The sequence below is a fragment of the Macaca mulatta genome, chromosome 5, assembly GCF_049350105.2.
Source record: "Macaca mulatta isolate MMU2019108-1 chromosome 5, T2T-MMU8v2.0, whole genome shotgun sequence".
Taxonomy (NCBI): Eukaryota; Metazoa; Chordata; class Mammalia; order Primates; family Cercopithecidae; genus Macaca; species Macaca mulatta.
Genome location: NC_133410.1, coordinates 129,854,138 through 129,926,226, shown reverse-complemented (window position 1 = coordinate 129,926,226; position 72,089 = coordinate 129,854,138). Strand labels below are relative to the sequence as shown.

General features: G+C 37.6%; 1 protein-coding gene across 4 annotated transcripts; it reads left to right on the top strand.

Annotated features, from left to right (window-relative positions):
* The first annotated feature begins 30,824 nt into the window (after positions 1-30,824).
* Positions 30,825-67,793, top strand: NDNF (neuron derived neurotrophic factor). Of its 4 annotated transcripts, none has more exons than XM_015138959.3 (4): positions 30,825-31,370; positions 58,076-58,264; positions 63,478-63,602; positions 65,763-67,772. In XM_015138959.3, the coding sequence occupies exons 1-4, from the start codon at positions 31,345-31,347 to the stop codon at positions 67,154-67,156; spliced, it is 1,734 nt and encodes a 577-aa protein (XP_014994445.3). In that variant the 5' UTR covers positions 30,825-31,344; the 3' UTR covers positions 67,157-67,772.
* Positions 67,794-72,089: the final 4,296 nt, after the last annotated feature.

Sequence of the window (72,089 nt, the reverse complement as noted above, 5' to 3'; positions counted from 1 at the left end):
AACTAAGAAAGAAAGAGAGAAGATTCACATAAATAAAATCATGAATGAAAGAGGAGACACTACAATGCATGGCTTAGAAATAAAAAGGATCAAAAAGGACTATAGTGAAAAATTATAAACCAACAAATTAGATGATCTAGAAGGAATGGATACCTTCCTAGTAACATACAATCTTGCAAAATTGACTCAAGAAAAAATAGAAAACACAAACAGACTAATAACAAATAAGGAGATTGGATCAGTGATCAAAACCCTCCCAATGAAGGAAAACCCAGGACCAGAGGGCTTCACAGGTGAATTCCATCAAATATTCAAAGATGAATTAATACCAATCCATCTTAAACTCTTCCAAAAAATAGAGAGAGAAATGACATTTCCAAATTAATTTATGTGACTAGGGTCAACCTGATACCAAAACCAGACCAAGACTACGAGATAAGAAAAATATGGAGTATTATCCCTGATTAACATAGATGCAAACATCTTGAATAAAATATTAGCAAACCAAATTCAACAACACATTAAAAGGATTATACAACATGACCAAGTGGAATTTACACCTGCAATGAAAGAATGGTAACAAATACGCAAATAAATCAATGTGATACACCACATTAACAAAATGAAATAATAAAATCACACTTTCTGATTTCAAAATGTATTACAAAGCTATAATAATCAAAACAGTAGATGCAGAAAAAGCATTTGATGAAGTTTAACAGACATTTGTGATTAAAACTCCCAACAAAATAAGAATAGAAGAAACTTACCTCAACACAATGAAAGCCATATATGAAAAGTCCAGAGCAAACATCATAATTAATGTGAAAAATCTGAAATCTTTCCCTCTAAGATTCATTCCAAGGCCAAGATGCCCACGGTCATCACTTCTATTTAATACACTACTGGAAATCCTAGCCAGAGCAATAAGACAAGAAAAAGAGATAAAAGTCCTCCAAATCAGAAAGGAAGAAGTAAAATTATCCCTGTTTGCAGATGACATGATTATATGTGAAAAAACCCCAAAGATTCAACAGAAAAACTATTAGAACTAATATATGAATTCAGTAATGTATTACAGTATACAAAGTCAACATACAAAGATTAGTTGTATTTCTATATACAAACAAGGAACTTTCTAAAAGAAAATTAAGAAATAATCCCATTATCAATAGAAACAAAAAATTAAATACTTAGGAATAAACTTAATCATAAAGGTGAAAGACTTTTACATTGAAAATTGTAAATCACTAAAGAAGGAAATTAAAGACACAAATGAATTGAAAGACATGCCATGTTTGTGGATTGGAAAAAATCATATTGTGAACATATTCATACTATCCAAAGCATTCTACTGATTCATTGCTATCTCTATCAAAATTTCAATGACATTTTTCACAGAAATAGAAAAAAAAATCCTAACATGTATATTGAACTACAAAAGAACCTGAACAGCCAAAGAATTCTTGAGCAAAAAGAACAAAGTTGGAAGTATCACACTTTCTGATTTCAAAATATATTACAAAGCTATAGTAATCAAAACAACATTGTACTGGCATAAAAACAAACTTACAAATCAATGGAACAGAATAGAGAGGGCAAAAATAAATCCATACATCTAAGGTCAACTACAATGACCATAAATGATTCCACAGTGGTGCCAAGAATACACAATGGGTGTCTTAGTTCATTTGTGCTGCTATAACAAAATACAGACTGAGTAGTTATAAAGAACAGAAATTTATTTCTCATAGTTCTAGACGCTGTGACCTCCAAGATCAAGGTGCCAGTAGGTTCTCTTTCTGGTGAGGGTGTGGTCTCTACTTCAAAGATGACATCTTGAACTCTGTGTGTTTTGGGGGTGTTGGGGGAGAAATATTGTGTTCTCACATGGCAGAAGGTGGAAGGGCAAAAGAGAAGAACTCCCTCCATTAGTTGGGGCACTATATCCCATTCGCAAGACCTTCACTGTCATGACTTAATGATATCCTGCAAGGCCCACCTCTTAATATTACTACATTGGTGTCTCAGCTTATTTTCTGTTGCTTATAACAATATCTGAAACTGGATAATTTATAAAGAAAAACAATTTATTTCATCATAGAAGGTGAGAGTCCAAGGTTGAGGGGTTGTACCTGGTGAGAGCTTCTTGCTGGTAGAGATTCTCTGAATAGTCCTGACATGGTGCAAGATATCACATGGTGAGGAGGATAAGCATGTTAACATGCTAGCTGAAGTCTCTCTTTCTTTTATTATAAAACCATCAGTTTCCCCTGACCCTATGAAAACCTATTAATCCATGAACTCATTAATCCATGAACCCTCATCATCTAATTACCTTTTAAACTTCACCTTTCAATACGCTCACATTTGGGGATTAACTTTCAGCATTAATTTTGGAGGGGACATCAACATTTAATAGCAATAGGGTAAGAATAGTCTCTTCAGTAAATGATGTTGGGACAACTGGATATCCCTATGCAGAAGAATGAAATTGGATCCTTACCTCACACCATGCATAAAAATCATCTTAAAATGGATTTAAAAAATTTAAGATAAGAACAAAAAGCATAAGACTACTTGAAAAAAGCATAGAGAAAAAGTTTCTTGACATGGGTCCAGGCAATAAATTTTCTGAGGGATGACACCAAAACCACAGGTAACAAAAGCAAAAATAATCAAGTGGAATTGCATCAAACTTAAAAGTTCCTGCACAGCAAAGGAAAAAAATCAATATAGTGAAAAGGCAACCTAAGGAATGGAAGAAAATATTTGCAAAGTGTATATCTGATAAGGGGTTAGTATAAAAAAAGACACTTAATAGCAAAAACAGCAACAAATAATACAATTAAAACATGGGCTAAGGACCTAAATAGATATTTCTCAAAGGAAGACATACAAATAGCCAACAGTTATATGAAAAAGTGCTCAACATCACTAAACAGAGAAATGCAAATCAAAACCACCCTGAGGTATCACCTCACACCTGTTAGAATGGCTATTATTAAAGGACAAAAGATAACATGTTTTGGCAAGGATGTGGAACAAGAGGAATACTTGTACACTGTTGATGGGAATGTAAATTAGCACAGTGATTTTGGAAAACAGTGTGGAAGTTTTACAAAAAAATAAAAATAGAATAACCATATGACCAAGTAATCCCAATTCTGGGTATATATCCTAAAGGAAGTAAAATCAGTATATTGATGAGATATTTGTAGGCCCCTATTTGCAGCTGTATTCACAATAGCCAAGACGTGGAATCAACCTAAGTGTCTGTTGATAGATGAATGGATAAAGAAAACTAAGGATACATATATAATGGAATATTATTCAGTCTTTAAAAAGAAGGAAAATCTGTCACTTGCAACAATATGGATGAACATGGAAGATATTATGCTAACTGAAATAAGCCAGAAACAGAAAGGGAATACTGCATAATCTCACTTATTTGTAAAATCTGAAAAGTCAAATTCACGGGAGCAGAGAGTAGAATGGTAGTTTCCAGGGGCTGGATATTGGGGAAAATTGGGGAGATGTTGGTTAAAAGTTACAAAGGTTTAATTATTTGCAGTGAATAAGTTCTGGAGATCTTATAACAGTATGGTGACTATGGTTTAAAATACTGTATTTATACTTGAAATTTGCTAAAAGAGTTGATCTTAAGTTTTCTCACCAAACACACACAAAATTATAACTATGGGAGATGATGGATACGTTAGTTAGCTTTGTTATGGCAATCATTCATATTGTACATGTATATTAAAGCATCACATTGTATACCTAAAATATATACAATTTTTATCTGTCATGTGTACTTTAATACACCCAGAAAAAGAAAGAGAGAAACTAGAGTGTCCCAGAACCAAATTTCAACTGTCACTGCTGTGTGCCAGCCTTCATAAAATAATAGTTTTATTTATGCAAATAGAAGAAGGGTTTCCCATTACTCCAGTTGGAGCATATTTGGAAATTCTCTTTGAAATGACTTGAGAGACACTTTCCCACATTACCTGATAACACATTACAATTTCATTAGACTGAAAGTACCACAGTAAAATGGTTTGTCTCATTATCTGGTAGGTTACATGTCATTGTTTTCATCCTAAAATAGAAAAGTGATACATATTATTCACAAACTTTTAATTTTTTCAACTTCTTAGAGTGTATTTCTGTGTACATTGTTGAGGGAGCCCTTCATAAACCTTACAGTTTGGCAGGAAATAATTTTACGAATGAGGTAAAAAAATATAAAGAACTTTACTCCTCTGTAAGGTTGAATAATCTTTCACTGTATGTACACACTTCATTCTGTTTCTCCATTCATCTGTTTATGGACCCTTGGGTTGTTTCCACCTTTTAACTATTGGGAATAATATTGCTATGAACAGTAAAGCCTTTTCCATTTAGAAAAATTCACTGGTTTCAACTACTTTCCATGAAGCATTTTTCATCTGTTCTATGTATCAGCATTTCATTATAGGGTTAAAAAGTAGTTTTGCTGTAGAAGTAGAATGAGCCTGGGGTTTGAAGTCAGACAGCAGGTGACCATTTCTGCCTTCTATTTCTGTGTGAACTTGGTCAAGCAATTTAACTCTTCTGCCTTCAGTTTCTTCATCTCTTAAATGGATCAATAATAATTTCTGCTGCACAGACTGTTACGAAAATGCATGAAGACAGTATAGCAACTAGTATAGTGTCTGAGACATTGTGTAGTGCCTGGCACGTTGTAAGAGGATAGTAAATGCTAGCCATTAGTAATACTTCCAAATGGCCCCATAATTCAACCACAGGACTTAATCTAACCTCAAGCTGCTTCCTTCATCCCATTATCTCACATTGGAGCTTTGTTCCCACTTTTTCCTCTAACGGTTCTTAAGAGTTTTACTTCAATTGCTTACATAGATCACAACACCATTCCCCAGTTTGTTAACCTTTCTAATATTTCATTCTCAAAAAGGTCTATTCTACCAGATTTACCTTTAGATCTGTGTTATAACTTCTACTATGGAGAAATATGTTTTTAGAGGTTAAAGATCATTCATATCTGAATTATTTTGCAGCCCATATAAGAAAAAGTACTTAAATGATGACAACAACATTTGCTAAGACTCTGTCCATCCCAGTGAAAGAGCAAGGATGATTAACATTTGAAGCCTATAGAGAAGACATTCTAGGACCATATCACTGAACTACTGTTTTATAATTGCAAAGTGGCATTTTGTCACCACAAAGATGTATGAGAATCAATGGAGGAATACTAGCTCACATGTCTAAATCCAGGAAAAAACATTAGGAAGCCCTAGAATTAGGAATCTTCAGAGTGTGCAAAAGAGGTAAAGAGATTCCATTTAACCTTAGACTGCCCTGGTAGCCAGTTTGTCTGCTCTGGGTTGAGCCATCGATTGTCCAGGAATGTAATGGGTAAAAGAGACCCAGAAACATCCTTCCTCAACCCAAACACCCTTGCATCCCAAACCAATCTGTACATTGTAAAAGGTTCACTCAGTTTAGTCATTTTAATTTTGAACCAAAATAAATGTAAATAATGATCCAATCAATAAATTGGTCTTTTTATAAAATAAAATCAATTCTAAATCTACTTTAAAGAGCCATTTGTAGAAGGTTTTGGTTTTAAGTTCATAAAAATCATGATAACAATCACAAGAACTGCGATTCCATGTTTTCAGAAGTTTGTACTGCAAGCCTTCAACTTGCTTTTAGAGATAATGTAGTTAAAATTAACACTCAACACAATCAATCAAAAACATCCGACCATGCTAACATTTTGGAATGATCTGGATGGTTAATATTTGAACGAAGCATCTGAATTGATTGGTTATTTTGCTACTGTGTTTCAAGTTAGAGCATCATCAGAGGCCAAGGTTTTTTTTAATCCCTCCAATGGTTCGTTTTAGACTACTGATACTAATAGGTAGCCTCTTGAACTATGTGAATGAAGCAATTTTCAGTATCGCCAGGTGTTAGAAAGTGACTAGTACGTAACTGAAGCCCAGTTAATATTGCTGCCAAAATTAATACATGAATGAATGATCTCTATTGCCCTGTATGTTTCAAGGCTTCTGTACCAGATCTTTAAAAAAAAAAAAAACCCAAGTTTTAGTTCGGTTCTGGTTACAGTTACTCCAGGGCCTGTGTTATCTAGTTTGGCTCTCTACAATAAATTAGCCAATTTTGTACCAAAGTTTTAGTGAATTCTTAAACACAGGAAAGTCTTATATAGGCAGATACTTTTGTTTGTTTTACAGTTTAATCATTTGATTTCTATTTTGCTCATCGTGAGCTTAATATTTTGAACAAATTATCTCTGCTATTGTCCATGTTATTTTCCTACAATGCTGATTTCATTACAAGAAAAAAACTTACATTTGAAATCAAAGGTTTTTTCCTAAGTAAAGTGTCCACTAGATGGAAGTATTGTTTCAAAAGATCGAGGATGATGCCTTAAAAAAAAAAACCTATTTCTAAAACTTTCCCAGTGAAAGTTACATCATAAAAACTGATAGATAATTCCTTTATTACTTTCTTATTTTTTATATAAATGACAGCATTTAAAATCCATGTCATTAGAAGGCTTATATTGTGAAAATTGTTGCATCTCTGTTAAGACTTAAGATGTCTCAATGCTGAGTTCTCTAAGTTTATTTTCTATATGTTTCATAGGTTTAATGACAACAAAGAAAATATCTTAGTTAAAAAACATGCCTTAAAATCAGAATCCTGGGAACTTGCTTCATGAGTCAGAAATCAAAAATTTCTAGAGGGTTAAATAAAAACCCTAAACCTAAAGTGTCTAACAAAAAGATTATAAAACCCTCAAGTGTGGAAAAATACACACACGTAGATTAGATGTGAGTGCCTTAAAGTTCTCAAAGAAAGAGTATCATTGCATATTCACACATTCTTGCCCAGTCTACACAACTGTATTTAAAGAGCACATTTTACTTTTTGCTAACGCAAATAGCATAGTACATTTGCAAATTACATTCCATTCTTATTTGCAGTTGCTGACACGAATATAAAAATATCTTTATTAACTAAAATTTGTCATGGTTTGCCATTATTTTAGGATACTTAAGGCAGCACTTGAGCAATTTTTTGTTTTCTTACTATGGTGTTTATGACTAATATTTTTGAAAGTATTTACTCAACCTCTTACGGCATATTATGCTTTATAATTAAATATGGCTTTGGAATTAATTATTAACATTATCTTTACGAAATACAATCCTGAGGAAGCAAACTTTAAATGCAATATAAAAGCATTTTGGTTGGAGGCTTCAAACCTCTAATTTAATGACAAGCTTCTTCCACACATTGCCCCACAAGTGTACACTTTCAACAACTGATAAAGGGAAATCAATCAGCCCCCTCCACAAACTCTTTGAGGTAATAATTGGAAATATCAAAGAGTATGTATTTCATAAAGCAAGTCTGAGTCATCATGATGTCATGGAAAATACTGTAGTTCTTTTTTCTCTATAAAAGCTGTGGGACATTTTAAAATTAAGTTGGAATAGCTGTAATACTTTCTTAAATTTTTTTCTAAGCTCTCACAATTGACACAAAAAATCTTTTTGTAAAGTTTTGAGAGTAAATGGTTTGTTTTTTACATATTTCCTTAGTATAAGTTAGCAGGTAAAGGAAGGTTTTCAAAAACTAACATAACAATTTCCTATTCCTCCTTTAAATCATTCAAAAAAATGAAGTTTCAAACATTGTTTTGATTTAATATTATATTATGTAGAAATACAAAAGCAGTTCACACTCTGTACATTTTATTTAGAAAATTGTGTACTTTGACAAGTCTAGAAGTTCAATTTCCCATCCTAAAGCTAGACAACAAAATTGGTCTACTAAGGGACTGTGGACCAGTTTGTTATGTAAATAAGAACATATTGTTGATGTTTGGCATAAACAGCAGAGGTGCAACTGAAGTCAGCCTACTCACATAATTAAGTAGTCAATGCAAGATTATGTAAACCTTTGATTCCAGTGTTAGAATGACTGTCTGTGTGTTCCTTTGTTCACCCATCCAACTAGCCCTGTATTTATTAATCAATATTTATCAAATGTCTAGTATACTTTTGGAGCATTCAAGATTTTCCATGCCTTTATTTTTGTGTGCTGTCATACCTTTCTAATTTGATTCCCAAATGTTCCATTTTTTAAATGTTACAAAAAATTATTCTGTAACTTCTTTCCGCCTGCTGAAAACAAGGCCAAACTCTTTGGCCTGATATGCATGGCTTTCCTCAATAAAGCTCCAACTTATTTTGAGATTTATTGGCTATTATTTTACATATCTTACATTTCATTCAAATCTTACCTACTCACCATTTTCTGCACACCTTCACTTTATTGATATGTTTCCTTTGCTGAAACTATTCTCATGCTATACAATGGCCTACACCTCCAAATTCTTGACATACTTCAAGACACATCTAAGTTTTCACTTCCTTATGCAATTCTACTTCACCCCAATCGGAAACAACCTTTCCAGTCTCTGAGGTACCATTCATTGTCTTTGACTTGTAAGTTTCTTAAATTATTTATTACTTTGACCTGAGTAGTGGAATTATTTGCATTTTTTTTTTTCTCGCTCTCTCTCTCTCAAACTGAACGAAGACTGGGATCCTGTAATACTCATCTTTGCATCTCAAAACGTATCACACTACCTTCTGTTACCCAACCTGTGACTGGACTATCATCACTGCTTCCTTCTCTTTTTCTGGCAAAGGCTAAGGCTTCCATCAGTACTGTACCTCAAATCTTCCTTCCCACATCCTTAAAAATCTCCTCCCACTGACTATCCTCTTATTCATCATTGGCTTCTGCCCATTAGCATATAAACATGCTCAAGTCCTTTTTGTTCTAATACAGTCTAGCACTATCTTTCTCAACTCTCTTTAATAGCTAACCTCTTGAAAGTGTTTTCTACACATGCTGTCACCTCAGCCACAGCTTTCACTAACTTCTCATCCCTTTGTAATCTGACTTTTATCTCCATGACCCAGGTGAAACTGTTCCCACAAAGGACACCAATGACCTTCTGCTTGCTAAATCCAATGACCTTTTTGGGGTTCTCTTGCTTTTGACACAGAGTCTCATTCTGTCACCCAGGCTGGAGTGCAGTGGTGTGATCACAGCTCACTGCAGCCTCGACTTCCTGTGCTCAGGTGATCCTCCCACCTCAGCCTCCCAAGTACCTGAGATTATAGGTGCACACCACCACGCCTGGCCAATTTTTCGTCTTTTTAGTAGAGAGGAGGTTTCACCATGTTGCCCAGGCTGGGCAACAACTACCCACTACAACTACTCCTGGGCTCAAGCTACCTGCCCACCTCAGCCTCTCAAAGTGCTGGGATTACAGGGGTGAGGGAACACACCTGGCCCACTTCTCAAATCTTTCCTTATTTGGGCTCTCTACATCACCTAGCACTATTGACCATTCTTTCCTCTTTAAGTCACTCTCTTCCCTTGAACTTCTATGATTTTGTGTGTGTGTTCCTGGACATCCTCTTATGTCCCAATTCATCTCTTAAAATGTGACCTTGGGCAGTGCTCTTTTCTTGGCCTTGTTCTGTTCTAACTCTGTTGACTTTTCCTGAATGGTCATCTAATCCACAGCTTCAAATGCGTTAGGCTGGTGACTTCTGTATCTCTGTTTTATCTCCAATCCAATTTTTTCCTCTGAGCTTTACTCCTACTTTTTTTTTTGTTTGTTATTTAGAAAGAGTCTCACTCTGTCACTCGGACTGGAGTGCAGTGCTGCAATCTCGGTTCACTGTAGCCTCCACCTCCCAGGTTCAAGAGATTCTCCTGCCCCAGCCTCCCGAATAGCTGGGATTAGAGGAATGCACCGCCACGCCTGGGTAGTTTTTGTATTTTTAGTAGAGATGGAGTTTCTCCATATTGGCCAGGGTGGTCTGGAACTCTTGGCCTCAAGTGATCTGTCCACCTCAGTCTCCCAGAGTGCTGGGATTACAGTACCGTGCCGGGCTTGGTGCGTATTCCTACATTTCTTTCTGGATGGCCCATAGGCACCCAAGTACAATGTGTCCCAAACCAAACTCATCACATTTCCTCTTTTAACCTAAATTTATGTCTTATTTTTTGTTCCTTATCACATTGAAAGGCAGTACTATTCATCAAGTTTCCCAAGCTAGAAACCAGAGTATCTTCCCTTGATTGTCTCTCTCCCTTATACTACATATTTTAATCAAATACGGAATCCTGCCAGTTCTACCATCTACAAAACTTTTGAATGTGCTCCCTCTGCTCCAACGTCTGTCCCACTGCCCTGGTTAAGACTATCATAATTTCCCACCTGGATTTCTGTCATAGCCTTGTAAATTGTCACTCTGCCTCCAGTCTTGCTTTCCAGCCATCCATTTTCCACAGTGAAGGTTGAGTAAACTTGACAAATACAAATCGGATTATTCCCCCAATTGAACACATCAATTATTCTAATGACTTATAGGATAATGTCACACTGCCCTAAGATAGTTTATATTGGTATGCATAACTTGACCACCACTCACTACTCTGGCCTTGTGTGGTCATACCCCCTTCAAACCCACTAGTCTCACTCTTTTAACCCGTTTGAGTTCCCTCAACATGCTCTGGTCACTCTCACTTCTGGCCCTTCACACATGCTGTTTCCTATGTCTAGATGCTCTTACTTCCACCTCTCAACCGCTTTGCAAGGCTAACTCCTTCTCATCTACCCAGCCTCTCAGCTTACATGTCTCCCTCCAGAAAATCTCTGCTAACTTACTGCACCTGGGTCTAGTATGCATCCCATGTACCTCTAGTAGCATCCTGCATCTTACAGATGATCCTTGATTGTTTTTGCTTTTTACACACCTGCAGGCTCATGAACTGGCATGCAGTGTCTATATTATGCACAACATTCGAGTCATCCTGTGGTAATCAATGTTGATCTTTAACGAAGTCAGAACAAATGGAATGGTCAGGGGAAAGTCCATATATTCAGTCTTTGTATATAATGGCATATTGCAACACTTATATTGAAGAAGTAATTTACCATGGATTATACTGAACTCCTAGAGAAATCACTTGGTGCTGGATAATGTCAGTTATTAACAAATTGAAGTGAATTTTGCAGCTCAGTTTACAGATTCACATCAAATGAAACATTTTTTCATTGTCCAAAATGGCTAACAACCTACCATAAATAAATAAATAGCAGTGTTCTTTAATCCTAGAAAGTTTTCAGCATCTTACTGGCAAGAGCTGAACAAATGAGGGTCACCTTTTCAGTTCTTGCATCTTATAGATTGGGAGAAAAGGTGTCTTGAGAGGTAAGGTATTATTTTAAGGTCATCCCACCACATAGTGGCAAAACTCCCATCCTGTTAATAGGATCACAGAAGAACCCATTTGTCATACCCTCCTACCCAGTGCTCTTTCCATTACACAGTGTTACTGCTCACCACCTTGCTTCTCATTTGTAGCTTGCATGAGAAACCCTTGACCTGACTCAGAATTTCCAAATCTTGCAACACTGAGAATGTATTTCAATGATGTATGTTTTACAGCTTATGTTGTACTTTTTAAAATTAATAAAACCTTATCTGGAACTACAATACATGCAACAGGTAGAATCAAGGAATCATTTTGTTAGGCAATTAAAATTTTCATTGTAAAAACCCCTGATGCTCTTTCAAAGGTCCAAAGTATCTGGGGAGCTCAGATTGAAAACTACTTGAGACTGAGAGAAGAGCATATTTGGTAGCAGGAGCTGTGAATTCACCCACTCAACCAACCTAATGCTCCGCTTGGGCTTGGACTTGGACAGAGCTGGCGGATACAGCAAAGGTTACTTTAGGTTTTTTTTTTTTTTTTTTTTTTGAGATGGACTCTCATTCTGTCATTCAGGCTGGAGTGCAGTGGCGCAATCTCGGCTCACTGCAAACTCTGCCTCCCAGGTTCACGCCATTTTCCTGCCTCAGCCTTCTGAGTAGCTGGGACTACAGGCGTCCACCACCATGCTCGGCTAATTTTTTGTATTTTTAGTAGAGATGAGGTTTCACCGTGTTAGCCAGGATGGTCTCGATCTCACCTTGTGATCGCCGGCCTCGGCCTCCCAAAGTGCTGGGATTACAGGCGTGAGCCACTGCATCCAGCCTACTTTGGCATTCCTATGTCTCTTAACAGTGCACTAAATAATTACCACAATGAGATAGTAGTATAAAGCAGAGGTCAGCCAAGACAGATTGATACAAAATTGGGCAGTAGAAGCAGTCCTCCTATGCTTTCTTTGCTTCTTTTCCACCTTACATACATTCATTTTAACAGATCATGTTTTTGGTTTTTGCACTGTTTCCCCTAAGGAGCTTTAGTCACCAGTATCTTGGTAGCGTCCAAAGTGCTCCTGTAATGTAAAGATCTGATATGGAGGATAAAACAGACAATTTTTAAAATATGGTTTATGTTCTAGACAACGTCAGTCATTAAGTTATTCGCACAGGCCTACTCCATATTTCAAGGTCCTAGTAATTCTTCAGTCTATTTCTTATCCTAGCTCTTTTGTGAAGCCATGTCTAACTCATCTAAAGGAGGCCAAGATTGCTTCCTCCTTTAAATTGTTACAGAGTTTTGCTCAGACTTCTTTTGTAATACCTAGATTCATCAGAATTAGTCTTCACAGGACCTCCCTTCTCTCTGCGCAACCATTCTCTTCTCTCCTTACCTCACAACACACACCTCTATTCTTGAGGCAGCTGCTCTCTTTATCTATGTATCCAAAAGAGCAACCAGCCCAGTACCTGGAAAAACACTGGACTTTAGAAAAGATGAATTGAAGATATATTTTGGTCTTATCATTTTTTTAGCTTAACATATTGGTTATGTAATCTTTTTGTATCTCAATTTTCCCATCTACAAAATGGGGATAATACCTGTCTTGGAGAGGTAGGTAAAATTCTTGGTAAAGATTGTAAATAATGCCTGGACAATCATTATTCAATACATATTTATTCTGATTCACTGGCATGGAACTTTGGGTCCACTCTTTGGTTTGTAGATTGCTGTGGCTGCAGTAATAGTCTTTCCACAAGGCCTAGAAGGCTGCATAGCCCAGAGCTTGGCCCATCAATTCTGTCTTGTACAGGCAGATTTTTTTTTTCTACCCAATTTGTTTTGTGGTCCTTGGCATACCCAAGAAAGCAAGTTATGATGGGACAAACGCTGGATTTGGAGGCAGAAAACCTTGTGTTAAACCTAAGCTTTAACTGATTGTATGATGTGGAGGAAGTCAGACACCTGTATCCTCAGTTAATTCACATATAAAATGAGAATACCTGCCATGTTTGCCTCACAGGCTTTTTGCAAGTACCAGAGGGAATTATGGAAGCAAAAGCTATTTGGAAACTGTAAAGGACAATACAAATATGAATTAAACATTTGGTTATTTTATTTGTATTTTGAATAGATAACATATAAACTTTGTACAAAATTCAAAAAGTACAAATGGTTATATAGTGAAAGGCAAGTCTCTCCATGCTGTCCCCCAGCCACTCAGATCACCCCCATAGGGACAATAGATGCTATTACTTTTGTTTATCCTTCCATAGATTTTCTAGTTATATGCAAGTCATTATGTAACTTTTTATAAAGCTTTCCAACTGCCCCCACACTTTCCTCCAGCCTAAGGCTCCACTTAGCACCTTTGAAGCCAGCAACACCCAGGGCTAACACCTACAGTTGGCCTACTTGCACTGTTAACTGTATTTACAATTAAGAGTCACTCAGTCACTGAGAAAGATTCTGTCATAAGTCTGAAAAGGCCATCTTTCTCAGCACACAATCCCCCTGGGGAACACAGGGCATGATGAGGCCCAAAGTTGCTACATCTTCTGCTCAGAACCCTAATATCTAAATGGTCCCTATTCTCGCACATTCCAGCTGAAGCTGCAATCCGTTGAAAATAAGTTGTTTACTTTTTTCTTCTACATACCTTTGCTTAACTTAGTTGCATATAAAATGTTTTATTTGGATTTTCTGCTTGAATCTCGTATACTTGAAACAATCTTAATTTTTGGCTGTTTCATATGTGTGATATTTGCATCCTATTATATTCATGAGAATATTGTACAAATTAGCTAAAAGTGTCAGTATTACAAAGTTCGTTCAAATTGTTAGGTGAAAAGTCTACATTGATGTTAATTATATGGTATTTTTTTCTTTTGGTAACCCCATCCCCTAAGTATGTGATTTCAATGTTAAAAAGTCTGTCTAATTTTAAACCACTTCAAGTGAGTTTTGTAAATTCTGAAATTTCCTAAAGATTATATTCTTTAGACCCTTTGGGTAGATACAGTCTGAACTTTTAAGACCACACTTCAATTGATCATGATTAACTTTATGTTGCTATTTTATCATCCATGTTTCTCTTTCATCACATTTTCCAACTGCTTTATTAAGGTATAATTGACAAATAAAAGTTGTGTATGTTTATATTGCACAACATGATGCTTTGATGTATGTATGTGTTGTGAAATGATTAAATCAAGCTGATTAACATATTAATTACCTTACATATTTATCATTTTTTGTGGCAAGAACATTTAAGATCTAATCTCTTAGCAATTTTCACATATACAACACATTATTGTTAACTGTAGTCACCATGTGCACTGTTGATCTCCAGAATTTATTCATTCTGTCTAACTGAAACTTAAGACTCTTTGAACAACATCTCCTTATTCCTCACCCTACCCCCAACCCCTGGCAAAGACCATTCTACTATCTGTTTCTATGAGTTCAATTTTTTCAGATTCCAAGTTTAAGTGAGATCATATAGTATTTGTCTTTTTGTGCCTGATTTATTTCACCTAGCATAATGTACTCCAGGCTCATCCATGTTGTTGCAAATGATGGGATGGGATTTTTTCTAAGTCTAGATAGTATTCCATCATCCATTATTTTACACACATTATCTTACACACACATGCAAGTGTATTTCATATTTCCTTTATCAATTTACCCACCAATGGACATTTAGGTTGCTTCCATATCCTGACTATTGTAAATACTGTTGCAATAAATATGGGAGAGTTATATCCCTTCAACATACTGATTTCATTTCCTTTGGGGAACCTCCATACTGTTTTCCATAATGGCTGTACTGACTTACATTCTCATCAACAAGGTACAAGAGTTCCCTTTGCTCCACATACTTGCCAACACTTGTTATCATTTGCTTTTTTAAAAAAAAAGTCATTCTAATTGGTGTGAGGTGAGATCTCATGTGAATTTGATTTGCATTTCCCTGTTAATTAATAATGATAAACTTTTTTTTCCTATATCTGTTGACCATTTGTATGTTTTCCTTTGATAAATGTCTTCAGTTCCTTTGATCATTTTTAATTTTTATATTTTTCATAGGTTATTGGGGTACAGGTGGTATTTGGTTACATGAGTAAGTTCTTTAGTGGTGATTTGTGATATTTTGGTTCACCCATCAGCTGAGCAGTATACACTGAACCCTATCGTAGTCTTTTATACCTCAACCCCCTCCCATACTTCCCCCCAAGTCCCCAAAGTCCATTGTATCATTCCTATGGCTTTGTGTCCTCATAGCTTAGTTCCCACATATCAGAACATATGGTGTTTGGTTTTCCATTCCTGAGTTGCTTTACTTAGAATAATAGTCTCTGATCTCATCCAGGTCACTGCAAATGCTGTCAATTCATTCCTCTTTCATGGCTGAGTAGTATTGCATAGTTTCTTTAGTCACTCGTTGATGGATGGACGTTTGGGTTAGTCCCACGATTTTGCAATTGAGAATTCTGCTGCTATAAACATGCCTGTGCAAGTATCTTTTTCGTGTAATGACTTCTTTTCCTCTGGGTAGCTAACCAGTAGCGGAATTGCTGGATCAAATGGTAGTTCTACTTTCAATTTGTTAAGGAATCTCCATGCTGTTTTCCATAGTGGCTGTACTAGTTTACATTACCACCAGCAGTGTAGAAGTGTTCCCTGATTACTGCATCCATGCCAACATCTACTGCTTTTTGATTTTTTGATTATGGTCATTCTTGCAGGAGTAAGATGGTATTGCATTGTGGTTTTGATTTGCATTTCACTGATCATTAGTGAGGTTGAACAATTTTTTCATATGTTTGTTGGCTGTTTGCATAAAAATTCTAGAAGATAACACTGGAAAAAGCCTTCTAGACATTAGATTAGGCAAGTATTTCATGACCAAGCACCAAAAAGCAAATGCAATAAAAACAAAGATAAATAGCTGAGACTTAATTAAACTAAAGAGCTTTGGCATGGCAAAAGGAACAGTCAGCAGAGTAAACAGACAACCCACAGAGTGGGAGAAAATCTTCACAATCTATACATCGGACAAAGGACAAATATCCAGAATCTACAACGAACTCAAACAAATCAATAAGAAAAAAAAAAAGCAATCCCATCAAAAAGTGGGCTAAAGACATGAATAAACAGCCCTTTGCCCATTTTTAATGTTATTTGTTTTCTTGCTATTGAGTTATTTAAACTCCTTATATATGTTGAATATTAACTCCTTATCAGATATATAATTTGCAAACATTTTCTTTCATTCCATAGGCTGTCTTTTCATTCTGTTGGCTGCTTTTTTTGTGGCACCAAAACTTTTTAGTTTGATTCAATTGATATTTCTAGTTTTGGTTTTATTGCCTATACTTTTGGGGTCATATCCAAAAAATCATTGCCCAGAGCAATGTCAAGAAGATTTTTCCCTGTTTTCTTATAGTATTCTTGTGGTGTCAAGTCTTATATTTAAGTTTTGAATCCATTTCAAGTTGGCTTTTGTATGTGATGTGAGATAAAGTTCCATGTCATTCTTTTGCCTATGGACATTCTGTTTTGCCAACATCATTTATTGAAGAAACTCTTCTTTCCCCATTGTATTTTCTTGGAAACTTTGTAGATGATCAATTGACTATAAATTCATGGATTCATTTCTGAGCTGTCTATTCTGTTGCAGTGGTCTGTGTGTATGTTTTAAAGCCATACTATGCTGTTTTGATTACTATAACTTTGTGGTATACTTTGAAATCAGGTAGTATGATGCCTCCAGCTTTGTTCTTTTTGCCTAAAATTATTTTGACTGTTCAGGGTCTTTTGTGGTTCTATATGAATTTTACAATTGTTTTTTTCAGTTTCTGTGAAAAATGTAATTGGAATTTTGATAAGGATTGCATTGAATTTGTAAATCACTTTGGGTTCTATGGCCACTTTAATAATATTAGTTTTTCCAGTTCATGAACATGGAATATCTTTCCATTAATTTGTGTCTTTTCCAATTTTTTAATCAATGTTTTATAATATTCAGTATGCAGATGCTTCACCTTCTTGGTTAAATTTATTCCTAAATATTTTTTAAATGTAGCTATTGTAAATGGAATTGCTATCATGATGTCTTTTATGGACAGTTTATTGTTAGAATATAGAAACACTACCAGTTGTTGTGTGTTGATTTTATATTCTGCAACTTTACTGAATTTACTAGCTCCAAGAGTATTTTGGTGGAGTGTTTAGGGTTTTCTATATATGAGATCAAGCCATCTGCAAACAGGGACAGTTTAACTTTTTTGTTTCCAATTCAGATGCCACTTATTTATTTTTCTTGTCTAATGGCCATGGCTAGAATTTCCAGTACTAGGTTAAATAAAAGGGTTCAACTGGGCATCCTTATCTTGTTTCTTATCTTAGACAAAACATTTTCAGTTTTTCAGCATTGAGTATGATGTTAGCTGTAGGTTTGTCATAAATGGCCTTTATTATGTTGAGGGGCATTCGTAATATCTAATTTGTTGAGCATTTTATCATGACAGGATGTTGGATTTCATCAAATGCTTTTGCTACATCTATTGAGATGACCATATGGTTTTTTTATTCTGTTAATGTGTTGTATCACATTTATTGCCTTGTATATGTTGAGCTATCCTTGCATTCCAGGGATAACTCCCATTCAATCATGGTTTATAATCTTTTTCCTGTGCTGTTGAATTTGCTTTGCTTGGATTTTATTGAGGACTTTTACATCTGTGTTCATCAAAAATATCAGCCTATACTTTTTTGGCAGTATCTTTGTCTGGCTTTGGTATCAGAGTAATGCTGGCCTCATAAAATGAATTTGGAAATGTTACCTCCTGTTCAATTTTTTGGAAGACTTTGAGAAGGACTGGCATTAATCCTTCTTTAAATGTTTGGTAGAGTCTTTAGTCACTTTATGAATGAAATTTCACCAATAAGAATAAAGCCAATCTAAAAATTTGAATTTCTTTTATATAGGAAACAATATGTATTTTGTTTCCTGTATAAAAGAAGAGAGAAATCATATCTGTTATCTAAACAGAGAATTTTATATAACTAAGTATCAAAGAACTAAAAGCAAAAAAGAACAGAGGTAGCAACTGAGACAGCAGTTACAACCCCTGTCCTGGAGCACAAAGGGAAGAGGTGGAATCGTCAAAACCTAGAAACTTAGAGTTAGAACCATGGAGGGGCTCTGTGGAGCTGAAACTGATCTCTGAGTAAGAGGCTCTGAGTAGACTAGTGTTACTGCCTTCGAGCTGCAAAACAGACTTCGACCTCAAGGACAGGGCAATGGTAAATTGGCACTGACGTCTCTGAGGGACTGTGATGAAGCTGGTTCTAAAGCTTGGGAAAACTGTGAACTGGAGTCAACAGCCGCTTCTACAAAATACTGCCACTGCCAAGTAAATAACTATAGCTACATTGAGGGAGACAGGACGAAGATGCAAAAACAGAAGTAGGAATAAACTAGGAAGCACTGAGGAAGAAATGCGTTATTTCTCTCTCCTCCGCCCTTGCATTCTCCCTCCATAATCACTGATGGGCAGAGTCTAACAGGACCAGCTGGCAAAGCAGAAATGTGTTTTTTAGAGTCTATCTCCAACACCACAAAGCAGGGTAGGGAGAAGTGCATTAAAAATGAAGTGAAAATAGCTTAACCTGGGTCACAAAATGTTACATAAAATTCAAAAGGGAACCTCATACGTGTTCAGATTTTGAAAAAACAGGTGAAAAAACAGAAAAAAAAAGAAAACCCAAACCCTAGCAATGAGCCAAAAAAATGAAAAGTTCTACATTGTTTTGGAAAGACCTGTGAACTTCCCCTTGTTTCTTAAAACATTGATTAATGGAATGTTGACATTATTGTCTTGCATACTTTTGAGGGAACAACAATATACTAGAAGAGTTAAACAAAACACTGTCATATTACCTTTATGAAGAATTAATTAAGTGGAATATAAATCATTTCTCCATCTCCACTCTAAAATGGAACTATTCTGCTATCCTAAATGATTTTTTTTTTCTGTTCAGATGCTTGAATTAGTCATTTCACCCATTGAGAGATGCCATACAAAACCAAGAAACTGTGTGTTTTCTTTAGGTTAAAATAAATTAAGATGGCCTTTAATTTGGTTCTTCCCATTCATATTATAAAAATGGTCTAGTTCACATGAACAAAGATAGTACAAGAAACCCACACTAGCCCAGAAGCTGTTTGTGTTTCTGTGAGCGTGAATACCTACGTCCAGATCTAAGAGAAATGAAAGTAAGAATTAAAATAAAACTGTAGATATCTTCCTTTTCTATCTGACCTAATTCTGTAAAGCTCAGTTCTAGACATATTATATCTTCAAAAGTACATGAAATTGGGGGCATTCCAAATTAACATCACCTCTTTTGAATTATGTCAATGACTCTCTGTTGAGCTTTTGAACATGTAATTATAGAAGTTGTGGTGGGTTAAAAATGGCCACAAATTCTTCGCAGTTCCTTTCATCAGGGGTGGAGACTGATTCCTCACCTCTTGAATCTGGACCAGGCTTTTGAATTGCTTTGTGAGACCAATAAAATGAGACAGAAGTGACAGTGCTCAGCCTCCGTACCAGGCCTCAAGAGACCATTTCCTCGTCTCTGCTCCCCCTTCTCCAGCCCTACCCCATTACAGGCCTTGGGATTCACTGCCCATTCCTCTACTGTATTTCTTTCCTCCTTAGAATGTTTCAGGGCTTCCCACTACTGTGAAGGATAAGACAAGATCCCTCCTGCCTTTCATATTAGCCTAGGAATATCACACTTCCCATGCATGCAAAGCAAGAAGAGAATTAGATATTATTTTAGGTGGTTCTATAGCAAATATTTTGTTTAATATGTATGAGATAAAAAAAGTAACCCACACATAAAACAGATATTACTATTTAAGTTGTTAATTTTAAATAAGCTATTTAGTAAAAAGAAGATCCACAGCTTACACTGAGTAATAGTAGAGGCTGTGTTCAAATATGGAAAACTTTTGGGAAATCTTGCTTTAAGGCAAATTGGCTCAAACCTCACTTGGAACAAATACACTAGCTAATTTACTTTCTTTCCTTTTACCAAAAGGACCCCTCTAACTTTAAGATCCTTCCTGCTTCAGCTTTCTGTTGCCAGTGAAAAAATCAAGCAGCTTTTTAAAGCTTTCCTAACTAACTAGTAGCAAGATGGTAATTTTGGAAATATGCTACCCTTACCCTCCATCAATATTATTGTGCTTCTCCATTCTATTCATATTTTCTCATCATACAAATTTTGGCTTTTTGATGTTAAATATGTATTGTGGTAGAAAATTGCAAAACATTTTCATCTCACTGCTCTGGAAACCTCTCTTTCATCTTCAGCCTTTCCCATTATTCTGTAATTCCTACGTTATGTAGCCCACTTTTCTGGCACTACTTCTAGTTTTGGTGCTAACACATGTCCCTTTTTTCCCTTAGATTTCTCGACTCTTCTAGTGCATTTACACTGCTTCTCATTATTTTCCTGCCGTCTTCATCTCTTATATCCTCTGCCTCCACGCTCTTTACTAATTATCCTTAACCTTCATGATTTTACCTGTCATTATTATCCCACCACTATTTTAAGCCCTAACCACTATCTCCTCTTCTCTTCACTCTTTTCTCTCCTCTTTTTCTCCTCTTAGTGTCTTTATCCTTCATTTTATTGTGTTTCTTCTACATTGTGCCCTGCTGCACTTACCTTGAAATCCAGAGGAGAAGTAAATGTGTTTGCTGATGTAAAGATAAAGGGAGCCAGACACTTCTAGTGCTTTTGAAGTTCTTTTGGCATTTGAGTCCTGCTTGATTTGTATGACTGATTCCCTTAAGAACACTGTTACTCAAAATAAGTTACAAAAATTCTGGTCTAAAATTGATTGGATGTAAGATTATCTTTAGTCTTTGAATGAGACCCTGTTTAACACAAATTACATATTCCTTACAGGTCAGTGTGCAATTTCCCACATAGATAAGGTCTTTGAAAAGTCCTTTCAAAATCACAGTGATTTTCCCATGTTTTGACAGATGTACAAATGAGTTCTTTTGAGTTTAGTGTTTCAAATGACCTCTGAGTTTCAAGCCTATTTGAATTTTCATTATGTTATTCTCTTCTTCTAATTGCAAAAGAAAAAAAAAAGTCCACCCTCTAAATTTGCAGTTTCTTCAAAATAGGAATTCCCTCAGAGTTTCACTGAGTAGTTTCAGCTAGGCGATTGAAAGTGATAGAATACCACTATGATTATCACATTAATAGAAATTATGGTCTTAGAAATATAGAGAGCAATGGATAAAAGGCTATGGAGACAAAAGAGAAATATTCAAGGCTCTATGTTTGGTTATGCTTTTTGGATGAGAAAACATTAAAGGATTACATTGAAGGAATGGAGAGGATTTCGACTGGGTACATTTAAGCTTACATTAGAAAAATTCAAATTTTTCCTTTATAACACCAAGAGTTTTCAGAGTTACATTAGACACTATTGGTATGGAAACTGTTTTCCCAAAATCATCAGTGATTCAATTACCATTTATTATCTAGAAAAAAATGGCCCTACTTCTTTTAAATGACCTGAAATAATGCATTTTTTCTTCAACAGAGCATAATGAGAGTTGAGAAGTTGCGCTCAGAAAATGAGAACAGTCCCTGTTTCTCATTACAGTCCCATACAGATTTTTGCATTTTATAGAGTAGTGATTCATTTTTGATCTAGTTTTACAATAGAATCTGATTTGGCATAATGAATTAAATATTAACACATTTCTTTCCTAGATGTGGTATTTAAAAGTAGAAATGTGACAAAATCCAGTGTTAACTGGTCTAATCCAATAAGGAATTTAATACATTTGAGTCTGATAACACACATTGAAAAGCTTAACATAATTTTAAAATAATGCTATTCTACTAAGGTTTTATTTTCTCTAGGGAAATTTCTTTTCTACGCCAAACTACTATAAAACAGTTAAAAATGGTTGTTAAGATGACTGGACTTGGCTTATTCTTTCTTTCTTCAGTTTGTTCTCCACATTTGTGAGTGACTACCTCGAATCCATTTCAAAAGTGGAGGAGCGAGTATAATAGCTAAAAGCACTGCCTGGGTTCAAATTTCTTGGCTAGAAATATGACAAGTTCTGATAGCCTCAGTAGCATCATGTCCAAAAGAGGAATTGTAATAATTCCTGTTGAAGATTGCTCTCTTGAGGACTAGTGAGCAGTGAGTGACAATAGCAGGCATTTAGAAACCACTCAATAAATAAGTGATTAAATGGCCAAAAGGTTAAGGTGGAGATCCCCCTCCTTTAAAAAAAATAACTCAGCTCTAGGGTTAACAGGTTACTTGAAATAGAAACTGGTTGAATCAAAAGTATATACAATCATATGCCTACTTTTTATGAGCTGACATGATGAGATTTTAAAAAATTGTTAGCCCTCCTATTCACTGCTTTTCATAGAGAAGTTAGTTTTTTAAATGTCTTTAGGAAAGAACTCATACTGTGTCAATGACAGAGTTTAAATGATTTTCAAATAAAAGGGAAGACTCAAACAGCTAAATCAGTTTGGACTATTCCACCTCCCTCCGGCTTAATCTTTGAGACTTCTGACCTCAGAGGTTTGTGGCTAGAATTGATGGATAGGTACACTTTTGTGAAAACACTACATGTGGTTAGATTTGCTCTTATATAGTGCCAACAAGGAGATGCCAAATCAAATTCTGTGGTAAGATCCCTTTTTAAATAATGCCAGCACCAAAAAAGAAAAAAAAAAATCTGTGAAATTAGTTGATAGAGGCTCCAAGTAATATCCTGGGGCAGCTTGAGTTGGTTCAGAACACAGGCTTTGCAGTTTGACAGAATGAGGCTCAGACCCCTGCTCAGCCACTGATGGCCATAAACCTCAGTTTTCTCATCTGTGAAATGCAAATAATGTCTTTTTCACTGGATGTTTTAGGAATAAATTTGTAAAGGGAAGAGTTTTTTATTTATTACCTGAAATTAATCATTTTGGCCATCCTAACAAGCAGGGTCTCAGTGATTCCTTTTGTTTTATTTTTTCACTTACAAAGTACGGTTTTCTGATTAGGGAGAGGCAATGTTTTGTTTATTTGAAGGAAAATTGAATCCTGGGAGTAAGAATTGGTGATTATTATATAGGCAATTGTTTAGCGCCTATTATGTATCAGGCGCTTTACATATTCAAAATAGTTTAACCCTGACAATAACCTTATTAGAGAAATTTTATTAGCCCCGTTTTACAGATGAGGAAACTGAACTTCAGAAAGATTAAGTGACTTTCCAAGATCACACAGTCACAAAGTTATTAAATGTCAGCGCAGGAAACTGTACCCAAGACCTCTGGCTTGGATGTCTGTGTTCTTTCCACTACATCTGATGCCATTCAGCTTCGAAACATTTAAAAAAATAACCAGGCTTTATGTCTGCGTGGCCTTAAGGCAGTATGATATCACTGGCACATAGCTATCAGGAACTTGGGCCAAACTGCTCACATGAAAGAGTTTTCTTCTTTAGCTGTGCCTAAACAAGCCATGGGGTGTAGAAAATAAAGCAATTATTAAATGAACTCAAATTATAGGAATGTATTAATCACACAATCTCAAACTGTCTGTTACATTTAAGGATCTATCTCCACCCGTTTCTTTCAGCCCTTTCCATACTCTAGGCTGGCCCAGTATTTTGTCATCTCTTTATTTTCACGTGTAGCTTTAGTACCCTCACAACCCTGCTGCTAGCTTAGGCTTGCATTGACCGTCATTGCTACAAGACTGATAGAGCACAGGCTCCTGGAAACAGCCATCCATGCTGCTTTGGTTAATTAACCTGGACCAGAGAATAGTTGTGGGATCACAGGCTGAGACAACGTTATCAGTGGATTCCTTCTTCTAGAACACAGGAGGTGGTTAGGAAATGTTTTCAATATCGACATTTTAAAAAAATCTTAATTTTTCCATCATGTAAATTATATAGTGTAATAAATCAATTAGTAAAAACTTTCATAAGAAATGGGATGATGGGTGGATATATACTCTGATGTGAAAACAAATCAGGGATTTTTATATCAGAGGAACCCATTAATTGCAATCAAGAGAATGTCTCTTTTACAAACCACCAGAGTCCTTCTTAAGTGTGGCAAGTGGCATTTGCCTTATTGCTTTTTCTCCTTTAGGTTTTACTCACTGCCAAGAGGATGAAGCCTGAACCTCTACTACATGATCTCTCCAATTTGCCCAACCTAGGTATCCAGTTTCTTCTTCTGTTAACTTCATTAGCAAAATCCATCTCACCAAATGACTCTATTCACTGCCTGTGAAATGTACTTTGGTATTTCCTTTCTGTGAACCTTTCCTGGATGCCATGTCTGTGGTTTTGATGCTCTCATCCTCTTCTCTACCAAATCAAACCTTTCCCAGTGGTGAGTCAGTTACATCCTATAATTCTTAGCACTCCTTTGGCTGTTGTCATTCGACATCTGATGCTACAAGTAATATTTAAAGCCAAGTAACTAGTCACTATCATACTGTGTGCTCTCTGAGGGCACGAATAATATCTGTCTTTTTAATACTGTATCTTCAACATCTGAAATATAACAGGCATTTAATAAATATTTATTGAGTGTCTAAAGGAAACAAAGAAAATATATCTAAACTCATCTTACAGACTTTTTCTGGGCAAATACTATGTTTTAGATTTTTTTGTATCTCTTTTAGCACTGTGCTCCGTGCCTTGAACAAAGTGAGAATTGTATTATTTTTTCAATGTCCTAAATTAATCATTGGAAATTCAAGCAAATTGCATTTGAGGGCTTAAATGTAATTTTTAATCTTTTATTTTAATCCAGTGGTTTTTTGTAAGATAGTGGCAATTCTGATTTAAGATGTTGTTAAATGTACCATAACGATCTTAAAACATCCCATTCTACTTCCTGAATGAACTAAAACAAGGAAAATCAGTTGATCTTATGTACATATTTAAAATTAGGGTAATTTTAAAAGTAATAGTAAATTTCATAACACTTCCTGAATATGTTGTAGTCTATGATGTTCCTTCTTCCTTCAAACCCTCGTTTACCCCACAGCCCCATCGGTTAGCTTAGGATGACTGATCTAGCCTTCAGATCTCTATTTAGATGTTACTTTCTCCAAGAATCCTGTCCTGAGGCTGCACTCTCACCTTGGTCACTGACTTATGCAATGCCCCATTCCCTTAATATATCACGTGCTAATTGCTTCATTCTTCACTACACTGCAGGATCCTCAGAGCAAGGGCCTCATTTATTCCTTGTTCCCAGCAGCGAGCAGAGGGCTGGCATATAACAGGTGCTCAGCAAATGTTTATTAAGGGAATAAACACCCTCAGGAAGAATAAAAGGTGACCCAGACTTGATGTTTCAACTTTACATTGGCTAAGTGTGTAAGAGGTATCAAATTACAGATGATCATTAATTTTTAAGAGACTTTAGAGAACTACTTCTTGAATTGTTTAAGGAAGAGACTGAAACTGAACCAACAGACAAAAGACTATCTGGTGCTAGTGTGATCTGGGATATGACACTGTTTTATCCAAGCTTCAGGACTTGCAGGATGGTTTCTATCGGTTCTGTTGTCCCAGTCCCATTGTAGAGATGTCGACTATAACACTCTAGAAGTTTATGTACAGAAGGATCTATCTACATTTGTGTAAAATGAGAACTGTATTGTACAATGCAACTGAGGTGATGGCCAATCCACGGGCAGAATATTATTATAAGCTTCTGATGATCTTTCAACCTTCTTTCATGATTGAGCCTAGTCCATATGACAGTCGTTCCTAGGGCCACTTGACAGTCTGAAAATTATTGTGGACGCCAAGCAGTTTTTGTTATATAGGTTATTTCTTTCAATAGTCAACATATGAATTATAACATAAATCTTTAGATTATTTATTAATTCATTTAAATAACTAGAGTAAACCTACAGCACATTAAAATAGCATTATTTTCCAAAGAAATGTTTTACAATTTTGTTAATCTCTTTAATGTCTGGCTTAACAAAAGACAGTTGAATTCTCATATGTCTGTTTTCAATCTGTTGCAATTTGTTGTCTTGTTTGAAGTATATCAGGAAAATCCAATTTTTCACAGATATGTAGTTGGAAAACGAAGAAACACTTCAATAATCTTTTCAAACAATTCTGGATATTCTTCTTTAATGTGACACCATAACTCAACAAATGGTAGTTTCTTAAACCTTGTAATTGCAGTATGGAATATGAAACCATATCAGTTAACTTTTCAATGTGTTACATTAAAACCCATTGGTATATTTTGCACTTTGAATGGATCCTTATGCATGATTTTAGATCATCATGCATTATTAGTCATTTGGAAATACTTGTTCACTGAGTCGTGCAGCTCTTCCAAATGTTGATACATTTCATTGTACGATATCTAAAACCACATTCATTTAAATGATCACGATCTTACTAGGAAAGACTTCGAGTACTGGGAAACTGTCAAGCTTATGGTGACAGAAACAAGTTTTCAAAATTCTAATTTTTTACTCAAAAGCTCAAATTTTTCATTGGAAATAAAGATTGCTGTTTGTTTGCCTTGAAATGACAGGCTGACTTCATTCGTTAAAAGAAAAAAAAAGTGTGTGCCAAGTATCCAAGTCTGAATAACCATAGTTTGTCTGTCAGTTGTTCTTTCAAGTAAAAATATGTCATATAAAAAAGCAGGTAGTTTAGCTCACAAATCAATTACATAAATGTTTTCGTTCAGGATAAACAACTGTACTTCAAATGCTGCAGAAGAGCTTTATTTGTGCCCCCCAGTTTGCCATACAGAATATTAAAAAGACATAGTCAAGAGTTAAAATTTAATAAAATAAGTATTTTTTACTGCTTCATCAAAGACATTCTTAAGTGAAACTGACATTTGGAGCAGTAAAAAATACAATAACCACTAGGATAGTTGGGTGCCACTGTTTTGAACATGCTAAGGTGCTAGCAGTTTTACCCACCATTGCTTTTGTATTATCAGTGCAAATGTCAACCCAGTCAAAGAAGGCAAATTATGTCTTAGAATCAATATGAAACTAGCTTTGTCCTTGCAAATCTCCCCTGAAAGTATCTCAGAAACCCCCACGGGTCTACGAACCACAGTTTGAGGACTGCTGCCTTAAAACATAGGTTTCAACTAGTAGTTCTCCTAAACGGACTGAAATTCACTCTTGGTTTTATAGTAGTTTTCGGCTTTTTCCTCCAATTGCATATTTATGAATTTCCCGACTTAAAAGTAAATGCAGATATAAATATGTAAATATCTTGCAAACACTTGAATATGTTATACTATCCAATCCTCACGAAACATCTGTAAGTCAACTATAATTTATTCCATTTTTATATTTGAAAAAAGCCACTGATGCTCAAAGAGGTTTTGTCCTACAGCAAATAATTTTCAGAGTCTAGAATTAAATATAAGCCTGTTTGGCTAAATAATGTATGTTCTATCTAATATAGCACACTACCCAAGTCTCTCAAAACACTGAAGATACTTACATATGTATGTACATATAAATAGATACAATGCCACTGGTTTTATTGGTGGCATAGTTTTTGAGAAGACAGAGTATATTGATATACGCAAAACACAGATTTTTTGATGAATTTTATGAAATTCACAGAGTCCTTATGGAACTTTCCTACACAGTCAGGCCTGTCATTAATTGCCTGAATTAATGTTGTCTCTCTAACATCATTAGCACTCAGTTTCTTCTTAATGGCAATTTTAAATCAATATCCCAGTCACTGGTTCATTTGAATTTCCAATCAACCCTGTGAAATGCACAGGGGTAGATAGTGTTGCCTCAATGTACCAAAGAGAGAAGTGATCCTCATACACATAACGCATAAACTACAACTGCATTGTTCAAGAATACCAAGACGTTATGTAGTGGAGCAGCAGCTTTTCAGTCTGGTTGTCTTCATCTGTCTGCCTCATTCTACCCTGGTCACTAGCCCTGTCCTCCCTTGGCTTCATCGGTCTTACTCTGTTCCTCTCTGGTGTTCATCCCTTTGTTTTGCAGGGTCCTCTTCCTTCGTCCATACCTAAGACATTGGTGTTCTGCCATGTCCCATCCTAAGTCTTCTCTTCCTGGCTGCCTTACTCCTCCCCCATGCTTGCCAGACACCTGAATGTACCCTTCCAGCTCCTATCTACTCTCCTAGGAATTCCTCTTTTGGCTGCCTACATGGCAGGGCACCCAGATGTTACAGAGGCACCCCCAACTCAACAAGTTAAGACAGAACTCATTACATTCCTCCTAAAACTGCTCCTCTGTGTGTTTCTCTTGGCTAGTGGCACCATCCCTGCCTTAGTGCACCAGCCAGAAAACGGAGTCAGTCTAAACTCTCTTCTCTGCATTACCCTCTATGTCCAGTCAATCACTAAGCCCTGTCTAGTGTATTTCCTAAATATCTCTAGAGCTGTCTCAACCTCCCAAATAGCATTTCTGCTGCCTTAGTTCAGACCTAATTTTTCCACTGGAAATAACCTCACTGTGATCTCTCTTCTATTTGTCTTGCACAGTGAAACCAGAGGAAACCTTCTAAAACACATCATCTGATAATACTTACAAACCTTAAAATCTTTCCTAACTTAAAACCTTTAACAGTTTCCCAATTACTCACCACCTCCAGGCAAGTTCTGGCTCCTTACACCCAGAGAGCCTCGTGTGGCTTGGCCTTGCTTACTTCACCTGCAGTCCAGCCGCACCTAGTCTCCTAGTTTCCAGGACACACCGTGTACTTTGACACTTTCCTAACCTCTTCACTTGCTTCTGTTTGTGGAATGCCCTCCCCCCTCCCACCACATGCTTGTGCTTCCTTGTCCTTCAGAACTCTACACTGAAATCTCTACCAAGAGAAGCTTCTGAAGAGGAGTTAGCTGTTTCCTTTTCCATGCTCCCGTACGACCAGGATCCTGCATTTATTATAGTGCTAATCACATTTTCATTTATGCCTCTGTCTCCCTATCAGGCGGTGAGTTCCTTAAAGGCAGCACCATCACCTCTAAATCTCAGCACCTAAGACATATCTGGTACACAGCAGGGGCTTCATAAGTGTTTGTTAATGAATGACCCAGCGGTCTGCTCTAGATATCTCCTAAGTGCAGGACTTTTCCCACCTCAACGTCTCATCTGCGAAAATTATGCTTGCACAGAGATCGGAAATGTCCTTTTTAGTGTTTAAAAATTTTACGAAACTATTTGTGACATATAAACGGTTTTATAAATCCATTTCCTGCAGTGTTTTCATGTAGGAGCCACAAAACTTTAGGAGCTGCATTGGTCCACCCTCTGTGACCAGCTATTTAACAAAAAAGATCATAGTTCTTTCTTAATATGACCGGGGTAAGGCTGATTTTCATCTTATCTACCTTAATTTCATTGTGGCAATAACAGAACTAGTGTTTTCAATACTGACGCTATATCTTAATAAATAATTATATATTATTAGAACTCATATAAAATCAGGTTTGCTGGAAATCAGGTTCTCAGTTGCAAAAATGAGATCACTAAATCAATCGGTACTTTTTTTTTTTTTCTTGGTTTTCCTAAGCCCAGGCCAGGTTGCTAATTAGGTAACTTCTTATCATAATTACCTAGTCAGCCTTAATGGCTTCACACACTCTGCTCAGTTTCACTGGTCCTGTAGGGCCGCTTTTCAATTGTTAAAACAGCTGCTGAGTTTCAAACCGGAGGAGGCTCGGTCTGCGCCAAGGGGGAAGCGCTCCCTGAGTGAAGGCTGTGATAGGCAGGCGTTCGGGTGAAAAGTGGGACATGAATGCACAGTTTGCACACTCTGCTTTCCGCCTCCAACCACCAACCTTCTGGATTTAACACGTCCCCCTCCCTGCCCCCAAATCTACCCCAGAGTTTCCCTCTATTGTGCACCCCAGTCTCCTTGACAGGGTGATGGTCCCGCGTGCGCGTCTGCTGGATTTTGCAGCTTTGTCGGGGACTCGGTGGGCCTCCTTCATTCTCCCCGAGTGGCACTGAGGTTAGGACAGCAGTATGTCCCTTGCGATGCCGCCCGCGAGGGTCCTGTTTGGGGAGCGCTGGGTCGCTGAGCAGGGTGGTGTGTGTGTGAGAGAAAGAGAGGGAGGGAGGGCTACAGGGAGAGAGAAAAGGAGGGAGAGGGTGTCTGTGTGTGAGTGTGTGTATGAGTGTGTGTGTGTGTGTGTGTGTGTGTGTGTGTGTGTGTGTGTGTGTGCGTGCGCGCGCGCTGGCGCGCAGCGGGAGGGAGAGAAGGAGGGACAGAGGGGGAGGCAACGGGCAGAGGAGGGAGGGGGCGGGCGGGCAGCGGTGAGGCGGGAGGGGTTAGGGCTGGGAGGGGTAGAGACTCCGGGCTTCAGCGGTGACACTCGGGAGCGAACACACACTCCCCGCTTCCAGCCGCGAGAGAGCGGAGCTAACTGAGCTGCGCACCCGCCACCGCCGCTGCCGCCCCGTGCGCCCGGTTCTCCCCGCACCCCGCGCGGCGCTCCAGCAAGGCGCCTGTGCGACCCGCGGCCGCCCGCGAAGCCCGCGCCAGCCCCGCGGGTCGCTGCGGCATCCTCCCGCCGCCCAGCCCCCGAACGTTCCCGGCCGTTTAAAAGGACCTCCCGCAGCTTCCAGGCTCTGCCCCGGGATTCCCCAGCCCCGCGCGGCTCCCTACTCCACTTCGCAGCAACTTCGGCGGCCGACCGCCGCCCGCCCTCGCCCGCCTTTGAAGTTTGCTGTGCAGACTGCAAAGTTGGGATACTTCAGCGGATTGAATTTTTCTCTTTTATCTGCCTCCGTCCCCGCCTTCCAGGCTTCTTGTTCCTGAATATTGGTGCTTAGCATCTTGGCAGGGTCCGGGGACGTGGACTATTTCGCACACCACACCTCGGTGAGGGATTTTTCCTCTTTTCCCTATGAAAAACAAACAGATCTTTTTAAGGTAAGTGGGGAGAGGAAAGCAATGTCCCAGAGCCCCGACGCCTTAGCCCGCCACCCCTAGACCTAGCACAAGGAGCGTTCACGCCCGAAGGGTCATCCGAGATGGGGGCTCGAGGCGCGCGCCCTCAAATCGTCAGGGCCCAATAAGCTTCTCAAGGGCGCCCTATCAGTAGGAACTGAGGGCATGAGGGACAGGAGCAGGTTTCTCTCGTTTTTGTTTGTTTTGTTTTTGTTGTTTGTTTTTAATTTAGCTGCTGTCGAAGCTGGGCGGCCCGGAGAGATGTGAGGAGGTGGACAGACAGCGCAAGGGCGGGGAAGACCTGGGACCCGGGAGCTCGGGGTGCGGTGGGGTCCGGGGAGCCGCGGAGCCTTTATCCCGGACTTAGCCTGGACACTTACTTTGCCCGCCTGCCAAGAGGGCTGTTGCCTCCCTCTTCAGGTTCATGCCCTCCGCCCGCCGCTAGGGAAAGTCTGCGGGACTGCGGTTTTGCAGAGGGTGTCTGCGTGTGGGGGAAAAGCTAGAGGTCCAGGCAGCGCGCGAGTTCCTGATGGGCGTCTGGGAGCTGCGCAGCCGGGGCCAGGAGTTCAGTTGGCCCGACCCCCAGCCGCTCTGGCTCCTCATTTGTCCTCTGCATGGTAGGCGAGCATCGTTATAGAAACTTTCTTGAGCTGAGTGAGGTGGCCTGGGACCGGCTCATACTTTCTTCCGGGGAGCAGAGCGGCCACCGAGGTGACGCCCGCTCCGACCCCAGCCCGGAGACTCGACTTCGTGCCCTCGTCCCTTCTGTGCGTGAGTTGGGGTTCGCTCTCACCCGCGCTACCTTTCTTCCTGAGCGGAGTCGCCGCGGCTCCGACAACCTAGGAGTCTGAACGAGTGATTCCAGGTCCCAGCTGTTTTCTTGGAGGCACTTTGCAAACCGCTGAATTTGGAGTGCGGTTTCTTGCATTGTGCGCTCTGGGTTCCCCTTTCTTCCCGCACCCTATGCCAGGCCCAGGCGTGAGAGCTCCCCGCAGTTCCCCGGACCCGCCCCGCACCAGCTTCTCGGAGTTTGCCGCGGGCACCTCTACGCTGTCTCTGAGCTGTCCCTCCGGCCAAGTGGTGGTTCCCCTCCCGGCCCCCTTCGGGGCGCTGTCCCTTTCTTGCTCTTGGGTACGCGTGGCTCCCTAAAACCAAGACCTTGAGCGGGAAATGAACCTGAGTATATGCCTGGGTTTTGTTGTTGTTATATTTTTTCCTTCTTTTCTTTAAATTTATTTACAGAGTTCTTTTTAGCAACTTTGTTGGGTTGATAAATTTGCTTCTCATCTGTCGATCCCGCTAAATCACAAAGAAGAGTTTATTTTTTCATTTAGTTGCTGCTCTCTCCTAACACATTACCCTCTCTTTCCCCCCTCCACCCCTCCTCCTCCTGCCTCGCTTCCTGAACCCTTTTTCTTTTCTGACGGAGGGAATCTCCGCACCTCCTCCTCTCCTCCTCCCACCCGGTCCCTGAGCGCCTGTGAGAACCAGGGGAGTCATCAATGGAAATAAATAGGACCCCGCTCCATTCTCCGCCCCCTTCAAACAAGTAAAATCCTCCCTGGGCTCGCAGAAGTAGAGATAAAACATCCCTCCCCGAGGGAGCGGTTGCGGGGGATTTGATGGGATTGAATTGTTTCATTATCTTGAAAGAAGTGATGGATGGATCCGAGAGGGAATATGTATATAAAGCAGAGTGTGGTGAGGGCGATCGGTATGATTATTCATTATTGTTTGTTAAGAGTGATAATAAGGCCGCAACCCTCGCTCAGACTGTGTTTATATACTTGGGTTTGAGTTTATGTCAGTCTCTTATTACAGTGGTTTCAGAAAGTGAAAACACCAAAACGGTATTAATTCTTGTCTTTCTGCATATGGGATTAATCAAATGTCAAAAAAGATACTGTCGTTTTACCAAAGTTTTAATCTATGAACTTTTAGAAGGTTGCACTGTCATAAAATGTCATTTGCCTCCATCTGTCTTCTTAAAGTTTAAAAAACTTGGCAACATAATTAATTATGGTCCCAATTCCCATTTTCAATCTAAACCTATATTCAGGATTATATTAAAATACCCCATCATTTATTCCTCAAAAGTGACTCTTATGAGTTTAAATTCTTGGAGGGGAGAGAGGGACAACTGGGAATGAGGGGCCTAGGAGTTAGAGAAATTAGTACTATTTCAGATTTCTCTAAAAATTCCTTTACTTCTTCCTTTAAAGAAAGAAATTACAAGGTCCTTCTCTGCACAGTTCATCACTTCAGTGAATGCCCTTAATCTTTACCACACACTTGAAACATAACAGCTTGCAGGCTTGTCTCCATTATTGCTTTCATTTTTGTGTCAGGACATTTTATTCATTAAACCTGAACGTCAAAGACTGCTTAGTGTGGCAGTAACACTCTGTTTTAATTAGTAACTATCATAAAAAAGAAGCTAGAACTCTGTAATAGGCCTAAATTGCTATGAATTATGTGTGGTTTAAATTACGCATTTATTTCATCAGAAATGAAACCATGAATATAAAACATCTTTTAATCACTTGCAGATACAGCTTTTATCTCTTAAGATGTAACAAAATATGTAATTGAAAAATATCCTTCTGAGGATAAGAGAAGCCCCCACCCTCAGTTTATTTGTCCTGGGTCTGTTTAACATTCACATAGTAAAGTATGAATGTTAAAGAGTAAAGACTATTGTCACAACATTGCCAATATCAGGCTGATGGAATGCTACCTTGAAAATAGCCACAGTGGATCAGTTGTCAACTTAATGTAGAGACACTTCCAGTTGGCTGCATGAACCTTGCTGTTTCAGATTTTAGTTTTCTCACTTGGATTTATTGACCGGAAAAAAATGTATTTTAAAACTCTTAAATTATTTGGCATGAAGGGGAGAAAGGTAGAAATAAAATATTTATTTCTATAGCAGTTCTCTTCAGCCTATCTAGAGGTCAGAATTTTTATTTTAAAACGGATTGTGTTTTCATTGTCGTTGTTAGGACATATCATTTTGGTATGATGGATGAGTAGATATTGGAAATGGAATAATGATGACAGAATCAACCGAGAGCATAGAAACAGAGTGTGAATTCCACATCATATGTGCTAATTAAAATTATTTTAATCTCCTTTCCTTAGTTTCTCCATGATAAGGTGGTCGATAGTGACCAAGCAGTGCTCTCTCTCTCACTTTTTGCTCCCTGCCTTCCTGTCAGGTCTTGCTTTGGGGAGCCATACACCTATAGTAGCAGCTGAACCTTGCCAGAGTCAGTCGCCATCAGCTAATCACTTGGAAGAAAGTATGTCTCATAGTCATCTGTATTGGGTCAAAGGCAGGGATACCCAATATAACCAACAAAATAGTTCAACTAATTCATTTGACCCTGAAATAATATCTAGAACCTCTAAATGTTTATTTTAGAATGATTATTCTAAAGAACATAATTTATTCTTCCCCTGCGGGCTCATAATCATTTAATAGAAGCCACAGCATGGTTAATAGTAAATAGTAAACCATACGAAATCTTTGCTTTGAAAGCTGATTTTAAAATCAAATCCTCCAGTATTTAAATACTCTATTTTAAAATACTTTGCATTTTATTCCCTGAAGTTAGGATAAATTCTGCTGTATTTTTCCACTGTATAACAAATGTAATATTACATGACACTTAGCATGCATGCAGTCATGCTTCCATGTTAATTTCCTCCTAGAAAAAAAGTAAATATTTTGCTGCTGTTGTTAAAAAATAATTATGTAGTATGAGACAGAAAAACAAGAATGCTAATATTTATTGAATCACCTGGTGGGATGTTGACCATAAACTCAGTTATATTTTTGTTGAAAATCACACCATTTCAGTGTAAGTTTGTTTGCTTGGCTGTGTGTGTTTCACGTATTTCTTGCCTCTTCTGAGATGACACCTGGCATTTGCTGTTCCAGTGCCTAAGCCAGTGCCAAAAGCAGGTGTATCCGTGGCTACTTCGTTCCTAAACACACAACTCAAAGATGCAATATCTACATCTTTCCCATTCCTTCTGGTACTTTACTAAAAACTGCAAACCAACAAACACATGAATTTTAGTCTTTTGAAATATTTGGAAAACATGTAATGTATAATGTTAATTCCCCCAATTAAAAAAAAAAAGTTGTGGCTTGTTTTGATTTTAAAAATTAAGGATAACAAATTTGATAAGTGTGGTATAAAAGCAAGCTAGCAAAATGTGTCTGTAGATTCTTCACTTTGGGATAAAGAGACAAATTTGGCCACAGAACAACTGGGTATTGGGCCCTATTACAATGGCAATTTTTTTTCAAGGAACTCATTGAGTTAACTTTGATTTAAACTTCACTTTAAAGTCTACAAACCTCAAGTTTATGAGAAAGGTATAGAAACTTCCAATATTATATGTCATTATTCTTTCAATAATTTCCGTATCCTTTGGAAACTGATTTTAGTAAGTTAGTTAATAGGTCTTGGATTTCAATTGTTAATTTTTTCTGTAACAAATTTGAACATGACACAATTAATATTTTATATATTTCTCTGAAGTATTTATTTTTAGCTTCACTTATGAAATCTCTGAAATGAATCTTTTCTTTAAAAAAATATGGCTAGAGGTAGTAGCATAAATATAATTTATCAAATGTCTCTTTCAATTCTTCTTTTAAAATAATTTTCTGTCTTTTTTATAGTTAAAAGAAAAACATTTTTAGGAATAATGGTAAGATTATATAAAGTTTGGAGGGTACTCAATAAAAATATGATTACACATGATTGGGAATCAACCCATTTGAGTAGGACTCTTAGACACTGCCTCCGTAGTGTGGAGACTTTTAAATATAAAAACCAAATTATAAAAACGGTTCCCAACATGCATGCACGTTTGCTTTCTAATTGGAATGATTTCAGCTAATATCACAAATAGTGGTGACCAGCTGAAGTAAATGGAGACTGTACAAGTTTCTGTCAGTGTTTCTTCTCTCTAAGAGGAAATCAAGGTAAACACCCTCTTCGTCCAGCTGTGTGCTCTGAGAACATATATTCCACCATCTAAAAACACAGCCAGAAATATGGACTATATTCAAATATGTGTTTTATCAACAACTGAAAATCACCATATCTTGTCTTCTGAGGAAATGCCCTTGTATACACAGATGTAGATAAAATGGGAGACTGAAATTTAACATTTTCTAAAATAAGCAGTAAAATCTGAACTCATAATTAGACCTGTAAAATATGATATCTTGTTTTTGAAATCACCATGACTATTTTTAAAATTTATAATGTAGGGACTATGAACAAATTGGTATATACAAGACAGACAATGCCCTATCCTGGCAGTTGGCAAACAAACTGTTGTCAGACAGTTGGGGGTAGTGTTGTGGTACTTACTTGAAAATACTGTGTTTAAAAGAGAAAAGCTAGTATAAAAGGGCCTGATTGATTTATTTGGGATTACTTTCTCCAATTTAGCTGCTACAAGTGTATGGTGACTTCTGGAGCGTAGATGGTTATAATTTATATTATGCTGTAGTGAAAAGTAAACCATAGTAATCCGTATACACCTCAGAGATGGCTTTGATGACCCTTTTGCGTGCAAGTCATAAGGATACTAAGTCTGTGGGCCTTGCCATGTGGAACACTATTACTGGAATAAAATGCATTTCCAATTAAATTATCAGAGCTATACAAAAAAACCTCCATGCAAACGTAAAAGTACTTGATTCATTTCAGGTATCGTCTTTAAAAAAAATACATTTAGAAGCACATAATAACCACATTTTACCCATAATAATACACTAGTGTGTGTGTGTGTAGATATGATATAGGTCTAAATATTATGTATATGTTGGTGGCCCTCAATAAATGTTGTCATTTTACATTAAATTCCAACATTCACAACATTTACTGATATTATCAAAAGCTTCAAATTTGGATTGATTCATAAGTCGCTGCATCCTGTAATTCAAGAGAGATTTGTTGCCAACAGTGGGACAGAGATCAGAAACACCAGTGCTAGCTAAGACACGTAGTTAACTGGGGAAAAACATCAGTCGTTTATTACTGTGCCTTCCTGAGTCTCTGATATTGTCAGTTCTTTGGGTGCTATGAAAATACGTTACTTTTTATGGTAAAAGAAAACTGCCTGTTAAATGTGAGGTAAACATTTAACACTTTAGTGATAGCAATAGCAGGATTCACCATACTAGTAGAACTAACAGGTGGGTTACATGAGAGGTGGCCTTAGAGGTACCCTGCTCCCAAGGCCTCTCAGGTACCAAAACACTACCTCAAAAAATATGCTTTTTTTAACTTTTAAAGTAATTTTATTTTTCAGTGTCCTCTATAAATATGAAAATATTTCTGCAATAGGAAATGGGTAAACTGATATCAGCTAACGTTTTACAAAGGTATTTTAATAACGAGATCAAGCCAGGTCACTTAAGACAACATTTTAGAAAGAGGTTATTTTATACATATATATGTATAAAATATGTATGTGTATAATATATGTGTGTGTGTGTATTTCATTCTTTACACGTAAAAGTGAATATAAATAGGTCTTTTGGTATTTCCTTCTTACACCATAATGGGCAATTTGTGCCCCGCAATGAAGCAAAGAGGACACCCCCTTTTAGAGACCTCTGCTTTCCAAGGTTGACACTATCAGAAGCTGTCCAGGAATTAGAAAAGGACATTTGAAATTATCTTTGCAAGGTTAGGCCCAGTGAATATTTGCATTTAAAAGCTTGTCTTTTAATTACAGTAAAGTGGAGGATGCAAGATACTCTTTTAAACAATCAAAGTGGAGGTTGCCCATTGCCTCTCAAATCGTACTGAACAGATATTCAGCTTCTGTTAGTGTCAGCCTCATAAAGCGGAGGTCTCTAAAAGGGGGTGCCCTCTTTGCCTCATCGTGGGGCAGAGATTGCCTCATTATGGTGTAAGAAGGAAATACCAGAAGATCTATTTATAGTCACTTTTATCTGTAAAGAATGAAGTCAAGTTTTGTGAATATTGGTTAATACTGTATAAATTAACAAAAGCACTCTTACTCAGGATATCAGATGGCCATGGAACAACAAAGAACAGCAGAGGTGACAGCATGTGTGAAGCAAAAATAATGCAAGATAAAAATAATGACATTCTGCTAGGTGCAGTGGCACAGCTATAGTCCCAGCTGCTAAGGAGGCTGAGGCTGGAGGACCACTTGAGCCCAGGAGTTTGAGGCTGTAGTACACAATGATCTCCCTTGTGAATAACCACTGCAGTCCAGCCTGGGAAACATACTGAGACCCCATCTCTAAAAATATGATGATAATAATAATATTATAATCAACCCTGTTTATAAAACACCTCTAGAATTAACCAGAAAAAGATATAAAATGTACAATTATATCTACTATAATTATCTATGATACTCATCCCAGTATAGAGTGCTTTTAAGTATTTTTTAATGTATTATGAGTATGTATGTTTGTATACAGATTCACACACACAAACCCACACACATGCATACACATTTTCTTAAAATCACAATTCTTTTTTTTTTTTTTTTTTTTTTTTTTTTTGAGACGGAGTCTCGCTCTGTCGCCCAGGCTGGAGTGCAGTGGCGCAATCTCGGCTCACTGCAAGCTCCGCCTCCCGGGTTCACGCCATTCTCCTGCCTCAGCCTCCCGAGTAGCTGAGACTACAGGCGCCCGCCCCTGCGCCCGGCTAATTTTTTCTATTTTTAGTAGAGACGGGGTTTCACCATGGTCTCGATCTCCTGACCTTGTGATCCGCCCACCTCGGCCTCCCAAAGTGCTGGGATTACAGGCGTGAGCCACCACGCCCGGCCTTAAAATCACAATTCTAAGAGGTTTGGAGACCTCAGTGTAGACAACACATTACTGAGTGAGAGGCGTTGAAAGGAAGTGAGCAAGAAGCCGAAAAAGCTCTCAAACTAGTCACTATTTTCAATATTATTCTGTTATTTGTAGAGGTATTTCATAATTCCTCTTTTATGAATAAATACATATTGTGCTCCATTATGTTTTGAAAATTTCAGTAATCTGAGAGTTTAAAATGTTCAATCCATCATATTTCATGTGTATTGTGTTACATTTTGAAGTTTTTCTTTGACATTATATTTTTTCAGTAATGCTGTCAGTTATTAACTAATGTTAAAGTTGTTTCCATGCTTTGAATTTCACAATGGAAGTGGAAATGATTCTCTTTATTAATAATGTTATATCTTTATATAACCCTTGATTGTTTACAAGGCACTTCCACATCCATCACTTTCCTTAACCCTCACAGCAACCCAGTCAGGAAGATATTCTATCCTCCTACTCCTGATAAATCTGACTGGCCTAAACTCACAGAAACTTTTTAAATAAAGTGGTAACTCTTTGGTTTTAGAAGCAAAAATGTTTAAAAACGTAGGCTGAGATTAGTTGCCAAATTAATTTGTCTGGACAATTTGCTTAGAAGTTTTTTACAATTTAATTATTCGGAATACCACTTATTTAGCCTAAATCCACAAGACCATAATTGTAGACTGTCTATGCACTCACTGTTTGTTTTTGGTAATAGTTAACTTCTTAGGGAATTTTAAAAGGGGAAACTGATTAAACTTTTTTACTTGTAAATCATTATTTCAGGTAAAACAGAAACAAAAGTTACCTTTGAGAGTAAAAAACACTAGTTACAAATGGCACAAAGGGCTAACAGTGATACGTAAATCCCCGTGTCTCTCCTTCCAGAAGGTTAAAGTCTTTTTTAATAGGGGAAATCATTGAAAGTGAAGTAATCTCTGAACATGCATAGGTTCTGATGTAAATCTCCCCTGGCCCCCCACATCCCCAGTCACCATTTGAATAGATTCTCCTCCAATCATAAAAGGTAAACTAGGTTGTCAGTTTGCTTTATTAAGTCTACTTATAGCCTGAAATCATCTCTTGAAATCAAATTTTCTCTCTTCAGCCCTCTTTTTAATTAGTCCTACTAACCAAGTCATTCAAATCTGGGTATTGCAATGTTCTAGGATATGCTATTTGTTGAGTTTGATTTCTCCTCTCTCTCTCTCTCTCTCTCTCTCTCTCTCTGTGTGTGTGTGTGTGTGTGTGTATCTGTATGTGCACATACATGTGACAGACAAAGCCTTTCACATACTTTAGAGACAAGTTATCAGAAAAAGGAAATAATAAAATATATTTTCTTCAGTAAATAGAGGCCAATAAGAAAATTTGGGATTCGAAAAATAACTCATAAGTTTATTAGAGACACATAACCCATGATATTGAAACATATTCCAATTATGTATGGTAGCTGCGATCACTGAAAAATCAGTAAGCTTGCAGAACGCCTTTTGAAATCAGAAGCAGTTAGTAGTAAATTTACCTATCAAGTTATTCCATTATAATGTTAATTCTGTGGCATTCTTGAGAGGCACGAGTTGAGGTTAGATCAGTTCTAAGATTTTAAAAATTATTTTAAAATTATTTTTTAAAAATTGGATGAAATTACACATTTCAGCAAAACGAGAGCACCTATAAACATATATAAAAAAGATATGCCAAAAATTCCAAAAGTTTAAAACCCTTTAAAATTTACTAAGAAAAATAAGTTCAGATAGTGAAAGTATTTATACACTCAGCACTTCAGCCACCAAACTCAGTCTATAATTTTTTTTTAAAACTTCCACATTTAAAGTTTATTCACACTTACAAAGCAGTGACAACAACCAGGTAGTTTCAAGACTTCTTTTTCTCTTGGCAGGCTCTATCTTGTGTAATGATCACTGAACATTGTTGACCGCAACACTCACTAGCTGCAGCTTTTTCCTTAGTGCTTCCCTTAAAAAAAAAAAAAAAAAAAAAAAGGAGAAGAAAAACCACACCTCACTGTATATCTTACTTCCTTCGGGGGGAAAGGATTACGTAATTGTGGGTCTGAATTCCCATATTGTGTCAGTACTTGTGGTTTGTCATCTCTCTAATTGTTTGAAGTTTACATGCTTGTATTATTTCATCACAATTTCCTATAAACTATTGAAAACGACTGTGGGATCTCTCTGTGTTGTTTGCCTTTTGAAAGTGTACTTTAATCATCTCTTAATCCAGAAATAATAATGCAGAACATCCCAGGAACTGATCCTGATCCTCAGTGCTCTGATCTCGACACGTGCATCTTAAATCCTTTGCTAGATATAGTGCCTAAAGAGCCTGAGCACACTCACCTTTGAACCAGTGTTGATCCAGTTTTGTTTATTAAACAGTGTTGATGTCCTCAGATATGGTGTATGAAGGATAACAGAAAGCATATTAAGAGTTTACAATTATTTTTGTGATTATTTTTTAAAATCCAACATCTTGGCCTTTACTCTGTGCTTCTAATGAGTATCTAATTGAATAGGGTCCTAATCTTTTACCTGATAGGTGAGGTAAATAAAGATGGAATAATCTGATGCTGAAACTTCTTCACATATCTCTGTTTTAAGAGTAAGTCAAGATGTGTTTTTTGCTGCCGAATGAAACATTGCAACCAGTTTTGACAAACTGGCTTACACTACTTGAAGATCAATAGAACCTTTTTAATTTTAAAAGAGCATTCATATCAATTATTTCATTTAATCTCATAGCAATCCTGGGAATAATTGTCTCTATTTTGTAGATGAGGTAATTCAGATTGAAGGGGATTAAGAGACTCAGTCAAAGTACCAAAGCCGATCATGGTTTAATCAAGGACCTCTTCAACTTACATCTTTGACTCAGATCTTACTCTTAAGTTGAGTGATCTTTTTCTATTTTGCTTTGGCAGCCTTTAAACTGTTTCAAAACTTGACTAAATGAATAAATGCATGACTAAATGAATAAATGCATGAATAAATGAATAAATACACGAATAAATAATAAAAATTACATAATAGTTGGTGGGGGGAGAGGGGGAAGTAAAGAACAGATCGAAAAATAAATTCAGGTGTTTGCAAGAAAACTCAATCCCGAATTGATGAGGAACTCAGACATGGGAAGAGGTCACCTGAGACACTGAACTTTGAGCCAGCAGAAAAGAGAGAGAAAGAAAAGGAAATGATACATTACCTATTCTTTCTCCAAATTGCGAGATTGTGGCTGTGAGGGTGATCTGGCTGCGACATTTGTCACCCCTTTGATGGCCAGGGTTGATTAGGCTGATCTGGCTGGCTAGGCGGGTGTCCTTTCCTCCCTCCCTGCTCCATGTGCATCCCTCCTGAAGCTGCGTACTCGGCCAGAGAGGATGACCGTCCAGATGGCGGGGGACCAGTCTTTGGTCAAGGGTGTATGAGTAGCTGCGCTCCCCTGCCAGAACCTCCAAACAAGCTCTCAGATTACTAAATTATCAGGAACCAATGTCTTTGGAGAATATTTTCTAATCTTTCCAGAGGTGTTTTTGTGTGTTTTGGGGAACTTGGATTTTATAAGAGGGCTGATAGAATAAATACATATTTGAGAACTGTTCCTTTTAAGTTACTTTCTTTTACAAAAACAAGTTAACTTCATACTTCTGTGCCCTCACCTTTTTTCTGGAAGTAATATTTCCAGGGCATGGAAAGGATTTAACCCTTTTAACTCTTTAAGGTCACTGGTACATCTACTCATTCATCTATCTATGGATTATGTAAGTTTTATTATAGTTTTTTAAAATTACTCTTTTGGTTATGTCTTGTGCTTTGGCACTGGAGGCCACCACACATCCTTTAATAGTAAATACTTAGGCTTTAGTGCTGACCCATCAAAAGAACTGCCGGGGACGTTGGGGGTAAAGATGAGGGAGAGTTGAAGCTTCCAGACCATCAGATATTTCGGTAAATGTGGGATTAGGCCGACAGAATGAAGCATCACCTTTTTACTCTATGCAATTTATTATTCTATAGTAGTAATAAATGGTTTCTTCTTGATCTCATTTTATTTATTAGTAGTATTTTTGCAAACTCTATTTAAGTATATGAACAAACCAGAAACTTTGGTGTAATTTTGAATCTTGTCACCATCTCCTAAATAGTCCATTGGTCCATTATTGGGCTTTGTGATAAACACAAACTACTCGAGGGAATAAACTTTTTTTTTTTTTTAATGTAAAAGAGGTAGGCTGGGCACGGTGGCTCGTATCTGTAATCCCAACACTCTGGAAGGCCAAGGCAGGAGGATCACTTGAGGCTAGAAGTTCAAAACCAGCCTGGTTTTGAACCTCGTCTCTACAAAAACTAAAAAAATTAGCTAGACATGGTGACATGTGCCTGTAGTCACAGCTACTTAGGTGGCTGAGGTGAGAGGATTGCTGGAGCCTGGGAGGTCAAGGCTGCAGTGAGCCATAATTGCACTACTGCACTCCAGCCTGGGTGACACAGCAAGACTCTGTCTCAAAACTAAAAAAATAAAACTAAAGAAAGAAGGTAGAGAAAAGAGAAAACTGAAATAGTATTGATATAATAATATTTCTTAGAACTAAGAAAGGATATGGGCAATGTCTCTCCCATTCATACCTCTCCCTAAATAGAGGTTTAAAATATTAAAACTTGGTAGTCAATGAAAATTAAAGATCAGAAAGTTCTAACAATCAAAATCCCAGAGATGAAAATCCTACTGCTGCTACTACCAGATTATAGGTCTTCATGTTTTGGAAGTTTCAAAATAAAAATACAAGAGAATCGCGAGATTGGAAGAGACAGACCCATCCATCACCTAAAAATACATGAGAATAGCGAGATTGGAAGAGACAGACCCATCCATCACCTGGCTATTCAGGTGCAGTCCATGAACTGTCAACATCAACATCTCTTGGGAGCCCGTTAGAAAGGACCATTCTCAGGACTTACCCCAGACCTGTTGAACCAGAATCTGCATTTTAATGGGAAAACAGTGATTTCTGTGTCCACAAAGGTTTGAGCAGCATTTCTGTACGCCATTCCTGTGCTCAGATCAGAATAGATCCTAAGCAAACCAAAATGTACATGATTTCAGAGGAAGGAGGCCCTCCTGAGTAATATGCTATTTTTGTTCTTACCAGGACATTTTTGTGTTCTTAAAGACAGAAAAATGCATCCTTACACCAGGGTCCTGGATCATCCAGCACATGTCATCACCATATGGCAGCCATGCCAGTGGATGTCCATGATGTCCCCCTCAACAGATTAGAGATATGCTTCCAGACTATTTAGGCTTCACACAATAACCTATTGTATATAAGTTTAGCACCCATAAAATTGTCAAAACATTCATATGTTATTTGCTATTTAGCCTATATTCTCCCGAAACAAATTCTGTACATCAGCAACGGTAGTCAACTTGAATGTTCTTTTTCATTTATTCGTTATGCACCCACAAAATGTCACGAGTATCTGCTTGACGTTGGGCTCTGTGGTCAGTACTATAACTTGTAGATATACGTAGGATTCCTTTTCTACCCTTAGAAAACTCCAGAATGTGTACAAACAATTTAAGATGGTCTTCAATAGAAATATGAGCATAGATAAATGCACAACCAAATTTCTCTGTCATTGTTGAGGATTGAGTCTTAAAGAATGAGTAGAAGTTTGCCACCCAGAGAGGCAGTAAAGGCATCCTAGCAAAAAAAGTGGCCTATGCCCAGGCTAGAGGCACTTACTGGGAATATGAAGCAGAGGGTGAGGAGCTTGTAGGAAATGAGTGTGGCAGAGTGCAGGGCTTGAGAGTGAAGGACCTCGTGGGCTGTAGACTTCATCCTCTGGGTAATGGGAAGCCATCTGACTTTTAAGTTTTTAGAAGAGTGAAACAGATTTTTGTTTGTAAAGATGCCAATGTCAGTACCATAGAAAATGAATGAGATGTTGGAAAAGGGTATGAGAGCAGTTAGGTGAGACACAATAAGTGGATGATTTGAGGCATTGGCAATTTGGATAGAAAAGAGAGAACAAATTTTGGAGAATATGCAGCAAGTAGATTGGCAGGATTTGAGGATTAATAGGACATGGGGATTGAAAAGTCAGATAGCATGAAGGTCCCTAGTCTCATAACTGGAAAGATGGTGCTGCTGCACTGGCATGTCCTGATTTTCATGCAGCATCTTCGTTTACCCTTCAGCTGCCTCGTCAGGACCTCCTGTTACACTTCAATCCACAAACATGGAAACCGAGGCTTGGAGCAGTTGCATCATCTGCCCACAGTCACAGTGGTATGGAGGCATTCTGGCAGAGGAAGGAGTGGAACTCAGATTCAAATTCAAGCCTGACTCTTGAGTCTTGAAGCTAAGAATTAGCCTTGAGGGTTTGGTAAACAGCCACCCCTAACTTCTTTGCACAGTACAGAAATTTTAGGAATTTTTCTGATGGGAGGTATTTCAGATTGCTTTGCTGTCTACTGTTAGCTTCTTGAAAACAGTATAATTCGGCAAATATTTATCTAATGCCTACTTTATACAAGAAAACTAAAAACAGGTATGAAGGGAATATAAAGGGGAGTAAAAGGTAGTTTTTTTCCATAAACTTGTGTTATATAAGCCCCATGAAGAGCTTTTTTATAGGGACAAGAAAAATATAAAAATAACGATAATCAAGTTAGACGAGAAAGTAACGTAAGAAACAAAGTCTTTGGTTTCGCCAGAGGACTGTAATTCCACCTTATTGGCCTCTGAAGTTCCCAGGGGACTTGGAGTAGGCACTTAATAAACACTGGTTGACTTATTGACAGTGTACAGGGAGAGCTCAGATAACAAACCATCTAAGTAAACACCACACTGTTGCAATCCTATTAAGAATTTCCCCGGAGATTTTATAGCCCTGTTTTGGGTATCTCACTCCGGAAAGTCAGGAAGCATCCTCCCTCTGTAGGGACACTTCCTACCTTTCAAACTGCTTCCTTCAGTGGAATGGCTTTGTCAGATATGCCTTTATGTTGCTGAGCTCCAAGCTCCTTCCTCTAAAACCGCGCTGACCATGGGGACTGGCTGGGCGAGCCGGAAAGCCTCTAATCCGTCTCATCTGATAATGGACGTCAGAGCATCTGGCGTCCTCCCTGGGTTTAACACTGGCCAGTTATTCCTCACCTGACCTGACTGCCGTGCCCGGTGAGCCAGTGTCTGTCTTACAGACCCTGTGACTTGGCAGCGTGTCCCTCTTCGTGGCTGATGGTTGCAGTTAACTCAGATGAGGCAGGTTCCCAGGTGCGAAGCCTGGGAGACCAGTGTTTGTCTTTCTGCTGTCTCTTCTCAGTGTTCTCATCTGTTAAAAGTCCTTTCTGCTTCCAAAATTGCGTGGCTCTGTATGGCTTACTCTTCATGCGAGCCCTTGCTGAAATGTTCCTTCCTCAGAGAGGGTTTCTTGACCAGCTTAGAAGGGCCCCTTCTTCCCAGCCTTCACCTTTCCAAAGGTCCTCTCTAGTCCCTTATCCTGTATCATTTTCTTTAGAGTGCTCAGTGCCCTCTGGGATCATTATACTAATTATACTTTGTTCTTTACTTGTTTTTCGTCCCTCTTATCCACTGAGTATAAGCTCTACAAGCTCAAGATCTTCACACTTCTTGTTCGCTGCCTCATTCCCAGCATGTCAGGCAGTGCCTAGTACAGAATAAATGCCCTACACATATTTGTGGAATTACCCACTGAACTCCGTAATCCCACCATGCTTGCTCTTTTCTGTTGTCACTGCTTTATTAGTGGGTATTGCTTCTTGTTACATCACTGGAAGTTGGGTTATAAAAGATTTCTTTGACGGAAACTTTAGGGAGGATGCAACCCATGTATTTAACAGACATCGCCGGCAGAATCACCAAGGCAGTTTTTAAAACCAGGTTTGTCATAAGAACAGAAACATCTTTGAACTTAAATCATTTTAAGTAACTTGTCTTGTTAATATGGTGAGTAGAACTAGAAAAACCTTTTGAATGTTTAAGATCCTTTAAGTAGATAGTACATATGGCCTGAGATAGATGGAAAATATACAAAAATTCAAGGTCGTGACTGAATGAAATGATTGATAGTTTTTTAGTATCTTTTTTTCTTGCTGTACTATTCTGTTTTAGTCTTTCAGTTTTATCCTTGCTGTTACTAACAAACAAAATCAGTAGTTATCTCAGTTCGGAAGAGATAGTGATGGTTCGATTTGATCCATCAGTAGTGAGCATTTAACATGCGTATTGCAAAATGTATGAAAAGATTGCTGAGCTGCCCTATGGAGCATTATACGTCAAAGCTTGGTGTCCGTCCTAAAGATGCTGCCAGTCACTTCCTTACTCTCTCTAGCCTGGTTTTCTTGACTGTCTCGGTGACTGCAGTCAATTCCCTCCTAGTCTTTTCTTCACTGAGCTCACCATCTGCCACTTCCTGCTAGTACCTGTGTAGTTCACTACATTCCGGATTACTCCATTGCCTTTAGAATTCCTCCAGGGATGGTGCTTCTTTCCAAATAAGTGCCTAGTAGCATAAGTTATATGGTATTTGGCAGGTGTGAATTTCTAGGAAGGTTCATAGATTTTATTTAGCCTATCTGTTTGGATACAGCATATGAAGAGGTCTGGTCACATATACCAAACCGTAATATTTTCTTGTCAGATTTTCTTTGTACCTTCCATATCTGTCTTTCTTAATTCTGTTTCTTTCTCATTTACCATAACCACTTTCCAGGACAAAAATATGCCTTCGAACTGCTTTCTCCTCTGGGTACTTTTAACAAATGGGTTGGCCTCAAATAATATGCATCCCTTCACTTAAAATTTAAGTTCAAAGAAGCGACTTCTTGGGGGGCGGTGCATGTGTGTATGTATTGCCTTTCTCTAATATCTTCAACCATCCATGTGTCTGGCAGATCACATTTCCCACCATGATAATTGAAATCAGTCTTTTATTTTTTAACCACACTTTCTACTAATTTCCACTGTAGCCTTTCCTCATTTATGTTTCTCATCATTTAAAGAGAATACCTTCCTCTTTTTCTCCTCTCTTCTAATACCTTCTTAAATATAATAACTAGTTTTTAAAACTGCATCTAAGATAGACAGCTATTCAGGCTATTAGATGCCACCTGAAAATTCTGTTTGACTAATTTATTTCTCTCATTTCTTCCATCTTTGCATTACTTTCTATTTGTCATTTTATCATATGCATGTTCCTACAATCAATGTGTTATTTTTTATTCCTCTTTTTTCCTCACTTCCTTCCTCCAACTTACCTGCACATTCTGGCAATCCAACTGCAAAACAGATCCCCAATTTTTCCATTATTCCTCATCTCCTCTCCAAAGTTGAAACAACTACCATCTCTACCATGGGCAACTGCAGTAGCCTTCATCTCATCTTTTTGTTTTCATAAAGATGAAGTTGTTTTCTGCTTTTAACACTACCTCTTCTCTGAAATTCATTTTCTACACAGTAGACAGGGCTATTCCTGAAAAAGCTTGGATCACTTCATGGCCTTTCCATGCTTAAAGAGCTTTCCACTCATGCCTGTAATTCCAGCACTTTGGGAGGCCAAGATGGAAGGATCACCTGAGCCCAGGGGTTTGAGACCAACCTGGGCAACATGGCAAGATCCCTTCTATACAAAAATTTGAAAACTAGCTGAGTCAGGTGGCACATACCTGTAGTCCCAGCTACCCAGAAGGCTGAGGTGGAAGGATCTCTTGAGCTCAGGAGGTAGAGGTTGCAGTGAGCCATGATTGCACCACTGCACTCCAGCCTTGGCAACAGAGCAAGACCCTGTCTCAAAAAAGTTGGCGGTGGGGGCCTTTCCAACACACTTGGAACAGAATCCAAACCCCTTAATATGGGTGTAAATCTTTATGTGATTGGCATATACTTGGTGCCGAGATAACTTACTTGGTCTTCCATTCTTCCCTCACCCACTCTGTTCCACACTGATGTCCTTTCCTTTTGTCAATACCTCATGCTTAGTGCAACCTCAGTGCCTTCACACCAGCTATTTATCTGCCCAGAATGCTTTTTCTCCTGGTATTTATTTGCTTCATTGGCTTCCTATTGTCATTCAGATGACAGCATAAATGTCATCTCCTCTAGGAAAACTTCTCTAAATACTCAATCTAAAACAGCCCATCACCACACTTTCACACAAGCCTATTTTAGTTTTTAGCATAGCTACCAGCAATGGTGTTTTCTTGTGTATCTGTTTATGTGTTGCCTATCACAACCACTAGAACACTCACTTCCTGAGGTCACAACTGTTCCTAGAAGAGTACCTGGCATGTAGCAAAAACTTATTATATAGATATTGAATTAAAATAATAAATGAGTGGAAATGCTGACATTGGACTCTGTTGGCTGGGCAGGTACATTTTGCCCCATAAATAGATTCTAAGTTCCTAAAATATATATATTTTTTGAGACCTCACAGTACCCGGTTGAGATTGGAGCATGACATCAATACTTGACAAACTCTTATTCTCTTCATCTTTGCTCTTTTGGACATATTTAGGTTTTGGTATCCTAAGAAATCCATGGAGTGACTTACTGAAGAGTTAACTTCTTGGATAAAATTGCTATAAAAAAATCAAATTTTTATGGTGCTACACACTGCAGGGACTCAATATTTTTTGTTGACCACAACAATTCATGCCTCACCTTCCAGGCTGATATGTGCTGTTGCTAAATGCTACTGGCGCACTGCCATGCTCCATCTTAGCTAAATTTCAGTAGAGAATGACGTATGCAGTTTGTAAACTGCTTTGGGGAATGTTGCACAGGAAGTCATTTTCATTTTGTTGCAGATCAACAGGAAATAAGGCTTAGTTGCCAAACAAAAGCAAGAAAAGCAACCAAGCATATTATTCCTTCCTTTGGGGCTTTCTAAGAATCATTAGCATCACCTAAGACAATGGAAGTTATCCCAGCTATCTCAGTTTCACATGTAGAGGACATTTTGATAGGAAGAAGGTATTTAGTATTTTGTTCGAGTTTTTCTTTGCATTCTCCCATACACTGCTTTTGAACTTTGTCATATCTTCTAATCACCCATCTGATACATTTTAAGAGTTTTACTCCTTTCTTTATTAAAATGGGTCTGGCTTCCTGAATTACAGACTACTATCTATGGGACGTTTATTTCGGCCAATTCTATTGTTCATTATTCTTCTCATTGGCATTAATATTGATGGGAATACAAGATTACTTACTTTAAAATCTGATCCTCTTTGAAATAATTCGGATTGTGTAGGCTTGGCCATCTTTTAAATTAGAATGCCCTAACGTTATCCCTGTTATGAACTCTGCATCATGAGACTCAGAGGGAGTGCATGACAGAATGGAAACTTTATTCGAATCCTTGGCATGTTTTAATTTCACATTGCTTTTTTATATTAATTTAATTTCCTTCCAGAAGGAAAGTTGGCAGTCATTTAGAAAAGTGCTAAGGGAGGTTGGAATGATTGCAGTTGAAATGCATGTGCAAGTCCCTAATCCATAGATTATTGACATAATGAACTCTAAAACCCTTAATAATCATGCCACTGTGCACTGACAGCCTGCATTTAGAGAGCTTTAGTGCATGAGTTCTGTACATAATGTCGGTTCTACTTTGTTGAGCTGGGTAGAAGTTGGCATGTTATCACAGAGCGAGAGCTCACCTAGCATGTGCCAGAGACCACTCCTCAGGGCAGACCAGGAATCCTTTACTTCCATCTGCTTTATTTCTCCCTTTTCAAATATGGAAATGTCAGTCTGTAATAAGCTATATTTCCTTCAAATTTTTAACAGATTTGGATTTTTAAGAACAACTAACTTCAGACATTTTCATTGCTTGCAAAAGAAAACAAAATAAAACAGCTTTTGGGAATTCAACTTTTGATTGTTGCATTTTTGCCTTGAGGGAATCCGTACATTCACGGTGACACATGGTGGACATTCAGTATTAAAGTGTGCAGTCCCCTTCGCTTGCTGCCCAGCAAGTCAACACCAGACACAAGGCTCTTCCCCCAACCAAAGCTATATATGTTTTTCTTACACCTTGACCAAATGCTTCAGATTTATTATCAAATGTGACATGAATGATTCAAACAAAAACAAATGCCCTTGAGTTTAAAAATGGAAATTTAAAAGACTAAATATTTGCACTTAGGAAAATAAAATAACAGAAATCTCTGTGGCAGACCATTGCTTGAAATTATTCTCGCTAAATTATAATCATACACTTTCCACTCTCTTTAATTAAACATTAGATTCCATTTATTCTCAATACATTTGCTTCAAGTAAATCAGAATGCCCATCCTTTTTTGTCATTGTAAATTTATTTCAACTTCGTGGCCTGCACATGATCAGGCACATTAGGTAATTTTTATGCGAATCTCAGTGATACTATATATTTTTTCAAATTTTATACTTTATGTTATCTTTATACTGATGAATCTGATATTAAATTTTATAATATGTAACTTGTATAAGAGCTTGATGATATTTTTGACAGCTACATTTATACATTTCTGCAAAGAACTTGTTGTTGGTGTTGAAGGGATGGAGGAATTTGTTTTGATCATATTATCACAGGTAGGTAAAGCTGTTGGCTGCTGTTCTGAGGAAGCTACAGTTTGAGAAAGGTCACGGTGCCTTAATTTATATCACGTCTTCTATTTTGAGAGCCTTGGACCATTACATGAAAGGCCAAAAGAACTTTATATCTACCAGATTTGCAATTGTTTGAATTGCTCAGATAATATAACCAAATAGCAGTCTGTAAATATTAAAGACAAGCTTTCTCTAGTGGTTGAAATAAGAGTCTGCTCTTAAGAGTCTTAATTGTTATATGTGGTAAAACCATTTAGTGGAATTTTAAGAAAAAAAAGTAGCCAGATTTATTTCTTATCACTGTTCATACAATTTCAAATAATAAATGTTAGCTAACTGAACCAGTGGTTTAATCAAGGTGAATAAATTGACTTTCTGATCTTATGTAATTGCAGATAAATTTTGCAAAATGACAGTAGTGGAACTGCTATAGACATTCTGGGGCAAGTTTAATTTTTTAGGTATGTTGTGCTTTTTTTGTGATGATAGAGGCAATTCTGGGCATTTAATTGATACAATAAATTACTCAAACTCCCTTTAAAGTTTTACTTTGCTTGTCACTGACCATTTTATAATTCACAAGCATTTCCACAGGTCTGTGGGAAAAGGATATGCCAGGTCAGTTGGACTGTTTAATTTATCTAAAAGTTCCATAGACTATGAAGTTCAAATTAATGCTAAAGAAAGTCTTAGAATTGTTTGTACATGCTCAGTTATCCATCATTTGCTCCACTCCCTACTCCTTGAAGAGCAATAAAAATGCTTTAAATCTATTCACTGACATTTTCTTTAAAACCGGAGGTGATGAAGGGGAGAACAAGTACCCATCACCATAGTCCTAAAATATTAGAAAGAATCCCTTCTCCACATCTCTTGAGTTGTATAGTATTTACCTGCTCACCAGAAAGTGGGCAGCAGATATTCCATTTTTATATTTAAAAGTTTTCTCTTTGGGGACTACTACTCATTTGCCTTAACTCCAATATCAACTGATCGAACTCATAATGTTTCTACATTTTTGATCTAAAAATATGTGTGTGTGTATATATTCATACACCATATAAACTAATTATTTACTTTGGATTATCCAAACCCATCTCTACCTTTGTAAGTATAGACTATATGGTTAATCTTTGGCCAGTTTTATTTCCCCTTTTAACCAATAGGATATTGGCATTCCAAAGAAAAATATCATATCACCAATAATCTGTTTTCTAAAGATTGAGGTGTATCAAATCATTAGATCATTTTTATTTTCTCACCTCAGTTTTAGCAGTATCTGAGGACTTGTGCCAAATATGAAGAAGGCCTTTGACAACATAAAAATAGCAGAATTATATATTAGCATCTATATCTTTTATTCATTAGCACTTTTCAATTGAAACAAAGTCAATTTTTTCAGTTACAGAATAACACTACCAAGTTCTTCTGGGTTGTGGATAACTGTGCAGCCAAGTTGACCTGCCTAGCAAAATAAAAATATTTGGAATTATCCTAGCAACTTTCAACTTATGTTTGAACTAAAGCCTCAGTTGTAGAAAGATAGCAAGATTTGTTGCTGTGCAAACACATTTCCTACATCATCCACCAGATGGCCATGAAAAAAGAAATAGTGCTTAAAGTGAAACTCTGATTGATGTTATTTAATGTAAAGTTTAAATCTGGATAAGCTCTGTCTACCTAGAAGTAACAAAAAGAAATGAGAGGAAAAGTTATGCCATTAGAGGGCACTTTTGTAATTTTAGGAAAAAAGTCTGTTCTTATAAAGCAATTTAAGGCTTTTGCTTAAGAAGAATGAATTTTCATTGTTTATTCTAAATGACTAGTTCTTAAACTGTGTATCTGAGAGAGAACATTTTATTGGGAGGGGAAAATGTGTAAAATCTTAAAACCACCATTTGAATAATTTTTATCAGCAAATGTAAGTTCTAAAAATATATACAATGTATCTGCACCGTCATTTTTTTGATTAGCTATATTCAGTGCTTCTTTTAAATACATTTTAACTTCTGCCTGTAACCTCACCAAATTGAACAAGCCATCAATGCTCCCTAATATTTAAATTTTTCCCCAACAGTAATTGCATGTTATTAGATAATATTTGTAGAACCAGAATCTGACAGAGTATAAATTTCTGTGTTTGGGGTCCATACTAGTTTTTAAAACTTTTTTGAAAACTGTGTTTTGCTCATAATTGGTATAGCAATTAAGATGGTTAAAACTGTTTCAGAAAAAAAAAAATGTGGCCTGATGGAATTTTAGTTTGGGAAATATGATGTTTTTGATAAAGCAAAAGATAAAGTTCAGTCTCTTACCTATTTATTGGTGATCATCTAAATAAAAACATATACCGGAACCAATAAAGTAGGCAAACCAGTAAAATAGTTTAATAAATAGAAGCTTAGTGTCAAAAACTATGAAAGATTTGAGATTTTAGCCCACTTGCAAGCTAATAAATTAGTCTGTCATAGTTTCATGGATGCTAGAAGAAGGCATGATACTCCTGGGTCAGAGACAAAGGACTTGATTACTCACAGTGATGTATTACTCAGGCAGAGTATCATTATTTTCTTCCACTGGCTCCCTGACCCCCAACTTCCCACAGGATGATGCAAACAGGGCCAGAGGGCACTAGGCCATGTTTGGATTTTATTACAGGAGAGGATCCCTGAATTTAGGGACATAAAATCTTTTATAATGGGTGGTAACCATGCCTGCTGTTTGCTCCAGAGGCTTCATCTTCCAAGGCTGCTCACTATACAAATATCCTTGAAAAGATAATGTGGTACAAAAGCAGTCAGTACTTCTGCTCCCAAGTACTTCTGCAAAAACAAACACAGAGACCCATGGAGAATTGCTTCCCAGCACTTACTCTGCATAATCCTATAACTTGAATTTGCTTACTAATATTCATTTGTTAAGTAGCTGAATTGGAGAATATATAATAATCAGATTTACCATATTTTAAGCCACCTATAATAAATAGTTCATGTTTTTTATGTCGGATAGTATTTATTGTCTGACCTTACGATCTAAGTCTCACTTTGATCATTTTTAAAATGAGAAAAAAGAGTAGTGCCTACATTATAGTGTTGTTGCTAGCATTAGATGAAATAATATACTTAAAGAACTTAGAAGAATGCCTGGCATGTGGCATGTACATGACAAAATTTATTAATATTGTTTTTATCTCAGAATTTTTTTTTTCTTTTTTTGAGACGCAGTCTTGCTGGAGTGCAGTGGCATGATCTTGGCTCACTACAACCTCCACTGTCTGGGTTCAAGCGATTCTCCTGCATCAGCCTCCCAAGTAGCTGGGATTACAGGCACCTGCCACCACACACAGCTAATTTTTGTATTTTTAGTAGAGACGGGGTTTTGCCATGTTGGCCAGGCTGGTCTCAAACTCCTGATCTCGTTATCTACCCGCCTTGGCCTCCCAAAGTGCTGGGATTACAGGCGTGAGCCACTGCGCCCAGCCAGAATTCATTTTTTATAAGTATCTGATTTAATAAAAAGAGAGTTATTTCCTAGGGCAGTTGAGGATGCAGGGAAAGTTCCAATCAGTCAACACTATTTCTCCAACTCAGGGGCTGACCTAAATATCCCAGATATCCTGAGTCCTTAGGCAGCTGGTCCTGCTAAGTCATACTGTGGCACTGTGGTTGGCAGCTTTGTGGGCAAGCATGGGGCCTAAGGAGGTAAGCCTTGAGTGGCTCTGAGGCAAATACACCTGTGTATCTTGCTTTCAAGTGCTCTGGTAGCATGTTTGCTATAGGTTTCTAACAAGTACAGAAAGCTAAATTCTAGCTATTTCTAAAGAGATTTTCTTCTTTAGTTGGCCTCGTCTGTTCTCACAAGGCAAGTTTTGGGGATGGTACTACAAAGAGAAATAAACTGGTACAATTGTATGTGGCATGTCTATGGTATTTCTAAACAGAGGCAGCATAGCAAATGTCATTTGGATTTTCTGTTTTTGTTAGCTCCAAACAGAAGAGGAGCAGAGAGGAGGGACAGAGAGCGGTGAGGGAGGTCCCATTCAGGTCAGTCCCCCATGTCCTTGCTTGGTTAGATTAGATCAACTTAGTCTTGATTTTGATCCATCCAGCCATCTTTTGCAGACATAGCCCTTGCCTACTGTTAGCAACTCTCATGAGCTCCCACTGACATCCCCAAGTTCTTTTGGATTTCTCCTTGACAATCATCTGGATTACTTCATGCAACTTAAGAAGGCCTGGTCTTACTCTTAAACTGCCAGCTTGTTAGGAAGAAAAGTTTATTTCAGTCACAGAAGCATTGCTCATTAGAGATCACCCATCCAAAATCCTCAAAAAACTGAGGTCCGGAGTGGCTAGGTGAATTGCCTAAGATCACACATCTAGTTAGGAATTGAAACTAAACATCAAGTTTCTTAGCTCTCAGTTGAATTTTCTTACACTTGCAATACAATTAATAAATAAGAGTGGGAAGGAAAAACCTCATAATAAGTTATTATGGCTTTCTGGAGAGTTATTACAGAGGATGAACATTGGGCTCTGCAGTCAGATCCACCTGTATTTATATCCTTTCTCTGCTTACATAATGGAAGTTTATTTTTGCATAGGATAGCAGCTATTTCATAGGCTTATTGTGAGGACTAAACGTTGTAATGCAGCTCGTGAACTTAGCACAGTGCTTTGCAGATAGTAGCGCTAAATCACTGCAGATATTTTGTATGGAAAACCGCAGAACACAGAGAAGAAAAGAATATTTGGAAAAAGTAAAATGCTTTTTGCACAAGCTCGCTGTGAAAAATCCACCTCTCACGTCCACCTTGTAAAAAGGAGAATGTTTATTTCCTTCAAACTATATATTTTTGCGATCTGAATCTATTTTTGATAGCATCCAAAGAAAGATAAAATGAAAATCAAATGATGTTTTAGAGATTGATTATAGTAATGTCTATTTAAAAATAAAACCGGCATTCATTTCATCTTGAATTATCACAAACATTTGCTATTTCAAGTACCTCAGTGTAAAAACACTATATTTCTCTAATGCTTTAATTCCCTGACGCATGTTAAGTCCAAGAGGTAAAGGAAAACAATTATTTACGTATTTCTTTCTGTGAGAAAAAAAATGTACCAAATGGTCAGAGGAAGCAAAGTTTTTTCATGACTGTCATGTCAAGGAACTTGCGTACCTGGGGCTTCCTGTTGGGAACATCAAGACATGCGGAAGACAGTGGCTTCGACAACACCCCTACAACGATGCAGTAGAGAATGATCCATCATTACTTAGAGGATCTTTGATGAAAGTCAGTGACAAATGCCAAAACGTAACTTAGTGAAAGTACTCTGCTGGAAGTTAAGACAGATGTTCCAAATATACACCTTTCTGACTTGATGTGTGAGTAGGGGTTCAAGCCCATTTTCTAAAACGATAGAGGTGTATATGTCAACGTTGTGTTGAAGATTCTGGTACCTGATAACAACTAGACATCAACAAATAACTCATCTTGTGATTCTGGATAAATTGCTTAATCTGTGAGAGAGATGAACTTCATGATTTATAAATCCCTGACTTAAGAAAATTTGATCTTGGAAAAAGCATAATACTATATAGAGAGTTATATATGTATAATCCCTAGTCAGATTTTAGGGAAGAATAAAAATAATTGAGCAGTGATAATTTTCTGGTTCTCAAAGAGTCTCTGACTTACGTTGAATGTAATAGTTCAACCGTATCAGCAATTAGCAACTTGTCTGCTGAACAGTGATACCAGCCAACCATTGGTTTAACTTTTATAATAGTTCGAAGAACTGACCTTAAGAGATTATTTTCATACAAGCTTTGAGACATTGATACAATGTTATCTACAATGTCCATATAGGCTTCTGCTGTAATGAAGTGAGGATTTTCTCTCTCAATACCCAGAGAAGTTAATGCAGCAAGAGTCTTTTCATTTCAAAATCTTTTTAATGTCTGAAATTCTAGTGAATTTATTCTCAACATCATGAAGTCGTTTGAAGAAAAAATGTAGTAAAGTTGCCTTCAAGATCATGTGCATGTATCCAAAATACGTGATGTGTCCCTAAATTTCCATCAAAGCTAAAATAGTGTTAACCCTTTAGAAAGTCTGTGACTTGCCTGAGTGTCTGCCTGCAAAACTTATAAAGCAGTCATTTCTGTTGCCTCAGGATGGTGCTGCTCCACTGGTGTCTGCTGTGGCTTCTGTTTCCACTCAGCTCAAGGACCCAGAAGTTACCCACCCGGGATGAGGAACTTTTTCAGATGCAGATCCGGGACAAGGCATTTTTTCATGATTCGTCAGTAATTCCAGATGGAGCTGAAATTAGCAGTTATCTCTTTAGAGATACACCTAAAAGGTACTCTCCCTGCAGTATTTTCTTTATTAAAAAGCTCACAAAGGATGCCCCCAAAAAAGAAAGTAACCTTTAGACCTAGTTTAGGTAATTTACATATCACCCTATGAAGAGTATTACCGATTTTCTGTAAGTAAGGGGGAAAATGGTAGTGCAACTTCTCATTGTGAAATAAAGGCTGTTTGATTCTTGCTGATTGTCATCTCCTTTTGGGTGGAGGAGGCAATGCTTGCACTTCTTATATTTTGGAATGATTATTTTCTTCTTTTCAGTACAGTAGGATATTTCTAAGAAGGATTCTGTAGGATTAAAATGAAATCAATTTTCATGAATATGTATAATTCTTCAAGAATTTGCATTAAGTTTTGTTTTTGTTTTTGAGACAAGGTCTCTGTCTGCCCAGTGCAGTAGCATGATCATGGGTCACTGTAGCCTCAACATCCCGGGATGAATCAATCCTCCCGCCTCAGCCTCATGAGTACACCTACAGCTGGGACTGTAGGTGTGTGCCACCTTGCCCCACAAATTTTTAAAATTTTTAGTAGAGATGGGGATCTCACTATGTTGCCCAAGCTGGTCTCTAACTCCTGAGCTCAAGTGATCCTCCTGCCTCAGCATCCCAAAGTGTTGGGATTACAGGCGTGAGATACCACACTTAATGCATCATGTTTTAGGAGTATAATACTTCTTCAACAAATATTATCAGATTCTGAGAGAATCAAACTAAACAGTCATAAAAACTGACACTGTTTATTTACCTTTACTCCAACATCAACAAATTGGGCTCACATAAAGTTTCTAAATGTTTTGACCTTTAAAAAAATAGATAAATAATATAAATAATATGTTATAAATTAATTACATTTAAAATTACCTACTTTATAGTGCTCAAACTCTTTTCTCCCTTTATAAGTTTAGAACACACAGTTAATCTTTGGATAATTATATTTCAAAACCAGTTTTTCCTTCTAACCTGGGATACAGTGACATGCCAAAGGATTAAACTGTCTCAGAACATTAATAACCCATTTTCTAGAGATTGAGGTATATCAGATCATTGGTCATCTTTTCAGTTTTCATTAACAGTAATCATGGAAGGAGGTGGTCTGAACCCCTTCCATTTAATGGCCCAGTCATATCTCCATCTGGTTAGTCAAAATACATTAACTAGAGTGAACTATTGTTTGGATATCATTTCGGCACTGCTCGAGTGAAATTATTTGTTTGCATGACCACACTAGACTAGTAACTGACTTGTCAATAACATATAAAATAATTTTGAATCTTTAAATGACATTCATGAGAGTAAAGGCAGAAAAGGAAATGATGGTTACATTGAAGGAACTTACTGTCTCGGTCCTGACTAAAATTGAGTCTGTGAAAACAGTAAAAGGCATACAAAGCAGTCCTCATACTTCTAGTTATTCTTAACTATTAACTGAGTTCTTGCGAACACGTTTGGCTTTTCATATTATTTTGTCCTTTGAAATTTACATGTGAGTGAAATCAAATCAAAAATTTTCTGTAGAAATTACTTTCATTTCCCAAAAGCACTTGTGCAGTATACTTTAAATACAGCATTCCACATTATGTAATCAAATCACTTAATTAAATAGTTCATCTTGTTTAGTCTTCCAGTTTCTTAAAAATAAGTTGCCTTTAAGAGTTGTTTTAGAGATTACACTTCTGAAGAAAAGCTCCATGTTTTTATTATGAGACATTATAAAACATTTTCTATTTTTATTTCTTTCTTTTATTCATTCTTTATTTTTATCTTTTTTCCACCAATAATTATTGAGGCCCTTGGTATCCACAATATGAAAAAATGTTAACATACATTAGTAAAAGCAGACTTATACTAATAAAGGATTATAGCTACAAGTAGAAACTTCATTTCTGGGTGTGAAATATGCAGCGATAAGCACACATAGATGTTGTTTATATTCCAAATTAAAAAAGAAATTCCAGATAAAGTTTCACAGCAGTAAATTTAAAAAGACAACAAATGCATTAATTATTCTTATGTTTGTACATAAATTCCAAACGCTAAATGGCTCGTGGTGTGATTATCCCTCAGCTTTGGCACTATAATGTGGGGCCGTGTTTCCTTAGTTATTATGTTTCTGTGTCCCTCACTTGCCAGTAAATATCTCGAACATGTAGATTACGTCCTGTCATCTCTGATTGTCACTCTCTTGTACGGTTGCTTTGTGCAACTGTCGAATTGTGCAACCATCAAATTGTTAAGTATATTCAAATTATCATTTATTCCTAATCTAAGTGCTTCCATATGAAAATGTTGACTTAAGAGGGACTCCCTGCTGCTTTATATGCATAATGATTATCTTGTGGAATGCAAGCATTGTTTTATTTGTAATAGGTCACCTATGACCTATGTTTAAGTTACTAAGACACAGTTTGGGAAATAAACTACTTCCTTGTGTGAAATGAGAACAGAAGGTAATAGACAAACTTGGACATTGTTTTTTTCTGTGCCGTTAGTTAGCTCTGCTATTCACATAAAACCTAAAATCAAACAAGAAGTTTTGAACACTCTTTTACTCACATGATGCCAATCTACTTATATTGTTGTATCTATTTCTTTGTAATATAGATAGGTTCAATTGTGTTTATGTGGTTAATAACTCCCATGCAATCTGGCCAAAGAGACAAAATTCTACTCACAAAAAGTAGACTGCATTAAAAATTAAGCCTTCCGACACTCTGTTCAGGAATGCTTATGGTACATTAAACTTTCCATACAGTAAACAATTCAATCATCTATTTTGTCTAGATGATTGTTTAACTTTACTGTATTATGAATAAGTTGCTTTTGCATTTATAGGATCTTCACTTTATTTGACTGCCAACTGCCTCCCGGCCATTCTCCATCTCCAAAAGCATCTTGGAATGGTGGCAGTGGAGGGGGGAAGTACTTATATTTCAATTCAGATTCTACATCTTCAGGTAGAAGCAGACTCTAGGTATATGAACCAGGCTAGAACAAGAAGTGTGGTGTTAGGATTCTTAGGTTTTATTTACACATTTAGTAATTCAGATATTTTAAAATGTTGACCAAGTACATACATGCAAAAATCTGTGCTAATTGCTAGGAACACAAAAGCGTGATAAATGAGGGCCCTTGTGAGTAAAATGACATTAATCAAATAATAATATAATTATATAGTCACAAGTAACAATAAGTGCCCAAAAGTAAAAAGTATAGGACATTCTGAGAATACATACGAGGACCTGATCCAGAGTGAGCTGGAAAAAGCATCCCTGAAGAAATAACTTTAAATGTGAGTATGAGTCACAAACCTCTGTAGTGACAGGGCCTCTGCCTACCTCACCTGTCTCTTGTCCTGTCACTACCCATTTAACTCTCTGTGCTCAAACCTCAAAGCACTTCTGTAGTTTCTGAACCGTACCCACCCTGCCATCTATGGGATGTGGTTTTCTCTGCCTGAAAAGAACTCCTTTGCCCCAACTCACATTTAAAGTCATTTCTTCAGGGATGCTTTTTCTTTAGTCTCAAAGACTTCTCAAGGAATGTTTGTTGGATGAATTAATGAGTAGTTTCCCATACATCCACTTTCACCAACTCCAAATCAAAAACTGCAGCAAGAGGAATCTCCTAAAAAAGCAAATGTACTGTGTGATTTCCAGCTTAGAGTCCTGTCGGAGCTTTAGATTTTAGCTTTGGGGAAAAATTCCTTAATTGTATGAGCCTGGATGAGGTAACACAGGGAGTGAGCATAGGTAGAAAAGAGATGTTCAAGCACAGTCCTGTGGTTCACTCCCGACATTAGAGTTCAGGGAGGTGAGAAGGAACCAGCAGAGGAGACGGCTGTGGTCGGAGGCTCGGCGGTCAGTGTTGGTCAGGGTTATGGAGAGAATAGGAAGGCAAGAGATATCCAGGAGGTTCAATCCACAGGAGGCAAAGGCTGTTTTTCTCTGCATGGAATCAGTGAGCAACTCTGGGCTTGCTAGAATCGAAACCACTGTTTCCTCATTGGCAAGATTATAGGTTTTGAAAGATAATTAAATGAAACTGTCTAAGTCATTTGGAGTAAGAATATATGGTATTTCTATAGTTAAGCAATATTTTTATTCTTTTTAAGGCATTACAATAAAGGCTCAGGGGAAAGCACAGAGTAGAACATTTGATTTTTTAAATTTTGTTTTAAAATCATTAACTTATTTAATTCAACAGAAAACCTGTGATAGAGGAATGTGTCTTTCTACTGACTGACACAGTGTTCTTTACTTTTTAAAAGTATTTCTCAAAAGATGATTAGATAATGCCATTCAAAAAGATATGAAATGGGCCAGGCATGGTGCCTCACACTTGTAATCCCAGTGCTTTGGGAGGCTGAGACAGGAGGATCACTGGAGGCCAAGAATTTGAGACCAGTCAGAGCACCATAGTGAGACTCCCATCTGTACAAAAAATTTAAAAATCAGCCAGATATGGTGGCACACGCCTGTAGACACAGCTACTCAGGAAACTGAGGTGGGAGGATCATTTGAGCCCAGGAGTTTGAGGCTGCAGGGAGCTATGACCACGCCACTGCACTCCTTCCTGGGAGACAGTGCAAGCCTGTCTCAAAACAAACAAATAAAAAGAGATGAAATAGTAAAGCTGTGAATAAAAGTCACTAATGTAAAAATGTGAATACAGCATTATAGTGCCAGAGACAAACATACACTTTAGGACTAGGTTGCTGTGAAAATGATCTTTTGAAATAGTTGTAACTATGTCAGAGTGCCCTCAAGGTAATGTACAAATTTATCACCAAATGTATGGAAAGCACAGCACCTTTAGGGCATCAAACCTGGAAATTTTCTTGGTTGTGATTCATTTTGCAATGGCAGGGCATGTGTTAAATAATACCACACAACAGGTAAGTGTTGATTTTTAACTCAAAATACTTTTGAGTTCAATGTCTTTTATTTCACACTGTATTTGTTGATGATAAATCTGGTTGCAGATCCTTGAGGCAGTTGGACTTCCACAGTTAATGCCGTGTCATGTTTTGTGTCAAATAGCCGATTTTATTTTCTGTTAAGAGAAAATACAATGACATTTTATGAAAATTTTATAAAATTTGTAAAATGAAAACAAAATTAAAACCAAATTATTTCTCTGGTAAGTCTTGATTGTAAATGTTAGAAAGAGTTACCACGGTCTAAACTGGTCCACTTTCCCACAGGTATTTCTTTGTGGTTGAAGAAGACAATACTCCATTATCAGTCACAGTGACGCCCTGTGATGCACCTTTGGAGTGGAAGCTGAGCCTTCAGGAGCTTCCGGAGGACACAAGTGGGGAAGGCTCAGGTAAGCAGCGGATAGATCTGCCCCTGGACCTTTGAATGGATGGTTTTAAGGCTTGTGAAACATACAAACTTCTGTGTGTTAGTAAGAAAAAGCAGCATGGGTGCACAGGTGAAGCTGAAGGTATGAGACAGAGATAAGGGAGGTGGGAGGGTGGCATCAGATGACATTGATCCTGACAAAAGGTTAGAAGAGACAGGTACGGGGACTGATGGCTTGAGGAGAAGGGGAGAGGTTTGGACTAGCCTCTATGGCTGTGGTCTGCAATCTTGCCTAAACATCCTAATCACATATAAGGCTTTAAAAACTGCTGATTTAATTGCCACGGGGTGAGGTCCGAACTTTGGGATTGTTAGCACCGCCCTCCAGGTGATTCTAATATACAGCCAAGGTTAAGAACCTCTGATCTCCAGGGAATAAGAGATGGCGACAGAGAAGCAGAGAGGCATTTAGTAGTAGTTAAAGGCCAAGATGAAAACAAAGTTAGTAGGATGAATGGGCTAAGCATTTAAAGAAGACATGATGGAGAGCAAATAATAAGATAAAAGGGAAATGAGAAGAGTCTGTATGACACCCTGAAAGCTCTTTAAGGGCATCATAGGTTAAAGGTGAAGGCTTGACAACGGTGCCCTACAGAAGACCATATATATAATCTCTCTCTATATATACACACACACATATACATATATATAGCTGTATATATAGCTATACATATACATATATATAGCTATGTATACATATACATATATATAGCTATGTATAGGTATAGCTACAAAGGCTAGCTATAGTAGTTACAAAGAGGAGCAAACATCACAATTAGGAAAATTATGGAAGTGTGTTTGGGGAGTAAGGAGACCAAGATACAGAAAACGAATCTTGATGGGCCTGTTTGTCTGGGACAGGGTCTCGCTCTGCCGCTTAGGAGTGCAGTGGTGTAATCTCGGCTCATTGCAACCTCCATCTCCTGGGCTTAAGCAATTCTCCTGCCTCAGCCTCCCAAGTAGCTGGGACCAGAGGTGCATGCCACTATGCCCAGCTAATTTTTTTTTTTTGTAAAGACAGGGTTTCACTGTGTTACCTAGGCCGGTCTCAACTCCTGAGCTCAAGCGATTCGGCCTCCCAAAGTGCTGATTACTGGCGTGAGCCACTGCACCTGGCCAAATCTTGATGTTAATATATCCGTTTGATGATTGTGTTTAGGAATATGAAATTCTGTATAGCTCACTTTCAACCTGCAGTGATAAACTGGGAAAGGTTTCTTCTCACTGCAGCTACCCAGTCATTCACCAAGCCCTGGAAACTTATCTATACACTGGTATCTGTGTGATATCTGCTACCTACAGTAACAAAATATGGAAAAATTAGTTTAGTTTTAACACTATTCCTATGTTATTCCTGGGTGCATGTTCTATACGTTGAACCTTAAACACTCTTTTTTAAATTTTCATCTTATTTTGTTTTATTTTGAGACAGGGTCTTGCTCTGTTGCCCAGGCTGGAGCATAGTGGTGTAGCCATAGCTCACGGCAGCCTTGAACTCCAGGGCATAAGCAATCCTCCTGCCTCACCCTCCCAGGTAGCTGGGACCACAAGCATGTGCCACTATGCCCAGCTAATTTTTGTATCTTTATTTTTTGTAGAGACAGGGTTTCTGTTTGTTGTCCAGGTTCAGCTTCAAGTAATCTTAGAGCCTCAGCATCCCAAAGTGCTAGGATAACAGGCGTGAGCCATGACACCCGGCCAAACATTCTTACTGGTACTTTATATTCTGTATTTTAATCAGATTGTCTAGTCCTTCTAACAGTAGTGAAATTAGCAAAATGACTGGCCATCCAAATGCAAACTGATACATTTCTTTTGGTAAGCAGATTGACAGTCAGGATTCATAATATCTCAAAAGTTTACAGTCTCTGACCTGAAATTTTTACTAATTGGATTCTGCTCTGAAGAAATAATTGAAATTCAGAAAAGCCTTACACATATATAAGAGCATGATGTATAATGGTCAAAATAAATATTATCTTGAATACATTTATAAATATTTTTACTTATGAACATGTACTATTTTCATAATGGAGAAGAAATAAGATAAAAGGATAACTTAAGGCTGGCAAGCCACAGTGTATGCCCTGACAGTAGCCTGTGCTTCTCATGTGTCTTCTAGGTGATCTGGAACCTCTTGAGCAGCAGAAGCAGCAGATCATTAATGAGGAAGGCACTGAGTTATTCTCCTACAAAGGCAATGATGTTGAGTATTTTATATCTTCTAGTTCCCCATCCGGTTTATATCAGTTGGATCTTCTTTCAACAGAGAAAGATACACATTTCAAAGTATATGCCACCACAACTCCAGAATCTGATCAGCCATACCCTGAGTTACCCTATGACCCCAGAGTAGATGTGACCTCACTGGGGCGCACCACGATCACTTTGGCCTGGAAACCAAGCCCCACTGCCTCTTTGCTGAAACAACCCATTCAGTACTGCGTGGTCATCAACAAAGAGCACAATTTCAAAAGTCTCTGTGCAGTAGAAGCAAAACTGAGTGCAGATGATGCTTTTATGATGGCACCGAAACCTGGTCTGGACTTCAGCCCCTTTGACTTTGCCCACTTTGGATTTCCTTCAGATAATTCAGGTAAAGAACGCAGTTTCCAAGCAAAGCCTTTTCCAAAACTGGGGCGTCATGTCTACTCCAGGCCCAAGGTTGACATTCAGAAAATCTGCATAGGAAACAAGAACATCTTCACCGTCTCCGATCTGAAACCCGACACGCAGTACTACTTTGATGTATTTGTGGTCAACGTCAACAGCAACATGAGCACCGCTTACGTAGGTACCTTTGCCAGGACCAAGGAAGAAGCCAAACAGAAGACAGTTGAGCTAAAAGATGGGAAGGTAACAGATATATTTGTTAAAAGGAAGGGAGCAAAGTTTCTACGGTTCGCTCCAGTCTCTTCTCACCAAAAAGTCACCTTCTTTATTCACTCGTGTCTGGATGCTGTCCAAATCCAGGTGAGAAGAGATGGGAAACTTCTTCTGTCTCAGAATGTGGAAGGCATTCAGCAGTTTCAGCTTAGAGGAAAACCTAAAGCGAAATACCTCATTCGACTGAAAGGAAACAAGAAAGGAGCATCTGTGTTGAAAATACTAGCTACCACAAGGCCTACTAAGCAGTCATTTCCCTCTCTTCCTGAAGACACAAGAATCAAAGCCTTTGACAAGCTCCGTACCTGTTCCTCGGCCACCGTGGCTTGGCTAGGCACTCAGGAAAGGAATAAGTTTTGCATCTACAAAAAAGAAGTGGATGATAACTACAATGAAGACCAGAAGAGAAGAGAGCAAAACCAATGCCTAGGACCAGATATCAGGAAGAAGTCAGAAAAGGTCCTCTGTAAATATTTCCATAGTCAAAACCTGCAGAAAGCAGTGACCACAGAAACAATTAAAGGTCTTCAGCCTGGCAAATCTTACCTGCTGGATGTTTATGTCATAGGACATGGGGGGCACTCTGTAAAGTATCAGAGTAAGGTTGTGAAAACTAGAAAGTTCTGTTAGTTACCTTATTATAGAGATATATTATGTAGAACTCCAGGAGGGACATTAAATCACTTTAAGTATAAACTGACTACTCCCACAGCTGAGAGAAGTTGTGACCTGTACTGGTACTATGGAAGGAAGGATATCAACGTGTGTATATTGATGTTTATATAAGTAACTCTTGAAGGAGACTTGTTCTAGCGTGCCCCATGGTACCTAGTGTATGTCTTACGCCGGTTGGTGTCAAAGATAGAGGACTTCTTAAAGGAACTTGCCATTCCTTGCTTTGACCACTGCATGAACTGCTTCTAAATTATTTTATTACCTAAAAATTTAAAATATGCCATTCATTGCACACACCCACAAATGCAAATCATTCCTCTCTATAGATGCTAGGATATATATAAATTATTTTATAAATTCTTGTTTTAAATGTCAGTGTTTCTATGATTGTAAACTATTCTTTTCCTATTACAGATCTAATCTAAGTATTATTAAGTGGATAGCCCTCTAGTCAGTTATATTGCTATTGTAAATTCTTGTTTGTTGAGTAAAATGTTTAAATACTATATCTCATGTACAAAGTTGACATACATTATATTCATGTACATAAAATTAAAGATATTAGATTATATACTGTTCGTTTTCCCAAGCAGCTACCTTGGTGTATTCAGTTTCTAATCTGTCTTCAAAACTGCACCTTCTGTAGTTTGGCACCAAAACAGACCCTTTTTTAGTAACTAAAAAGGGATGCCCCATCTCTCTAAGTTACTATGTCATTAGAAATAGTTATTAAAATTTGTATTTTTGACGTTGAATAGGAGCCAGCTGTTAGGAGAGTTGAGAGAGCTACAATAGACTTGTTTGAAAAGAATAGGACAAATCAAACACTGACTCGATAAGTATTCAACAAATTGTCCTTAATAACCTAAAATATATCACATTATAAGCATTTATTTTAAATACAAAATTGAGATATTTCAAGTATTTTCCATCTGTTTGAATATTAGCAAAATAATTAAATAATTATTTTAACCTCTAGCTGACGCAACTTAACAAACACCAATCAGGACGTTTATTAGTAAGAAGAAAACTAGGAAAGCTGTTGTTTTATAACACTAATGGTCTGCTACTTTTAACTTTGATTTTTCATGGATTTTTAAAAAGTAATTTCGGGTGTAAGAGACAATTTAGGCAAATCATAATAGAAATATTTTATCAGAGACCGTGCACAAAGGGCACTTTTAAGTAACTTCATTCTCCACAGGTTCTATACATGAATCATGAGGGGTTACGAGAACATTGGTCCAAGAATCAGAAAAGTCTGGAATTTATCATCACCTAAAGCAATATGACTTTAAGAAAATCTGTTACCTCCCATCATCTCCCTTTCCCATCTATAACATTAGGTGGTGATAGATTTAGATGAGATGACACTGTTAGATACTTTCTATTGTAAGAGGTGTCTTTGGTGGAATTCTATGATTCTAAAGTACTGTGACTACAAGTGTGGACAGGTATAATCCCTTTACCTCTACTGCCCCCTGCACGCTGACCCTGCCATTCATATGGTGGGCATTCAACAGCAACATTCCTGTGGAGTATAGATGGCTATGACCAAGGTAGTGTGTGTGGTGGTCCTTATAAACTGTGCTCTGCTTGCCCTAGGAAAAGATAGTTCCTAAAAACGTTATCATCCAACTCCTCAGTGTTAAGATATCTAAACAAAAGTGACCACATCTGTACCCAACAGTAATGACACCTGAATTTTTTAACAGATAAAGAACAGTACCCCCATGGTTATGTAACCAACCAACTTGGAAAGAGAGACTTTAAAATTGACAGCATCCCGGAGATGCTGTATCCTAAGTTATGAATGTGCTGCCGTTGAAGAAAAATCAGCTTTCTCATATTACTGACATATATATATAATTACATAACAATGTGTTAAATGGGACTACAGTGAATCAAAGAGTTGTTGCAGCTTCTGAAGGTGACAGACTTAACTTTCAGATATTGCTTAATGCCTGGGAAACCCTGGGAACCAGGCCAAGTCAATTTAACCAAGCTTTTGCTTTTTAGCCAGCTGTGATGGTGGTTTCTACATAGTCTGGATAAATCCAAGAATTCTTTCATGGCCCCAGTGAAATGTGCCTTTTTGAAATTATTAAGAAAACGAAATACACGTTATGAAACTTCTATCATTCCTAAAGAAAGGGGAAAACCTATTAAAAATGAAGCTCTCTTATTTACTAATGCATTTCTATTTCAGGAGCATTTGGCTAAACTGGGGACAAAAAACAAAAACTTGTTCTTAATTAACAAAAGAACTAGAAAGAAGCTCCTATGAAAGCACCACCTTGTGTTCAGTAAGCTTCAGGATAGCTCTGTTGACAGCAGGGCATTTAGAGTCCCAAGTATAGTCATGTATCATTGGGGAGGGAAGAATCTTTGAGGACATTTAGTTTACAATCTTTATTATTTTTCAGGTGTAGAAAAGAGATTAAAGATCACAGAAGTCAGAATAAATTTGTAAAAGTTCTCATAGTCAAAACAGCTGAGTAATGGCATTGCCCAGACTCCAAAATCCTGACCAGAATATAAATCACCAATTCTTGGTTTAAAGGGGTTATTTGTGAATCATTTTCCAAAAAAAAGAAGTACACTTTTTGTGTTACTTACCGTTTCAAAGAAACTTATTCTTCAAGACCATTTCAGATTTCCTTAGGAATGTATGTGTTACCCATAATCGACCATTTCAAACTTGTAAGAAAAAAATTTTATGGTCATTTTGTTATTTTTAGAGAAACAAAGTATTTCTAATCTAGGTTTGCATGCACATACGACCTTGAGGCTCTGAAATAATTAGTCAATTGCTTTAATTATAAGCCCTGTTTTTTAAAATCTAAAACTAATAAAAAATCTATAAGAATTATAACAGATTATTTTCTTTGTTAAATTACTTTATAATCAAGTTCTAGATTAAATGTTTAAACATGCATTTAAGGATTAGTGCTGAAAAGCACTTATTATAATTACTCAGAACACATTTGAAAAATTATGATTTTGATATGATGAAGAGACTTAAAAAATGACAAAGATGAACTTCAGAGTTTGAAAAAGGCTTAATGATTCTTAACGGTTTGACTCTGAATGAAACCACACATGTGCGCACGCGCGCACACACCCACACTTTTGTATATATTCAAGGAATCCGTTGTAGCTGAAACCAATCCAGTATCCTTTCCAATATTTTACCAATCCCTTCTAGAGATGGTCTAGTTATACCATCTCATTTTACAGATGAGGAAATTGAGGCCCAATGAAGACTAGAATCCAGACATTCTTACTCCCAGTTTAATGTTCACTCAGGACTTCATCTTAAGCACTTCTTCACTATAGAAAGCATGGGACAACTCACCCAGAGTATACTTCTTTGTCTCTATTCACCGGCTAGCTTCAAAACAACACAAAAACAAGCATCTAACTTGGAGGACAATGTCATCTGGAGCATCTCCAGCCACTTCCTTCCCCCAGATACAATAGGCTGGGAACCTGCCTTCTGGCCCTCTTCCTATGACCAAGTAGAGTGACCACTGCCAGACTTTAGTTGGTCTTTATATGTAGTCAGCCAAATGACCTGGGAAGCACCAAGGTGCACTCACAATTGTGTTTCCCCAGAGAGTTTTAGCCAGAAAAATAGAGAGTCTTTGGGGATTTGGGCCTTTGTTGTTTTGAAAGTGGGAAGTAGGAGAAAGGAGAACAGGGAGAGAAGTGGGGTGTGGAGAGAAGTATAATTTTATCTCATTTCTTTCTCTGAGAGATCTAAGAAGTCAAGAGAAGCAAGAGATCCAGTGTAATTTGATTTTATTAATGTTTGCATTCTGTCCTTCATGTAACCTTATGCTGGAGCATTGTACCTAGATCACCATCCTCTCTGTCAGAATTGCATCTCACTGATGGACATTTTCATTTCCCAGGAGTGGCTGATCATGCATCTGAGCAAGATTTCCTTCATTTCTCTTTACATTCCCCATTCCTGACCTTTGAGAAACAGTCATCAAAGTATAGAAATAAAGTCTTTTAAAATATCTTTCCAGATGGACCCTTAGAACTCTTTCAAAGATATTTGTAAATATTCACTCTAAGTGTAATAGAAATAAAAGGCTGTAGATCTTCATTACGGAAAAACCATTAGCTCAAGATTGAATAGCTCAAGGTCTTAGGCACAGTTTCATCTTACACTGTCATTATTTAGATCCCAAAAAGGAGAGGGCGAGATTGGCTATCCCACAGTATAGCCGGGAGGAGGGCAATGCAGGGAAGGACATTGATTCCTAGTAAAAGATCCATTAAAAAACAGAAATAAGAATGAAGTACCAGAATGTAATTTATCATCCCTTTATGCTACAGAGGAGAACTTGCAAGACAGTGTAAGGTTTCCCTGGAACTTGTTAGAAATGTCGTCTAGACGTTGAGCCAGGAACACAATCAAGCAACCTCCCAGGGAATAGCCAGGCCCCAAGCCTCTTCAGAACTGGGCATAATGTTTTGAATTGAAACAGAGGTATAAAACAGAGAGGTCAGAGCAGATCAGTACTGGTTATGGGTGATGAGATCCAGACAGAACAGTCTCGAAAAAAGTAACTCTTCCAACGAGGGGGTATGATGGATGTGTTATTTTGTTTTTTTGACTCTAGCAGTATTACTGTCTGAACTGGTCAGTTTTTAGGTGCAACTTCAAAATGTTGTTTGTGTCTCTCTTTTCTTGTAAACACCTGCCAAGATTAATACCCAATCAAATGCCATGACTGGGAAATAAACAAATATTCATTTCTTGTCTATAATTACCTTTTGAGATAATCCTTTCAACTTGTGTAAATAAGATATAACAGAATAACACCAATAGTTATTTCAAGATAGACTGAAAACCCCAAAATGCCCATATAAC

Bases quoted from the DNA above. Each gene is read 5' to 3' on its own strand.
- NDNF (XM_015138959.3), top strand. From the start codon at position 31,345: ATGAAAAACAAACAGATCTTTTTAAG. The intron at 31,371-58,075 runs GTAAGTGGGGAG...CTGTTGCCTCAG, and splicing joins AACAAACAGATCTTTTTAAG to GATGGTGCTGCTCCACTGGT. The intron at 63,603-65,762 runs GTAAGCAGCGGA...TGTGTCTTCTAG, and splicing joins CACAAGTGGGGAAGGCTCAG to GTGATCTGGAACCTCTTGAG.